General features: G+C 34.3%; 4 protein-coding genes across 6 annotated transcripts; all 4 read right to left on the bottom strand.

Moving 5' to 3' along the window:
• Nucleotides 1-408: 408 nt before the first annotated feature.
• On the bottom strand, nt 409-9522 carry LOC131644240 (nuclear pore complex protein NUP98A). The gene is made up of 13 exons (XM_058914684.1): nt 9286-9522; nt 8987-9048; nt 8432-8710; nt 6869-7471; nt 6512-6733; nt 5829-6415; nt 5111-5198; nt 4944-5004; nt 4608-4746; nt 4345-4455; nt 4082-4256; nt 1907-1969; nt 409-1428 (listed from the first exon to the last, which is right to left on the bottom strand). The coding sequence occupies exons 2-13, from the start codon at nt 9003-9005 to the stop codon at nt 749-751; spliced, it is 3027 nt and encodes a 1008-aa protein (XP_058770667.1). The 5' UTR covers nt 9006-9048; nt 9286-9522; the 3' UTR covers nt 409-748.
• A 20706-nt stretch (nt 9523-30228) lies between these two features.
• LOC131644239 (nuclear pore complex protein NUP98A-like) lies at nt 30229-35760 on the bottom strand. 3 transcript variants are annotated; one of them, XM_058914681.1, is made up of 13 exons: nt 35625-35760; nt 35386-35509; nt 34628-34771; nt 34302-34478; nt 33575-34171; nt 33219-33440; nt 32537-33123; nt 32245-32332; nt 32078-32138; nt 31881-31977; nt 31629-31700; nt 31376-31538; nt 30229-30491 (listed from the first exon to the last, which is right to left on the bottom strand). In XM_058914681.1, the coding sequence occupies exons 2-12, from the start codon at nt 35462-35464 to the stop codon at nt 31377-31379; spliced, it is 2286 nt and encodes a 761-aa protein (XP_058770664.1). In that variant the 5' UTR covers nt 35465-35509; nt 35625-35760; the 3' UTR covers nt 30229-30491; nt 31376. The 3 variants fall into 3 exon arrangements, with proteins under 3 accessions (XP_058770664.1, XP_058770663.1, XP_058770665.1); XM_058914680.1 differs by having other exon boundaries at nt 30230-30491; nt 33575-34180; XM_058914682.1 differs by lacking the exon at nt 30229-30491 and having other exon boundaries at nt 31380-31534; nt 33575-34180; nt 35625-35759.
• A 3123-nt stretch (nt 35761-38883) lies between these two features.
• On the bottom strand, nt 38884-50472 carry LOC131644238 (putative lysine-specific demethylase JMJ16). The gene is made up of 13 exons (XM_058914679.1): nt 50180-50472; nt 49351-49484; nt 48904-49261; nt 48709-48780; nt 48306-48383; nt 47678-48184; nt 47345-47566; nt 46449-46610; nt 45695-46063; nt 41562-43008; nt 41362-41465; nt 40433-40630; nt 38884-39544 (listed from the first exon to the last, which is right to left on the bottom strand). The coding sequence occupies exons 3-13, from the start codon at nt 49219-49221 to the stop codon at nt 39230-39232; spliced, it is 3792 nt and encodes a 1263-aa protein (XP_058770662.1). The 5' UTR covers nt 49222-49261; nt 49351-49484; nt 50180-50472; the 3' UTR covers nt 38884-39229.
• A 7223-nt stretch (nt 50473-57695) lies between these two features.
• LOC131654755 (uncharacterized) lies at nt 57696-58861 on the bottom strand. Its single transcript, XM_058924695.1, has 2 exons — nt 58593-58861; nt 57696-58516 (listed from the first exon to the last, which is right to left on the bottom strand). Exons 1-2 carry the CDS (start codon nt 58859-58861, stop codon nt 57844-57846), a joined length of 942 nt encoding a protein of 313 aa, XP_058780678.1. The 3' UTR covers nt 57696-57843.
• Between the last annotated feature and the right edge of the window lie 13228 nt (nt 58862-72089).

Genomic DNA, 72089 nt, shown 5'->3' with positions numbered 1-72089 from the left:
GGAGTAAAAAGGTTGTGGAAGGTGACTACTTGAGTATGTCACCACAGATTATAACATTGATAGCAATGGAGATACTTCAAGTTCGTTAGTATAACCTAGATTGTTAGATGGTTCGTGGAGACATTAATAAGCATGTGAAAGTTGGAACTCAACACTCCCAAACACCAATCAATATGTTTCAAACTTATCATTTCGGTATGTCAACTAGTTAAGATTAACAAAAATGAGTATAAGTATCTCGAGATTAACCAACTAGTTAAGATCAAAACATTTTGAAGGTACAGTGTTGGGATGGGGGATGCAATGCAAGTGATCGTCACCGTCATTAAAAACCAACCCAGTAGGATCAATGGGCCTATTAACACAAACATGATGAGAGAACTCAAACGAGCATTGGAACTTGGAAAATTCAAAAAATTCACACTGTTTCATAAACCTTTTATTGCAAATAAAATTCTGATGCCTCGGTATGAGACAGCAATTTTGATCCCTCACCTTAAATTTCACCATTTAAGCCATAAAAGCAAATGGTAATAGACACAATTTCAACATCACAGACTGTAAAATCTATCAAAACATATCCCACAGACAAAAAGGACGTATCAACAAGGTTGGCCCTGGCTATATCCTTAAAATACAGAAACAATTTACAATGAAAAACAAGTACGCTTCGAGCAATACTTTAGTTCCCAAACTATAAAATGTATTGTTGCCCTTTCCTCATATTATATGGGACCAAACCAACCCTTTATGCATCAACTTGTGTCCAACTGTCATCATCTACCAGCTTGTAAACACTGAAGTGGTTGACCCTGAACTTCCACTCCCCCTTATTGGGATCATATGATACAAACTCGGCACCTTGATCTTCAGCCTTTCTCTTCAGCATCTCTTTGTATTTCTCGATTCTTGGCCCTTCAGTATACTGTTGTCCAGTTTTTTTATCAAAACATTTGATGTTGAGGAGTGTTACCTCAGCAGGCTTATTCAGCCCCTGTCCAACAGGAGGTTTCTTTGAATCATCCATGTATACAATCACCTCACGATTATTAAATTGAACAACGGACTCAAGATCAAGCCCTCGTACATCTGTCACGCCCAAAAATCTGATGCTGCCATAACCTTGCCTTCCAACCACAAACTCCTTGACATGACTGCAGAATCCTGGTTCAGCTCTTTCCTTGGCCGCCAGTTCATGTATACGAGGCAGTGTGAAGTAATCAGATCTCCGTAGCTTTGGCATTAGTGCCTCAACATCAGCTCCATGTTCATACACAATGGCAGCCTCACCGGCTCTGTGCCCACCGAGTGTCTTATACATATCCGCCTTTTGCGGAGACTGGTCTTCATTACTCCCATTTGATGCATGCTTTGTAGGAATAGGCTGCTGAACTTGCTCCTTGACAGCACCATTTTCAGCTGCAATCTCTGTAAATAATACAGAAGTTATGAGACGGGAATAAAAGCACAAAAACATGGGACAAATCAGGGAACAATTTAATGATCCATCGTAAAATACTTTCCGTTGTCTCATACTGAGTGTCACTTTAGATTATTTCATACTAAGAAAAGCTTTACATAAATGAAAGAGTGTAACAATTGTACAACATTATCATTATTAGCCATTGATTGTTAATCATTGTGATAAATGCATAAGTAATATGAACATAGAAGTGACACATGGTCAATTTAGGGATATAATTTAAATAAAATAATTAATATTACATCGAAAACATAGTGTGACGCGTAATTTAAAACATTTTTCTTTTGTTAATGTAACTCATAATCTCAACAAATGAAGCACAGCCACCAAGGTCCAGTAAAATAGTTCAAAATTTGTTAAAATAGGTCAATAAGATAGAGCCATCTTTCAATAATAAATATTAATAGTGTGAGAAGCACGTACTCTCTTTATCCTGTGAGCCGGTCCTATCATTGGGTGCGGTAACTGCTTCTCTTGAGCTTATCCCTGAACATTACATTCAAATTATGAGTAGCTATATAAAAACGTAAAATTTCAAATGTTTGTGCAAACATAACGCAGAATCTGCTTGTACTCTTGCTAATATCTAACAACAGAAAATTGAAAAAGAAGTATGGCAAAACAGCGCACAAGTCAAATACAGCAAAATACTAAAATGTAGAGGGTTATAAGTGATGTTTTTGTTTGGTTGAGGGTTATAAGTAATGTTGAGATGCCCTAGAAAACAAATGTAATCTCTCCCCTATGCCGTTAATCTCAAGTATCAGCAGGCCAGACCCCAAAACTGCTATGCAGTGACCGCTATTACGAAGACTAAAAAATAGTACACAATCTAATAAATCTCAACAAAATACATAAATACCAAAAAATAGCAAAAAAAAATACACAATTAAAAGGATAATCATAGTTAATAAATAATTATTCCCTCCATTTTTTATTATAAGTCGCTTTGGGGAAAAAATTGTATTAAATATAAGTCGTTTTATAAAACCAATTAATCATTAATGTTATTTTTTCAAATATACCCTTAAGCATTTATTATTCTCTCTTCTATCAATTTTGTAAATTTATCATTCTCATATCATTAATGAAGGACAGTTTTGTAAATTACTTGTAATTTCTCTTTTTCATATAACAATTATTACATTTCTTAATGTGTGAAAATGCCAAAAAATAATCATAATAATAAAGGAGGTATTACTAGCTTTATTCATTTGCCACCAACATTAATAATCACAAAACCCTCAGTAAAAGAAAACAAATCAACCAAATATAATTTAACTAATTAAAAATCAGGAGCAGAAGAAAACTCCACTCCTTATACTTTAATTAAAAATCAGGAGCAGAAGAAAACTCCACTCCTTATACTTTAATTAAAAATCAAATTTGATAATGAAGTCAATGTTGAGTATTTTGCAGAGAGAAGTGGAAAAGAACCCAAAAGAACATATAAGGGCGGTGAGCTTTGCAAAATGGAGGTAGTACTAGCTTTGTTCATTTGTCACTAACGTTAATAATCACAAAACCCACGGTCAAAGAAAACAAATCAACCCAATATAATTTAACTAATTAAAAATCAGGAGCAGAAGAAAACTCCACTTCTTATACTTTAATTAAAAATCAAATTAGATAATGGTGTCAATGTTGAGTATTTTGCAGAGAGAAGTGGAAAAGAAACCAAAAGAACATATAAGAGCAGTGTGCTTTGCAAAAGCAGAATACCAGAAGAATAGAAGGATTCAAATGCAGAAGATGGAAAAGCAGGAGAAACAGATGGCTTTGCACACAGGAGAAGCAGAAAAAGAAAAAGAAAAAAAAAAGAGAAGTTTGGAGGGTTTCGCAGAAGGAGAAGAACCGACCCTCCTCACACCGCAGAAGGAGATCCAAAATGAGTCACACATGCTTGAGAAAAAGAATAAGAAATAGGTCACTTGAAATAAATCAAAATGACCAATATGCCCTCAAAATATTGAAAGAACCGTCAACTAAGTTAATTTAATTTGACCATCAAGTCTGAAATGAAAGCAGATGCCATCATGCCAGGGAGCCTGAGATTTGGATGTGATTCGCAGCTGCTGCACTTATTGAACACGGCTTGCAGGCTGAACGCGGCGCAGCGGACACCTGCTCTGAAATTCCGAGATCGCCAAAGTGGCATGATTGACAACATAGATTATCTCAATCATAGCTGTGATAATATCTTAACAATATCTCATCACATCATTACTCTATCATAAAACATATACATATTTTATGGATACCTTACCAGACACACTTAGTTTCCATATTTCCTTATTGTCATCAATATTATTGAAGTTTTATTATTGAGATTATTATACATAATTTGAGTGTCTTACCAAAAAGACACTTAATTTTCATATTTCCTTACTGTCATCAATGTTATTAATCATTGCAAGTATTCCTTCTCTTCCCTTTAGACCTAAAGGAATAAACCTATAACTAAGTACCAAAAAAAAAAAATACTAAAATACAAATCTTGGGATGCCATGATGTATGTCAAATGTAACGAACGTAATACTTCATTTCAAAACTCAAGTAGAGAAAAACATTGAATATGATCAATCAAAAAGATATTACCATTCCCATTCACAGAGGTGTATCTATCCTTAAAAGTAGATGCTTTCTCGGAAGCCTTTCCAGGCCACTGCTCCATGGGACAAATGATCAATGCCCTTGGATTTTCCCTAGGAATGAAAAGGGCATCAGCCTTTGGTGTGGTCGGAGTGTCCTCATCATCAGTAAAGAATGGAACCTGCAAGAGAACAGTGCAGTTAAGACATACTACAGGCCTAGTTTTAACATAAACCCTGATCATAACTGACAAAACTACAGTTAGTCACCTTTGTTCCCTCATTCTTATATTTCCTTAAAGGAAACTTGATCCGTCTTTGTGAGAGGTGGCGAGAAGTCAATAAGGAGGATATTCTTACGGTAGCCGGTTTGTCTTGGGCCTGAAAACAAGTCAGTATGAAACTTATTTGCGGTTCATAAAATGAAAAACCACCCACAAAGGTTGATCATAGTTTGCATTGGAAAGATAAATAAAATATGGATGAACTCAAGTTAAAATATAAAACCAGCATATAAAATCAACATCATTTACCGGCATGCTAGAGATTCCGTATTGAACAGAAGGAGTAGTTCCAACTCGGCCAATTGACATCTGAGGTAAAGCAGGTAGCGTTCCAAACGGATTTGTAATGGGTGCTGCTTGTGCAACCACGGAATTCTGGGGAATAGCCCTGTCAAACAAAAAAAGAACCATTTAATTGGAAAAACAGTCCTAACTAAAAAAAAAAGTGACATTATGTTAAAAAAAAAAGAGATAAAATACGAGAAAAGTCATTCTCCCTTGGTCAGCCAGAAAAACATACACAGTACTTTAAACTAATGCTTGAAATGAAACCAATAAATAAAACAATTGTAACTGGTAACTTACTGAAGTCCAAAATTATTCTGACCAAACATGCCTGAAGTTCCACCAAAGCTACTTGCACCAGCTATATTTAAGACAGCAAAATAAAGTAATCAATTTGAAACATTAATCCTTCAATCATTGCATGAAACAAAAAAACAGCGCACCCATAGCAAAAATATTGAACTAACCAGGTTGCGTCTGGCCAAAGTTGCTAAAGGAAAAGGCACCACTTGACTGAGCAGGTTGCGCAGATTGGAATGGTGTTGACATTGACGGCTGCAGATAAACAGTCAAAGAACATAATAGAAAATGAAATCTAGTGCAAACTGGAGTTGGGGTGGGAAAATGTATGATACATGCAGAAAACAAAGGAACCTTAAAATAGACAAAGTATTGATCGAAGTATCATACAAAGATGCTATAAATATTCACATACAAGTAAATCAACTATTAGAAAGCACAAACAATACAAGTAAATCAACGCCGGATTTCCATAAGATGCTCAATAGGATGTAAATAGCATTTCTTTTAATGTTTAAATGGTGTAATCATATTCCATACAGACAACTTCATTTATTTTGTTCCTAGCAGCTTGTTTTATATTTAACCACTAGTAGATGGATGGTTTTCATTTTACTGAAAACTATTTATCTGTGCGGACAATCCTTCCTGTCAGGATAGAGCGTAGTGGTAGCGGACTAGTGGTGTTGGTAGTAGTAACGTTTATCATTTATATGTAATTCCTAAAGAACAGTGACAACTGACAACTAGTTTTGCAAAAAACTTAACAGGTTAGTTAAGTAAATCTCAAATACTGACTTCATCTTATCTTTGGATCATAAAAAACCATGATCTTTACCGAAAAACAATGTTAAAAGTGAAAAGCATTATATCAAATCTACTCACCGCTGTTTGACCAAAACCTGTCATAGCATTGGAGGTGAGTGGTGCGCTGTTTGAGAAAATGCCTCCAGCAAGCCCAGATGAAGGTGAGCTGAACAAGCTTGATTGACTAAACCCGCCAGTCTGCCCAAAGGGGGAGGTATTCTGACCGAAAACAGAACTAGACTGTGAATTTGAAGGGGCTGCAGAGCTAAATAATTGGGATGGCTGGGTGTTGCCAAAAATGCTTGAGCCAAATGGTGAAGATGTACTCTGAGCTGCAGTATTAAACAGGGAAGAGGATGACCCAAATGCCTGCGACGAAGTGTTGGCACCAAACGGGGATGAGGATGAGCCAAAAATGGATGGTGCTGCTGCTGACGTTGAAGAACCAAAAGCCGATGAACTGAAAGCAGGAGCTGAAGTTCCAAATCCAGAAGAAAATGTTGAAGTCTTCGGTGCAAATGGGTTAGAATTAGGTGTTGTGCTAGAGAAAGGATTGGCTGATGATTGACCAAATACAGGTGATGGAGAAAAGGCATTTGTTTGTGTCGTAGATGAATTAAAGCCAGCCATACCAGTTGGCTGTGGAGCAGAGGCAAGTGGTCCTCCTGAATTTGAAAATAAGTCAAGACAATCAGTCAACACCAATGAAAGCTTGAGGAATCATCAAACTATTTCTATTTAATATATCTTTTTGAAAGTACCTTTATCTCCCAATTGATAGTCCTCCCATCGTAGCTCCTCATGGCTTTTATCTCTGTAAACAGGCATGGCTGATATGGACTCCAATTTTCCAGGTGGTGTGTTACCACTATCTGTTTCAGTTGTAGCTGAGTAACTAGCTACTCTACTTCCACCCCGCTGACCTCCAAATCCTGACTGCCCCATACCAGTACTTCCAAATGCTGGAGTGGGAGTCTGTGATCCTGCATAAAAAAATATGAAAAAATCACTCTCGATAACAACGACATAATATACAGAAAAAAATGCAATTATTCGAGTCCCTTGCATCGTAAATATACATATATCACAAAGAAAAAATTAAAAACTATTAAACTCACCAAATGCAGAACTCTGACCTCCAAAGGCTGAGGTTGTACTGCCAAATGGGCTGCTGGAACCAAATGCAGCACTAGACTGACCAAAAGCCTGAGTGGACGAGCCAAAACTAAAAGCTGGGCTACTAGAAGTACCAAAAGCAGGAGTGCTGGAAGCTCCAAATGCAGATGTGCTTGATGAGCCAAATACAGGACTACTTGACGCCCCAAAGGCTCCCCCACCTCCAAACACAGGAGTACTTGACATGCCAAATGCACCCCCTGTGTTACCAAAAGCTGAGGTTGATGTTGAACCAAATGCCGGGGTGCTGGTCGCACCAAAAGCCGGGGTGCTGGACGCACCAAACGCAGGAGTGCTGGTCGCACCAAATGCAGGGGTGCTGGTCGCACCAAATGCAGGAGTGCTGGTCGCACCAAATGCCGGCTGGGATGATGCACCAAAAGGTGTTGAGGAACCAAATATGCTGCTTCCAAATGCTGGTTGCGATTGTTGGGTGTTACTTCCAAATGCTGGTTGTGATGGTTGGGTGGCACTTCCAAATGGACTTGAAGTAGTAGTAGAGCCAAAACCTCCAAAAGCAGGCTTCTGACCAAAGGCAGATGATCCTAGGAAGAAAGTTGGTTTTCAGGTAGAATTACAAAACCGCAAAATATAACAAAAACAATACAATAAGAAAGGCAGAAGAGTAAGCCAAAAGATGCTAATGATTACCATTATTAGATATTAATAGATATTAATAAAAGAAGGATAGCATTAACTAGAAAATACAAATTTCAGTCATTATGTAATCTTTAGGTCTTTTAAAAGAACTGTAAATTAGCATTGACTAGAGAACGCATACAGCTAAAAGAAATCGCACTCCTTCATAGTGTTCTTGTGTTCTTGCTTTTAAGTGTTTCACATGGGATGGGATATTGTATGAATCTGTGGTTCCCATGATATCAATTTACAGACATGTAAATGAGAACAACTTTCGGGGTGGACTGTTGAGGTGGGGGGAGGGAGGAAGAAATCTATAGACAAATTATGGCACACATAGATACAGACATACAAATTCAAATGAAATGAAATTTTCATTAGAAAGGAGAGAAAATATGATAATAGTAAATTCAGAGAAAGTAAAGCTCGACAGTTGTTTTGTGAAATCAGACATAAAAAATAACATTCCTAAAAGAATTAGCTAAGCACTACAAAAAATCTGTGTATGAAAATTGGTATTTCAGTTTTTAAAACATTGTGCTTCTCACACATCGCATGACACTACCAATAAACCGGTTTCAACTCAAAGGCTCCAAAGAATCGGTGTTGTCAATTGCGGATAGCGAAAAAATATCAAATTCTTAAAATTCCATAACGCAATAGTGCTATAGCACCACTAACATATCGCGGAACAATATCAATTTATCAAAATTCTGCTACGATGTTGCGGTATAGCGACGTTATACAAACTATTTAACAACAGTGCAATGAAGACAATCTATTTAGTGCAACACAATTCATAAATGGAAAAATATCAACATTCATTCCATAGATACGCCTACCGCCAAACGACAACAAAGAATTACCAAAAGCAGGAGATGAAGACGCCCCAAATGCAGGCATTGAACTCCCGAAAGCCGGTGACGACGAAGCGCCGAAAGTAGTATTCGAAGAGAAAGGAGACGACGTTTGTGCCGCGCCAAATACTCCCGTGGAAGTACCCCCAAAAGCAGGTGTTTGCGATCCAAATGGAGTTGTTGGGCTACCAAATGGCTTTGGAGCAAAAGGATTGTTACTCGAATTATTCGTCTGCTGCCCAAACACCGACTGCGAGGAGCCAAACGGGCTGGACGACTGCCCAAAAGCTGTTTAAAAAAGCCCATAAATTAATCAATACTTTATTAAAGTAATTGAAGTAATCAGTAAACAAAGTTTAATCACTATATACTATACTTAAATAACAACAACAGAAACAAAAACAACAACATACATAGAATGATAAATGATAACAAACAACCATTTTCCAATAAATATTCACTCCAAAAAAATTGTAAATGTGCAAATGATTCAATAAACCACAAATAAAATAAACAAAAAAAGAAAATTAACAATAGTAAAATGGAGAAGAATGGAAAACTTACGATTTGTTGAACCGAACATTCTCACACCTTTCCAAATACAGTAGAACCTTGCTACACCTTAACTACAACCAACACACATCAAATATATAATTAGCGTTAACGATAAAAGATTAACCTAAGATTTTACCGGATTAATCATCAACATTATTATAATAATTATAATAATAATTATAAATCGATCAATATTGTGAATAAGTTGAATCAAACAAACGAAAATAAACCTAACGAATTGTGAAAGCGGAAACGAGTGAAATTGAAAACGGTGAAAGATTAATTAAGATGAAATGAAAGAAACTTACAGTGAAATAGGGAAGATATAGATCTGCGTGAGAAGATTAGGGCAAAGAGAATGCAGAGAGAAAGTGTGTGATGGCTGAGAGAATGGGTTGGTTCTTCAGCCACGGCGTTTTCTCTTTGCTTCAATCGACCACAACACTGTTTACGCAGACTCACTAGGCTTTTAAATTTATTTCAATTTTATTTATATATCGGTGTTGTGCTGTTGTTTATTATTAAACCTTCGCTGTGTAGCGTGAAATCTCCGTGGATACACAATCAGGGTTTCATCGGAACTATTTTTTTTTTCTTTTATTTATTTTTTAAAAGAGTTTAAAAAACGCTACCACTTTTTTTTGACTAAAAAAAACGCTACCACTTTTTTTTGACTAAAAAAAACGCTACTCCACTTAACAATTATTAGTACTACAAGTTTATTATAGATAACTATGATGAGAAAAGTCAAGCATGTCTAATGATATAACAATTGTGATAGATTGATCTATTGTACTTTATCTCACAAAGTAGGATGGTTTATATGGACAAATTTACTGTCACGATTTTATTTAATTATTTTTTAATAAAAATACTTTATTCAAATTCAAAAAACGATTACAAACAAGCGATCTCAAGGGAATCTAGCTCATCAAGGAGACAACAAAAATCCATAGTCTCACAAATTATGACATCATTAGCCTACCGATAAACTTCCTAAATTTCAGTTTGACCCAGCATCTATACACTATAGTGTTGATAGTATTAAGTCTTATAGGGTTTTTATTGGTATCATTGTCAAAGTAGGTAATGTTCCTATAATTCCATGTCTCATAAATTGTCTCAACAACTTAGTAAGAGCACACTTCAGGATATTTGATATACTACCTGAGGAGTCTATCCCTTGTGGCCATTCTTTCATGGCAAGCCAGCCAAAGGGTGAAAAAGGCTTTGGGCTAGCAAGATTTCCAATGGACAACTTCCTCCAGCTTACCTCCTAATAAGAGTCTGCTAAAGCTTCATAAACACTTCTGGTATGGAATTTGTCACCGTGCAGCAGAGTGTTCTAGATTTGAAGGTTACAAACATTTTGTCTTTGCTTCAAGATAGCTTTGAGGATCCAAGAGGTATTATTTCTCACTTCCATTGTCATGATGTTCTGGTTCTCTACATAATAGCGTTGGATCAATTTGATCCACAGGCTATCTGCTTTGCCGTTTAGATTCCACAATAGCTTAGTCAAATTTGCATTGTTCCAATCTTCCAAGGCTATGATGTTGAGACCTCCTTACTTCTTAGAAGAGCAAACATTTTTCCAAGTTATAGGAGATTTCCTAGTGATTTTTTCACTCCCTGGCCAAAGAAAAGATCTACAGATTGCTTCAATCTTTCTAATGACTTTCCTTGGTAAGGGCAAGCACTACAACCAGTAGTTAGTTAAAGAAAAAAAGCATACTTTTAATCAATTGGTACATGCCCACAAAAGAAAGCAGCCTAGAACTCCAGTGATTAATTCTAGCCACAATTTTCTCAATCAGGGGCAGATAATGATTAATAGCTAGCTTCCTACTAGTCAAAGGAATTCCAATATATCTAAAGGGAAGCAAACCCTCTGTGAACCTGTGATCTCCTAGATTACTTGTTTTTTCTCATATGCCACATTCCCAAAAAAAAAACTTGGCATTTGGTAGGGTTGACTTTCAGACACATGGCTTTAGAGAAGTTATATGCCTTTTTATTAAGTAAGGAATATCAAAACTTATATGACTTTTTATTTTATTAGAAATCAATGACAACATATAACTATTAATTACATCCATAATATTATTATTAAAGGCGGTATAACTCTATCTTGAAAACCTTAGGGATCATTCATATTATCTAAGAAGGATGTATAAGTATATGAACAATAGAAAAATTGAATCACACAGACTTGTAATAAAAATAATTAACGGTGGTATTGTCATCTTTTTCTTCTTCAATTGTTCCATCATCAACATTTAATATCTAATCGGAAAAAAAAATTCTTTAGCTAACACCAACATTTTTTCTTCGATTAAGTAGTCACATATATTTGTATATACCATCATTGTTTCACGATAATTTCAAGGATAAGAGGAGTTAATAGTAACATGAACTACATCTTTTTGTTGTTTTAAACATAAAAGGTAGAATTTGTCTGAAATCTCCTTCAAAAACAACAAATTTTTCTCTGAAAATAATATAACAAAATTGAATAACATCTTTGAAAATTTCATCAACAACTTCAAAATAATGTTTATGGATCACTAGTGTCTCATTCCATATATTGTTCTTTTTCCATGACTCTGGCCAATTATTATTCCCACCAGGAATCGAACTCGATATTCCCCGAACCTTCGTTCTTAGCAGGAGCTCGTTTACCTCTCGAGCCCAATTGCTTGGTTGAATAATATCTCCTTTTGATATTTAACAAATAGACATCATTAACATAAAAATTAATTAAAGACATGTGTGCAAAGGAGATGTTCAAAATTTTATGTATATTTGTATTCATTTTACACATGAGATTTTTAATTTTCATTCACCTAAAATTTATAATGTGTGTACTAGTATCGCTCACATTTTTTATTTAGACTAAGATATTATTTCATATTCTTGTAAATCAATTTTAAATTAAGGATAAATTTGTAAGTTATTTATTTATTTTTTTAACAAAAAATAAATAAATTATTTTATAAAATTATCTTTTATTAATATAAATTGAAAATAATTAGAAGAAGAATGACTGAATAATAATAAATGATATGATAGAAAAAAATTTTAAGGCGACTTATAATTTAAAACATATTTTCATCCAAAGTAACTAAAGAGTTTGGACAAATATAATAACTATAATTATGCAATGATGGGCTAATTAAAGACATTAAATTATTTATTTGGAACAATAGTATCTTTAAAAAATTATTAATTCCAAACACTATCCAAGTATGAATGAAACACCAATCAAGTGTGAACGAAAAATATGAAAAAAAAAGAAGATAAATTATAGATTCATCGTACTAATGAAAAATATTACTATAACAAATATGGTGAAAATCAATAATATGAAACGACACTAAATTAATAATGGGTAAGATAAAATTAACTTGAAATTATATCATTGTAAGAAAAGTAAAGAAAAATAATGTAATGTCGACATTGAGATCCATCCAAGGTTGTCAGATTCCCAAGTCTACTCAGACTCGTAAAGGGCATGTAGACTCGACTCGCAAACTCGTACGAATCTATTGAAAATTAAAAATGACTATCAAAAACCTGTAAGTGACACATATATGACACGCTCCTATATTTTTAAACTTGTAAATGCCTCATATTTGACACAAATATATATAATAGAACACCAATTAAAATAAAATTAAAATTTCATACTCCATAACAAATTTCTTAGCAAAAAATCATGATAATAAAACAAACAAAATAGCAAAGTATGTAGTTAAAGACTTAAATTACTAATATCTTCTTAATTGGCTACTACATAAGCAAAAAAATTCATAAAATAGATATGCTAATGGCTTCAAACATCGAAAGCTCCAATGAAATCATCACCATCTTTTTCATCGGTATCTTGAGTATCATCATCAAACTCTGCCCTAGATGAAACACCTTATTCATCATTAACCAATGTTGGATTGCTTGAAGTTTCACTTCCTCCTAATTCAATATTGCCATCGCCGCCACTACACAATATTAGTAACAACAATGTCTACTTCGACAACATTGTTAACAATAACATCATCTTGATCAACATTAACTTGAGTTTGCACATTGTCATCATTAGGATCTTCAATTATCCATTCATCATCTGAATGAATATCTTCAAATGAAAGAACAACGCTCTTTGTTTTTCCTTTTCTACTTTCAACTTCAAATTGCACATGACATAAATTAAATTATTTATCTTATTTTATGCAACATATTTCTTCGCTTTGAATGAACTTGCAAAGTAAATAATAATTCAACTCATTGTTTCTAAAAAATAAAAATCAAGTCTATAAACAAACAAATAATAATGCATTACCATTTCGAAGGTACTCTAATCTCGTTCACAACTAGAGGAACTACAAGTTAAGCTTTGAACACGAATTACAAACCTCTTTAATTATAGATTCATATCTCTATAGAAATCCCTAACAAGAGCCTATGAGAGAGACTTTATAATTCCCGTAGAAGAAAAACAAAATAAGGATTTTTTAAAAAATAAAATCGTTTGGGGAATTTGGGCCTTTTTAGGTTAAAAAACAATATAAAAAAGTGTATACACTCGTAAACTCGTGATAGACCCACGAGTCTATATGAGTTTGTGCGAGTCTACCTGAGCCTACTCAAGTCTATTAATAAATGATTATATGCGCAAGTCTACTCGTGTATGCTTCCTAGACTCGAAAACGCGTACAAGTTTATGAGTCTACCCCCGAGTTTGACAATCATGGATCCATATCGTAGAACTATAGGTAAGTACGATATAATCACATTATGATAGAAAAAGAAACAATGATATTTCATTGTTATTGTAAAGTAATTTAATTTGAGTGAGTATTTGATGTGTCTTTCAAAAGGTGTGTTGCTCATAAGAAAATGCCTCAATATAAAAATGCTCACTCATGTTGACCCCCTGAATTGATGACCCAACAGTGGTATTAGAGCCCAGCTCGAGTCAATGACTGACTCACTTGTATTGAAAGTACTATTTAAAAGTGTCAATGACGGTACAAGTGTATGTGAATGAAAGAGCTTTTGCTTGAGGAGAAACATTGTTAATAGACTTGCACTTGAAGGAGAGTGTTGAGAAAAACAATTGTGAGTTGGAAAAGTCACACGTTGATTAGAAAAGTGAAGATTGTACACTCTATAAGTGAGATAACCCACACACCTATCACCTTAAGGTTTTAAGTGAGTATATGGTGTGTGTCTCACAAAGTGTGCAGCTCGTAAAAAAAATGCCTCAATGTAAAATGCTCCCTTGTATTGACTCCCTGAATTGAAGACCTAACAACAATTTACTTAGAATATTTTTTTTAATATCATTTACTCTCAAACATGGTATCTATTATAATTATATCAATTATCTTCAACACTTCATATAGAATGGAATTGAAAAAGCCATGCTACAAAATTTATGAAATTGACAACTGCAGTTCATAAAAGTAAACTAATATTGAGTTATGAGATTATCACAATAGCCTAGAGAGAAGTTATAGCATATGAAAATGCATGAATGCATGTAAACAATAACCTAGAGATAAGTTAAAGCATATCTCTCTAACTCGTTTTAACTTAGATTTTTTATTCTAAAATTCTCTAACAAAAGCTACCAACTCATCAATTTCATGTATAAAACTTTCTCATGTATAGAACTTTTTATTGGAGCCATAGAAATATAAAACAAATTCTATCACAATAGCCATAGAAATATAGAACTTTCTCATCAATTTTAGCATACACAAATTTTGGATAAACTCATGTTTATACATACATATATTTACAACACTTGTTGAAAAACTATATCTATAATATCCTCACCATAAGAGAATAGTAATAGATACCGATAATGTATATAGCTTGCATGACGCACTCATTCATACTTTGAAATTGACAACTTTGAATTTATAACATGTGTTTGTTTACGACAACTCACGATTATTAATGTTGTATATTCAAGATAACATATGAGTCCACAGCTGCATACAAAGAAGCGTTTAGTAGTTTGGATGCAGTGGACACAATATAAACTAATTTATCTAGTATCAATTGTATACGAATGGATGCAAAAGTATATTCGTACGTACCTTCTTGAAAGATCTTGGCTATATGATGAACACTTATGCTACATAATACCAACAAAAATTTAGAAACATATTTCAAACATGTAATTGTTGATACAGTTCATGCATATAACTGCTGCATGTATTTGATCATCAATGGAGATGAATGGTTATCCAAACCAATGTCAAGTTGTTCAATCAAAGGTATTTTAAATGGAAAAGTTGTTCAGTCATGTTGGAATATGTGTTGTAGAAATTGAGCACTAGCATAACTCGATCACATCTTCTCACAATCACAAATGTTAATCCTGCAAAAAAAATAATACATTAACTAAACCTGAGGCGTGTATGAACACTGTTCTTAAGGATTTATCCGCCTCATAAGCGTAAATTTCCCGAGATTCAACAAGTTCTTCTCAGATTCTCAGTAAGACCCTGAGGTATCAGAACAATAAGAAATGGTTTAAGATGACTAGAAGATGTAAACAAGATCAAAAGAAGCAAAAGAGTTTTTCTTTTCTCTGTCTTGTAAAAGATGATGGGGGAATAGTTATATAAGAGAGATATGGAGTAAGGGCTTTAACTAAGTCAAGTCAAAATAATTAAATAATTATTTGACCAAGTCAAATCATTATAAGTTATAAAATTAATGACAATACTAATAATAATAATAATAATTATTATTATTATTATTATTTTGAAAATAATTTGTTCTTCTTTTTTCATTTTAAGACGTGACAAAATTTATTTAGAACTTTTGAAATATAATCAAAATTTACAACAATATGTAGCCACAATATGCTGGAAATACTTTCGTACAAGTTGCAGGTTATAGTGGAACATTAAAGTCCTACATCGGTTGGTAGACAGAAAACATTAATGTTTATAAAACAAACACACATATGTGCTTACAAGTTAAAAATATGCTGAGAGAAAATGGGTCATAAGCCCAATATGCATCAAATAAAAAAATTTATTTGATTAATTAACGTAATATATATTTAATAAAAAAATTAAAAAAGTTCAAGTAATAAAAAACTGAATTTTTTTTTTAAAAATCCACGTGGAATTTCAAAAATAAATACAAAATAAAAAATTTCACCTAGACTGCCAAGTCACTAACAAAATGGAATTGGAGCTCAAATAGTGTGCACTAGGGGAATAACGAGGAAGTCTTGATATTACGAGGGGGATAAAAAAATATTTTACAAGGGGCTAAAGCGAATCTCGCTTACCCTAAAAATTACAACAAGATACTTGAGTTACGTTTTTGGACCAAGATATCACTTCATATTCTTTGTAATTAGTTTTAAAGTAAGAATAATTTTGTAAATCTCTTTTAGTTTTGCAGAAATAAAGTCAGGTTAAACCTTTAACACTCTTTGGTTTTGTCGGAACCAAGCCAAGTTTAATTAAAAAATTCTTTCAACTCATATTATCGTCAACAAATAAGTGCTCATGTTTATTTGACAATTAAACAAAATTTAATGCTCTTATTATATTGAGTAATTGTTAAGTCACAATTATTTAATGTTTGAGGTCATCTTCATAATGATAATAGGTAGGGGTGGCAAAACGGGCCTGGCCCGTTGGGCATGCCCGTTTTTCCTGCACTTTTGTGTGGGGCGGGTCAAGGTTTTAGGCCCTCACCCTCTAGTGTGACCGCCCCGCCCCGCTCTGTTTTTTATGCGGGCTTTTGCGGGCATCGAAATTAACATAAATTTTGCATTTTTAGGCCTAAAAAGTGTGGTGCCCGCGGGCTTAGCCTGCCCCGCCCTCATTTTCTTGCGGGGCGGACCAAGGTTTTAGGCTCGCACCCTCTACTATGACCGCCCCGTCCCGTTTTCTTGCGGGCTTTTGCGGTGCGGGCCTAAACGGGGCGGGCATGCCCATTTGCCACCCCTAATAATAGGATCAAAAAAGTCTTATGGTATTTCCTAAAGCTTGTAGGATCAAATGTAACATTGATAGGGCCACCCTTGGTAGCCCATGTCAGGCTACATATAAAGTCATATTTATCGATACTTTTGTTCCAATTTTGAGAAACTTCTATTGAAATATTAACACCATTGTTTAGCTTATTTGAGTGACATTGATCATTAAGATTGATTGCAATAAAGGTTGAAATTCACTTCCGATAGAATTTGAGTCCCTAATATCTAATATGAATTTCAAGAACCATAACATTTTGCCTTGTATCTTAAGGAACGAATAGAAAACTTGTTTGGTCCTCACTTCACATATGACTTGCATTATGTCTCATATTTACATAAAAGGAAACGAGTATGTTGACATGTTAGCAATTTAGGGATTTCTTTTATTCACATAAGGTTACTTATTGTTTTAATAGAAAAATGATTAGGGTTGTTTGAGTTGAGGTTTTGCTACAACTTTTTTTACACGTTGCGCTTTTTTTCTTTCACCTAATTTTATCCCATTGACAATGGACTTTACATATGATGTTTTTTAATGAGAAAATTGTTCTTTGTCCATGAATTTAGGACCAGTCCCTCAAAGTTGTGTCTTTTAATGAATATTAATACTGTAAGATTAGGTGATAATTATTAGCTATCAAGTTGGGGTCTGAACTGTTATTATTTCTAAAATTATGGGATCAAAATGAACCTCGATTACAAGACGAAAAAAGTATTAAAATTGTTATTTTTTACATTAAAAAAATATTAGTTCTCTTTTAAACTATTTAATTATTTTACATTACAATAAACAGAGATCCATATATATTTATTATCTATAAAAAAGTTGACATTTTTTATAATATTAAATGTTTTTACTTTAAATAGGAAAAAATAGAGAGTAAATTCAAATAAATAATTAATGTGATTGGTTAAATAATAATTCGTTTTTATTTATATAACAAATGTCTTTTATATCGAAATATAACAAACAAAAATATTACATAAATGGTATGTAAGTTCAATTTAAAATATACTACTACGTAAAATTTTGAAAAGCTTTTGAAAAAATAGAATATTAGGCAACACTGAAGTTATTTTCAATAATCTATTTCTACAAATAATTCAAAATAAAACTTGTAAAAAATAAAAATCTTGAATTGGAATAATGTGAACTTTATTAGTGGTGCAATTCAACACGAATAAGAATCTCGTGAATTTCATGAGCCTAGTTCTCATGCTTTTGAATGTTTTGAAAGTTATGCAGAAAGTTTCAATACATGAAAATGAAAGAATACTTGAAAAATATTTGAGTTGAAACGAAAAATAATTTCTAGAAAGAGGTAAGTTATGTCTATGATGTATAGGCCCTTATATCCATCCTTAAACGCCGTTTTGAAATGATGCATAAGTTTAAAATTAAATCATTAATCATTGCAATGAGTTACACACAGTTTCACTTCGAAAATATGTAATATCTTAGGCTGGATGTCGAATACCAAAAGATGATAGTTGAATACCATATTTTCCAGAACACCAAAATTATAAATTTTTGAACTCAAATACCATTTCTTCCTAGTCGAATACCACATTGTATTTTTACTTTAAAATGAATTTTTAATGCATGACTTCATATATGCTTATGGATGAAGATGCAATAAAGGTTTAGATGAAGTGAGAGATGAGTTTCTGTGCAATTTAAAATGGTATATAATGTATTGCAATAAGTAACTTAGTTTGGTTCACTTGTGCCGAAACACTTCACTTGAATTCCATTGTTTATACTATCTTGATCAACTTTATTAATGATGTGCATGATACTTTTGATCTTTTTCTTCTTTCATAATCTTTATCTCCATCAAAACTATAACTTGATATAAGACGTATTCTTTATGATCTCCCCCTTTTTTATGATGAAAAATAACTTGGACTCGTGTTGTTGATAAGATTTAAACCCCCCTTAATGTATGACTCTTCCTTTGATGCTAAAGCTTGTAATCCTACAAATTTGTTTAATCAAAACAACCACAACACAATCAACCTTTCTCCCCCTTTTGACATTATCAAAATAAATAAAAGTGGGATAACAAACATATAACAAAGCATACAACCAACATAAACATACACGTATAATAATCATACACACAATGGGAAAACTAACGCAATCGACATATATTATGAAATTAAGGGCATAGTAGAAAAAAGCAAAGTATGAACAACCAAAGAACCAGAGTACAGAAAAACATATAATTAAACAAAGTACTAACATAACTTAAATTAAACAAAATAAATGTAATAGAAAACATATGGAAACCTCTTGACACATCTACTCCTCCTCTTTTCAATCAAACTTAAGTTACTCAAAGCAATATGAAGTTAAGCTTGTTGATCAATCGAGTTAAACTTGTTGATCATAAAGATTTCAATGAATTCAAATTTGTTGATCATAAAGGTATACATGGAGTTAAGCTTATCTATAATCATTTGCTTGGTGATAACTTTGGATTATGAAGGTCCATCAACAAATGTAGACAAATAACTCTTATGGACAGAGGCCTTGCTTGCTTCATTCCAAACAATTCTCATTCCAGATAAAATGCTAGGATCAAGCAGATTTTATTTCTCCATTAATAAACAAACTTCTCCATCAAAATCTACACCAAGATTCTTGAGAATTTGGTTACTTCCCTGACATATGGTAACTCTGCAGCTTCACTCGACTATACATATTTGTTTTACCAAAATAAGCACAATATAGAGGAATATGATTCAACAATGCATACATAAATTGCATTTCAAATTTAGTAATATGAGAATAGTTTCTTGCTTTAGGAACCAAAATATAGCAGATGAAGTAGTGTAATAACTTGTTATCTATAGTGAGATTTCCAACACCAAGTCTTGTTCTAGCATAATTCAAATTTGTAATTTTCCTTTTATTTTGAATATCGTGAATTTCATGAGCCTAGTTCTCATGCTTTTGAATAATTTGAAAGTTATGCAGAAAGTTTCAATTCATGAAAATGAAAGAACACTTGAAAAATGTTTGAATTTAAATGAAAAATGTTTCAATTCATCAAAATTATTTAAAAAGTGGGATAACAATCTTCTAACAAAGCATACAAAGAACATAACATACACGTATAATAATCATACACACAATGGGAAAACTAATATAATTTGATTCTTTGGTTTCATTTAAGTTATGTTTGTACTTTGTTTAATTATATATTTTTCTTTACTCTGGTTCTTTGGTTGTTTGTACTTTGGTGATCAATGGAGTTAAACTTGTTGATCATAAAGGTTTCAATGGATTCAACTTTGTTGATCATACAGGTTTCCAAGGCGTTAATCTTATCCATAATCATTTGATTGGTAATGACTTTATATTATGAAGGTCCATTAGAAGATATAGATAAATCACTCTTATGGACAAAGGTCTCGCTTGCTTCATTCCTAACAACTCTCATTCTAGGTAAAATATTACGATCAAACACATTTTATTTCTCCATTAACAAATAAATTTCTCCATCAAAATCTACACCAAGATGCTTGAGAATTTGGTTACTTCCTTGGTATATGGTAACTCTGCAGCTTCACTCGACTTATTCATATTTGTTTTAACAAAATAAGCCCAATATAGAGGAATATGATTCAGCAAAGCATATATAATTTAAATTTTAAATTTAGTATGACGAGAATAGTTATTTTCTTTAGGAACCAAAATATAAAACATGAAGTAGTGTAATAAGTTATTATCTATATTAAGATTTCAAACACCAAGTATTGTTCTAACATAATTTGAATTTGCACTCTCCCTTTTATTTTGAATCTCAAATTCATCCAATCAACATATAGACACATAAAAAATTTTCTTGAAAAATCCTTCCCAAGTATACAATTTTTCAGGATGAAAATGTGTACATTCCTTTGAAATTCCCAAAATTTCACCAATTTTGGTAGAGTCGAGCTTAATGACTTTTCCTTTAACAGACGAGTACGAAGAACTTCCATGCATACTAAGGTTGCAATAAAACACCCTTGCTAAGTCAACGTTCATCGGTTCAGGGTAATTGATAAATCTCTCTATCTTTTGAAATTTGAGCAACTCAACAAATGAAAAAAATAAAGGTGTCAAGAGTACCATATATGATAGTGATGAGCATTTTGTCTAAGTACATGGTTCTGATCCTTTCAATATCCTCACGAGTATGCATGAGACGCGAGGGGTTTGCTGGATTTTCCTCTTGATTCCTTCTAGGTGGAAGACCCACATAAGGATTCTTTGTCCTTGGACCACTTTTCCTTAAACTCATGGTGAAAATGGAGTTTTGGGGGATTTTTGAAATTTTGGGGTTTTAATGGAGTTTTATGGTTTTTAAAGATGACAAAGATGTAATGAGTAGTATAGGATGGAAGGATTAAGGGTTTTATGAGAGAATTTTTCTTTGAAGATGAACATATGGGAGCTTTGAGTTATGGGTTCTCGAGTGAGAGAATGTTGTATTCGACTACTAGGGCAAAGGTGAGAGATAATGAAGAAAAAAGAGACAATGCGATGTATATGGGACAAATCAATATGGTATTTGGCTACAAAAATGTAGTATTCGAATAACACTCAAAGTAGGGACATGTTTTTGGAGCTTTTCACACTAGTATCCGACTACCAGAATTCAGTATTTGAATACCAACCCCAAAAATTAAAAAAAATAATAATTTAAGAGACTATTGACCCATGTACCCATACCAAATCATATGCAAACACATAATTAATTAATGTTACAAGTATAAAACACAAGGAAATAACATGATATACTATGTACCTTGATGAATGTTCCACTTGTTTTGATGAAAAATGGATGAATTTCCTTTAAGATCATCATGACAAGAATTGTGCACCATATGAATGTTCATGCTTAGATTTCATTTTCATCCAAGATTCTCAGTTCTCTTCTTATTTTATAGAAAGATTCATTGGCTCACGGTTTTGTAAAAATGTCGGCCAATTAATCATGAGTATCCACAAATGTGTTTTCAACATCTCCTTAAAGAACACGGTCTCTTAGGAAATGATGTCCGTGTGCTTTGTTCTTGAATGCATTTCTAGATTTTTAGTTATATTCATGGCACATGTGTTGTGAAAATTTATAGGAATGCATCATAGGTTTAAACCATATTCAGATACTTATTGCTTTAATTAAAGTACCTGTGCACAATAACTTCCAGCAGCAATATATTCTTCTTATGTGGTACTTAGGGAAACACATGGTTACTTTTTACGACACCAAGAAACTAGTGCATTTCATAAAATGTGACAAGTTCCACTTGTGCTTTTTTTTTTCAATCTGCATCCAGCATAATCAAAATCAGAATATCTAACCAAATTACGTAGACTACCTTTTGGATACCATAAACCTGCATTTATGGTTCCTTTCAGATATTTCATGATCCTTTTAATAGAAGAGAGATGAGATTCTTTTGAACATGATTGATAAAAAGCACATAAACTAACACTAAACATTATGCCAAGCCTACTAATAGTAAGATAATGCAATGAACCAATCATACCTTTATACCTTATTTTGTCAATTGTAATTTGAGATTCATCTTGATAAATATAAGTGCTTGAACTCATTGGAGTGACAATTTCTTTGAATTATTCATCTCAATCTTCTTTAAAAGTTCTCTGCAATATGATGAATATTCCATTATTCGTTTCTTAGATTTGAAAACCAATGAAGTAATTAAGTTTTTCTATCATGGGCATTTAAAACTCTCCTTGCATCATGCTTAAAAACTCTTCACATAAGGTTTCACGTGGGGAGCTGAAGATAATATTATCTACATAGATTTGAACTAACAAAGTATGCTTTTTTTAATCTTCTTGATACATATTGGTGTATCCACTTTTCCCTTGTTGAAACATCTTTCACATAAAAATTTGTTTAATCTATCATACCAAGCCCTTGGTGCCTGCTTTAAGCCAAATAGTCTTCTTTAATTTGTACACATGAGAGAGATTTTTGAAATCTTCAAAGCACGAAAGTTGACTTACATAAACTTCTTTATGAATATATCCATTCAAGAATACGCTTTTGGAATAACTAGAAATTCAAAGAACATGCATATGAAAGCAATAATCTAATAGACTCTAATCTTGAAACAAGCGCAAATGTTTCATCAAAATCAATAACTTCTTCTTGATTATAGCCTTATGCTACCAATCTAGCCTTATTTCTAATAACTATGCCATTTTCACCAAGTTTATTTTTAAACACCCATTTAGTATCAATAATGTGTTTACTATTAGATCCAAGGATAAGTTCCCAAACTTTATTCCTTTCAAATTGATTCAATTCCTCTTGCATAGCAAGAATCCATTGTTCTTCATCCAAGGCTTCATTGATTTTAAAAGATTATATTTGTGAAACAAAAGCCATGTTTAAGCAAGTATTTTTAAGATTGAGGCTAGTAGATACTCCATTGCTTATGTCTCCAATTATGTTGTCAATAGGGTGATCTTGATTAGTCCTCCATTCTTGAGGTAGATCATTGTGATTTTTCTCTTATAGAATCACTTCATCTTGCTGCCCCTTTGTTGTTCAATGTGATCATCATTGTTATTGACATCGTTTGATGTGTCATCCATATTATATTCATCAACATTAACAATGTTGTCCACCATCGTGTTTTTGAGAGTTGTGTTTTGAATCCTAATATATATGATCCAATAATCATTAGAAAATTAGTTAGATTTTGCACTAAGCATCATAGGACCAATTTTATATCATAATCAAACTTGTCTTGGTCTTTTTTTTTTGTCACCTACAATTTTCTAATATAGAGATTCTAAATAATGTACAAGGTGCTCAAAAAATTATAAAGTTTGAGGATGTTGTATTTGAGAAAATGAGAGTTCTTTAAAAAAACAAAAATATTTTTACTATCATGTGGCCAAAAAGATTGTGGAATGGAAATGAATGTTTACTATGAAGTATAATTCAAATAGGTCACTTGAAAGGTATACGACTCCTTTGGTGGCTTAGGATTTCACTCACACCTGCGACATATAATATTCCGAGACATTTGCTCTTGTTGTAAAATTTAACAATGTCAAAATATTTTTATCTAATGTTGTTAACCTAGATTGGCATCTACATAAACTATATGTTAAAAAAGTCTTCTCATTGGTAATTTAGAATAAGAACTAGACATGGATCGTCCCTCTTGTATTTGAAGAAAAATTCATATCAAAGGTATGCAAGTTGAAAAAGTCTTAACGGTTCAACATAATCTTTGAGAACTTTGTCTAAAAGACTCACTAAGTCTGTAAGGAAAAAAGGGTACATTCAAGAACAAGTTGACCACACTTTATTCACAAAATTCTCCCTTTAGTGGAACTTTATTGCCCTTATATTGTTTATGTAGATGATAATTTTCTTCATTGGAGATTATACAATCGGAATTTAATGTCCTTAATGTTTATGTAGATGCATTCTCCTTATAAGGAACATTTTGAATGCTATTATGGAAAGGGATTATATTTTTTAAGATTAGTGAACAAATGTGTTTATTTTCCTTGATGCACAATGGACATGTTTAATCACATATACAAGATCAACCTCTAAATATAATAAATATGTTCGAGGTAATCTTGTAACATGAAGAATAAAAAAAGAATTGTTGCAATTAGCAAGTAGTGCATAAGCCAAGTTTAAGGTTTTGGCTTAGGGGATTTATGAGTGGGTGTACACTCAAAGAGTTTCAAAGGAACTAAATAATAAAATTGAGCTTCCATTGAAGTTATATTATTATAATAATACTTCTATTAAAGATGATATTTTCTTCATTGGAGATGATACAATCGAAATTTACTGCCCTTAGTGTTTATGTAGATCCATTCTCCTTATAAGGAACATTTTGAAGGATATTCTATAAAGGGCGTATTTTTAAGATTAGTGAAAAAATGTGTTTCCTCCTTATGCAATCACATATACAAGATCAACCTTTGAATATAATGAATATGTCTATGGTAATATTGTAATATGGAGAAGAATAAAAATAAAGGGTTGTCGCAATTAGCAAGTAATGCAAAGAGTTTAAGGTTATGGATTAAGAGATTTATGAATGGGTATAGACTCTAAAGGAACTAAATAAATAAATGAGCTTCCGTTGAAGTTTTATTCTTACAAGAATATTGTTATAAGCAATATTACAACTCGACTCAGCACGATAGAACCATGCATTTTAAGATTGACCATCATTTCATAAAAGATAAATTAGAGGCTAGAATCATGTCCAGTGTTTGTGACCTCTAGTCTACAAACTACATATGTCTTAACTAAAAACTTGGCAAGTCTTGTCTTTGAACATTTGATAAGCCAATTAGACATGGTAGATAGGTCTAGGAATAGGCCAAACCAAACTTTGAAATACTTGAGTATGACTTACGATAGATTTTTGGGATTACTTCTCCCATCTTTAAGGGTGCTCGCGGTCCCTTGTAAAAAAACCAAAACTGCCTATTGAATTCGAAAATGTACTTTTGGACGCACCTAATCCACACTAAATCTATTCATAAGTGAGTCACACCCTCACCTGGCCAAAGATTAATACGGAAATGTATCTTTGTATAACTTATGAAAGTGTACTTTTAGACGGGGTTTTAATCAACTACGTGTCACACCCCTTTCCTCATTTCCAACAAAAACACTCTAAAATAATTCTCACTTCAATTTCTCACTTCCAATTTTTTTGCCAATCCAAGTTTCATTTATATTCCATCTAATCCAAGTAGTTTGTGAATTTCTACTCTCAACGTCCAATTAATTGAAGTGCTCATCATCAGCTACACATTCGTTAAGTTTTTTAATCCAACTTTTTTGACATTCAATTTTCTAAATATAGAAACATTAGATTGTGTAATATATATATATATATATATATATATATATATATATATATATATATATATATATATATATATATATATATATATATATATATATATATATAGGCAAAATACCCTTTTTGGTCCCTTATGTTAACCTCGGGGTTCATTTTGGTCCCTTAACTTCAAAAAGTGTCATATTGGTCCTTTAACTCTTCAAAAGGTGTCATTTTAGTCCTTTTTGCCACATTAGCGACGGAAAAACTCAAAAATCGGTCGCTAAATCCGTCGCTAATATGATAAAAAGGACTAAAATGACACCTTTTGAAGAGTTAAGGGACCAATATGACACTTTTTGAAGTTAAGGGACCAAAATAAACCCCGAGGTTAACATAAAGGACCAAAAAGGATATTTTGCCATATATATATATATATATATATATATATATACACACACACACACACACACGTGTATGTGTATGTGTGTGTGTGTAATTATAGTCATTGTTCGAAAGTATAACTGAGTGTGTTTTGTCCCTTTTTGGTTTCCCCACGTTTGTGCCATTTTCACTTTTCTGAGTTGTAAGTAACTAAGGAAATATACTTCTGCATTGTTTCAGATTTTGATTTTTCATGAGTACAAAAGTGTACTTCCATATTTTTCATGTCTTCATTGTTTGGTTTGATTTTGAATGTCACTAATTAGGTTTTGATTTTTTCTACTTTGTCTGGCATGCCTGGTTTAGTCATAGGTAACGTGGCTGACAACCAAGAGAAGTTAAGGCTCGATAGAGTGTTCCAATATGCATCTGTTCAAAGAGAATAGTTTGACCCTCATGACCACCACTTGATGCAAGTTCATTTTATGTATATGCGTCAACTTCTAGGGTTCAGGTGTCTCTTGCTTCATGTTCCTGGAGGCAGGTGTCACCTGCTGCTGCCCCAGAAGCACTACCAGTTCAGGTTTGATACACTTGTTGTCGATGAGTTGTTCCTGAGGAATTTGGAGGAGGCCCGCATGACACATCGCTACTGCCTTTGTATACAAACCATACTGTCAAGCACATGTGAGACAAAGAGGTAAAAATTATCTGTATTTATTATTTCAAACGCGTTTGTTATATTAATTGAAATTTCTGACTATGATGTGTTTTTTGTAGTACCGTGACACTTTAAAATTCATCAACCATGGTAGGAAGATTGCGATGCTGCGACATCCTAAGATTAGAGGTTTCTCGATGCCATGGAGCTATCCAGACTGCGAAATTTACGCATGATCAGTTATACTACTATTAATAATAATTTTTTGTTAGTATTCATTGAGAGATAACACTATGAGATGTCATCTTTTCATTTTCCGCATGGTGAGATGTCCATCACACTGGATGATGTGTCATGCCTGCTACATCTTCTGATCAAGGGAAGATTATTAGACCACTAGAAGAAGACCAAACCCGATGCTTAGTAAACTATTTGGGAGATGACATAAAGGATAATCTAAAAGGTATAGAAGACACAAGAGGGTGTCATGCTAGATTTGGTTTCTTGGAGAACCTCTATGCACACCACCTGGCTGCGACAGTGCAGGCCGATGATGATGATGAACATGCTATGTGTCATAGAGCATGTGCATTGAGACATACTGTTATTTTTACTGTACCATTTTTATAACAGCAGTGCTACGCCATTACTAATATTTCATATTCATCATTTTAAAGCATGAATCCTCCAACACTTCCCATGTATCTCTTGTTAGTTCTGTATTTTATGATTGGCAGATTTTTGTTAAACAAATAATATGAAAGAAAAGATAGGACATATTTGCTATTGAACAGGTACAGAAGATGTCCTACAAGATGTCATAACATGTTTAGTTTAAGATCTTCAACATCTGGAACAACATGTCATTTGAAGAAGCGCAAGACATCATGCCTGCTGAATTGAACGATTCAGTTTGTTTTGAATAATGTAGAATATTTAGGGAATATTATGCAATTGTTAAAGGCGTAAATTTAAAGGTCAAAGAGAATCAAGAAGAATAAAAGACTTTCTATAATTGGATGCAATTTAGAGAGATTTGATTGAAGACCTAATTTTTAGCAATAGGTGTTACAGATTTGTAACAACAATTAAGCTGCGATTAGAATCCCAAATCTAGTTGGGAATAGGTTATAAATAGAAGCATTTTAACCTAGAAAAATAAGCTAGCCGAGAATAGAAACGATGTAATCATTAGGGCTAGGTCAGGTAAACCTCCCGATCAGTGGGAAGGTTACCATTGTGATCCTCAAAGCCTGTAGGAAAGAGGATTATTGTTCTCGAAGGAAGCTTTAAAGCAACTTCAAGATAGGAATCTAAAGAATGGAAATAATAGAATGAGAGAAGGATATTAAGTCGTTAATATAGATCCTGGGACTGGAAACTGTATAACACCATTGTGATGGTTGGGAGTGAGCAGAGGTTTTCATGTCTTAGATGGGGGGTTCTAAGATATAGATGTCATTGGTTAGGGACTAGATAGACCAGAGGTTGTTTACGTGTAAAACGGAGGTTGTTTACATAAAATAGTACTACTAATAGTGAATCTTCTTCCTGGCTTGGTATGCCCCCAGAGTAGGTGTGATTTCACCGAACTGGGTTACCAATTCTTGTGTTGTTTATTATTTTTCTGATTACTACGTCTATACCTTGCTACCTGAATGTTGGATCAGATATCTTAGCATCCTGTGTGACATCTGAAGTCTGACTTACGCCAGAATTTCATCTCCGACTAGTGATATGTTTATGAATACACTAAGGATCATCCACATGTTTGTGAATTCGTCTCTCTTAGAGGAAATCAGTTGATCGAGCCCTTTCAGAGTGTTTTTTACCAAACAATAGAAGATAATATACGCTTATGACTGTACAACGATCACCATCAGACACGTTCCTTGGATGACATCGTCTTCTACTCTTGATGGTTGGTATGTGGGTCATGTCTGATATATCCACATCCGCCTGAGCAATTCATGCGCCAATTTGAGTTTATGCATGTTGTTTTAAGAGAACGTTTAGTGTCTGCTCCTCTTACTATGGTCTGTAAAGATGTAAATGTCATGTATGATGATTAATCATCTAGTATCGGCTAAAACACATGGTCTGTAAAGTAGTACATTCAGCTACATTCAGTGATATTTTAGAGTGTCACATCCTTACATGACATCAGATGCTCAGGGAGATCCACCTAGGTCTACTCATCATAAGATATTAGAGGAGGAACATGCTAGGATATATTATATTGTTGATGTGTTACATGCATGTTGTCGTATTGCGCGAGCGGGTCTAGAGAGAGGATACTTCCTCGAAGGCATTTATGGGAGAGCCATTGTATATGCCATTCTATCTGAGGCACAAACGACATTGCAATACATGAGACAACAAACAAACAAAGGGATTTGATATACTTAATATGATAGTATTTGTATTAAGGATTATGGATAATACTATCGTTTGTAATTTATTATTTTGACAAAATATTATGGGTTATGAATTGATTCTAATATATCACATTTTCATCTTATTAGATCAATGTGTGATTTAATTGATAAAAAATTATTATAATAGTATAGTGATAATACATGGTTTATTACATCAATATATCTTTAAAAAAATATATTAAATTTTACTATCTAAATGGTGATTAAGAAAATGTATATCCGTAAGGAAATGTATACTTTTAGGGAATCTTTCTTTGTGGTGGTGTATCTATTGCTCTTTATTGTGAAGGGCTAGGTTCTCGTGAGTGGTGTTGATTTATCCTTTGCTTGTGCCTAGTTAATTCCTTTAATATAATTGTTTTATAAAAAAAAAAATGTATATTAGTATTTGTTATGGAGATGCATTTTAAACTAAATTATGACCAAAACAAAAAGCGTGACTCATAGTGTTTATTACGAGGTTATTACGGAAATATATTTCTAGATTAAATTATGACAAAATAAAGATGTTGTTCAAATACACATTAATTTAATAATTACGAGAGCGTTTGAAGATGTACCTTCGAAATTTAAAAATCATTTTTTAATTTTCATAAAAGTATTTCTCCACCGGTGAGAGAAATATTGTCCTAAATTTTTTAGACTGAGGCTTGATATTCCACCAATCATAGTTTTTACTTACCCTTACTTTTTAAAAGTCTTGTATGATTTTAAAATCTATTTCAAACTAAGATTTGTATATAGTAAATTTTACCTAAAAAATAGAGCAAATAAACTTCAAATCTATTTAAAAGCGTATTCCCCACTAAACACTTTGAAAGTTTCTACAATTTAAGAAATTTAAGAAAAACTAATAAAATAACTACTGAATTGAAAGCTAATAAAATGATAACACAAATATGTCACTACAGGTCTAGTAAGAATGCTACAACATTTTACTAACATGTTGATAATTAGTGTGTAACAACCAAATTTAAATGCACTCTAAATCATAAAAAAAAAAAAAAAATTTGGAATCGAATTTCAAGTCAACAAAATACTTCAAATCTTCAAATCTAAACTCTTCAGAACCAGCAAAACACATCCAAAATCCAAAGAGCAAAAATGATATCAAATCTTCAAGGTGATTAGTTTGTCATCTTTTTCAACCTTCAAAGCCAGAAAAAAAAATACACATATGTTAGTTATCGGACTAAAAAAATTAGATAAATATGTAATTAGTTCATACAAATATATCATTTTTAAATTTTAGTCTTTGCAACTTTTTTTGTTTTCTTTCCGTTCTTGCAAATACATTTTTATTTTATTTTATTTTTAGTTTTTATTCTTTTATTTTAATAATGTACTCTCCTCATTACAATTTGTAACGAATAAAATAAAAGAATAAAGACCAAAATCAAAAAAAAAAAAATTCCAAATACCAAAACCGAACAAATTTTTTTACAAAGACTAAAATCAAAAGATAATACTTATATTTATATGGACCAATTACATATTCAAATCAAAATACTATATAATAGATGAATAAATATAGAAAAAGGGTTCCTTAAAGTTTTGTTTGTGTGGGATAAATGAATTTTGGTTTTATGTTTTAAACTATTTAATATAAAAATAGGTTTTAATAGTCATGTATTTATAAGTCGGTCTATAAGATTTTATAGACTTTTTTTATAGCGTAAACTTAATCTATTAAATTAAATAAAAGTTTTAAAAGTCTAAACTTAATCTTTTAAACTAACAAGTCAGATCAGGTCAAACTTAAAAAGATTAGGCCATAGGACCCTTAAACCGATCTGGGCATATTCCCATACTAATGGTATATCTATTCACCAATATGAGAGGATCTTGAAGAATCTCATGATTCTCTCTACTTTGTCATAAAACATTTTATGTTTTTTTATTTATTTCTATTTCCTAAGTCTCTCCTTGAATCGAATATTAGTTTTGTTCTCTCTATTTAAACCCGCCTTTAGTCGAGAAATACATGTAACAACATTCATCCTATTTCTTTCATAACTAACAAAAAGATGTACCTTAAACTTTCAATAGATAGTCCTCCCATCTTAGCTCCTCATGGCTTTTATTTTCGTAAACGGACATGGCTGATATATCCACCAATATTAAACCGGTATCTACTTGTGTTGTTGTCGAGTAACTAGCTACTCTACTTCCACCTTGTTGACCTCCAAATCCTGGCTGCATAACAATGTAATTAAGCCATACCATAAGCCTAGTTATTACAAAAACCTTGATCATAACAAATAAAGTTTCAACTCAATTATTCACCTTTGGTCCCCTATTCTTATCTGTCCTTATCTGGATTTTCTTTCGCCTTAAGGTAACAGGTTTGTCTTGGACCTGAAAAGAGGTTTCAGTTTGGCACTTATTAGCTTTCATAAAATGTAAAACCGTCTACAAGGGTTTGATCATAGTTAGCATTGAAAAGATAAATCAAATAAAGAGGGACTTATGTTAAAGTATAAAACCAGCCTAAAAAATCAACAGAATCAGAAGTTAAAATCAAGAAACATTGTTTACAGGCATGCTGGATTTTTCACATTGAGCAGAGGGAGTGGTTCCAAATGAGTTTGTAACGGGCGCTGCTGTTACAACCGTAGAACTTTGGGGAATAGCCCTGCAAACACAAAAATATCCAGTCAACAAAAAAGTCATTTAATTGAAAAAGGTATACAATAATTTAAATTATTGCACAAAACCAAAATAAAATAACTTACTGAAATTCAAAATTATTCTGACCAAACATGCCTGCAGTTCCAATGAAGCTACTTGCACAAACTATTTATGACAGCAAAACAAAACAATGGATTTGAAACATTAATCATTCAATTATTGCATGAAACTAAAAATATAGTGCACTCATAGCAAAAAATATTGAACTAACCAGGTTGTGTCTGGCCAGAGTTGTTAAAGGAAAAGGTACCACTTGACTGAGCAGGTTGTGAAGATTGGAGTGGTGCTGACATTGACGGCTGCAGTTACATAGTAAAAAAGGATAATAGAAAATGAAATCTAGTACAAACTGGAGGTGGGGTAGGCAAATGTTTGTCATGCAGAAAAACTAAATGGACAAGTATTGAACAGTAACATACAAAGATGCAGTTTGATCCTCAAAAACCATGATCTCTAACAAAAAAACAAAGTTAAAAGCGAAAAGCATTATCAAAACTACTCACCGCTGTTTGGCCAAAACCTGTCAGAGCGTTAGACGTGAGTGACGTGCTGCTTGAGAAAATGCTTCCAACAAGCTCTGACGAAGGTGAACTGGACAAGCTTGATTGACTGAACTCGGCAGTCTGCCCAAAGGGGGAGGTATTCTGACCGTAAACAGAACTAGAATGTGAATCTGTAGGGGCTGCAGAGCTAAATAATTGGGATGGCTGGGTGTTGCCAAAAATGCTTGAGCCAAATGGTGAAGATGTACTCTGAGCTGCAGTATTAAACAGGGAAGAGGATGACCCAAATGCCTGCGACGAAGAGTTGGCACCAAACGGGGATGAGGATGAGCCAAAAATGGATGGTGCTGCTGCTGACGTTGAAGAACCAAAAGCCGATGAACTGAAAGCAGGAGCTGAAGTTCCAAATCCAGAAGAAAATGTTGAAGTCTTCGGTGCAAATGGGTTAGAATTAGGTGTTGTGCTAGAGAAAGGATTGGCTGATGATTGACCAAATACAGGTGATGGAGAAAAGGCATTTGTTTGTGTCGTAGATGAATTAAAGCCAGCCATACCGGTTTGCTGTGGAGCAGAGGCAAGTGGTCCTCCTGAAATTGAAATAAGTCAAGACAATCAGTCAACACCAATGAAAGCTTGAAGAATCATCAAACTATTTCAATTTAATATATTTATTTAAAAGTACCTTTATCTCCCGATTTATAGTCCTCCCATCTTAGCTCCTCATGGCTTTTATCCCTGTAAACAGGCATCGCTGATATGGACTCCAATCTTCCAGGTGGTGTGTTACTACTATCTGTTTCAGTTGTAGCTGAGTAACTAGCTACTCTACTTCCACCTCGCTGACCTCCAAATCCTGACTGCCCCATACCAGTACTTCCAAATGCTGGAGTGGGAGTCTGTGATCCTGTATTAAAAAATATGAAAAAATCACTCTCGATAACGACATAAGATACAGAAAAAAAATGCAATTATTCGAGTCCCTTGCATCGTAAAGATAGATATATCACAAAGAAAAAAATTAAAAACTATTAAACTCACCAAATGCCGAAGAAGTTTGACCTCCAAAGGCTGAGGTTGTACTGCCAAAAGGGCTGCTGGAACCAAATGCAGAACTAGACTGACCAAAAGCCTGAGTGGACGAGCCAAAACTAAAAGCTGGGCTACTAGAAGCACCAAAAGCAGGAGTGCTGGAAGCTCCAAATGCAGATGTGCTTGATGAGCCAAATACAGGACTACTTGACGCCCCAAAGGCTCCCCCATCTCCAAACACAGGAGTACTTGACATGCCAAATGCACCCCCTGTGTTACCAAAAGCTGAGGTTGATGTCGCACCAAAAGCTGAGGTTGATGTCGCACCAAAAGCCGGGGTGCTGGTCGCACCAAAAGCCGGGGTGCTGGACGCACCAAACGCAGGGGTGCTGGACGCACCAAATGCAGGAATGCTGGTCGCACCAAATGCCGGCTGGGATGATGCACCAAAAGGTGTTGAGGAACCAAATATGCTGCTTCCAAATGCTGGTTGCGATTGTTGGGTGTTACTTCCAAATGCTGGTTGTGATGGTTGGGTGGCACTTCCAAATGGACTTGGAGTAGTAGTAGAGCCAAAACCTCCAAAAGCAGGATTCTGACCAAAGGCTGATGATCCTAGGAAGAGAGTTGGTTCTTAGATAGGATTACAAAACCGCAAAATATAACAATAACAAATTAACAATACAACAATAATAAAAAAAGGCAGAAAAGGAAGCCAAGAGATGCTAATAATTACCTTTATATCCTAATTGACAGTCCACCCATCTTAGCTCTTCATGGCTTTTATCTTTGTAAACAGGCATGGCTGATATGGACTCCAATTTTCCAGGTGGTATGTTACCACTATCTGTTTCAGTTGTAGCTGAGTAACTAGCTACTCTACTTCCAAAAGCCGGAATGGGGGCCTGTGATCCTGCACAAGAAAATTTTAATAGATCACTCTCAATTACAATGGCATAAGAATTTAAGATACCAAAATAGACACTAATTATTCAAGCCTCCAGCATCTTGAAAATAGAGTTATCAGAAAGAAGATCAAATTTAAAATACTATTGAACTCACCAAACGCAGAATTGTGGCCTCCAAAGGCTGTAGTTGTACTCTCAAATGGGCTGCTGGTACCAAATAAAGAACCAGACTGACCAAATGCACACATGTTTGGGAAACAAAATACAATGCAACTTGAAGCCCCAGATGCAGGAGTTCCTGGAGAACCAAATGCTGGGTATGAAGCACTAGAAAGAATCTATGTCTTGAAAACTGATAATCTAATTTATGGTAGATACCTTATATAGATGATACCTTATATAAGATAGCTCCTATGTGATGGCAAATAAACTAAACGACTGAATTCGTATTGTTTGCTAAAATTAACAATTAAATTATCTTATTAATGTAAAATGACATAAAATAATATATTTAACTAATATATTTTTTTAATTAAAATAACAAGGATAAAATTGTGTGAAAAAAAAATGATAAACTATTAACTACTAAAATTAGCTTATAAGAAAAGGTTATAAGTTAGAAAACTAGAGTTGCTTAACAAGTTTTTTAAAATGTATAAACTTATAAGCTATAAGACATACTGAATGTTTGGTTTCACGTTTGGATTATTCTCGAATAAAATTGATTATAATTTTTAGAATTGATTCAACTTGAAGCTAGGGTTTATAACTTTTGATTCTAAATTTGATTTTTTGACCGTTCAACTTCACATAATCAATTAACTCAAAATCAATTTTCTTTATTGCAGAACCAGACACACGCGTAGTCATAAGTTATAAATTCAAAATTCGGTCTTACAAGATTGAACCTACCAACAAAATGGTTTGGATGCATCAGAAAATACTGAATTCCAAAAGGATTGTTACTTGAATTATTCTGTTGCGGAAACATCGTCACAAGTTTCCAAATACAGTGAACCTTGATGATGATCCCTAACTGCAATCAAACGCAAGATCATAGAAAAAACGCATTAATCATCGACATTATTACTATGACGACGTGAATGGATAATGTAAATAAGTTGAGTTAAAAAGGAAAAAGAAAGAAGAACCTTGTGATTTGTGAAGCGAGAAGAAGGAAAACGGAGAAAGAATAGTAATAAGCGACTAATATATATATAAGCAGGTTTTGTATGTATAGCGTGAAATCACCGTCAAAATCAATACGCAGTCAAATATTGTTTTTGTTTATAGAAACTGCATGGCGTAAGAATTCCGTCAGGGCCGTTAAGGGTTATTTAAATTTTAAACGACTCTTTTTTATACTAAAAGCAAATCTCTTTTTAGGTTTTCTCATTCTCTAATATATACTTTTCAATATGCATAGAATAAAATATAGAATTTAATTAATACACATAGAAATACTTCATATTTTTAATTAATCATAATTGCTGATTTGTTTATTTATTTTTTATTATTTTAATTTCTTTAAAAATAATACATTTTAAGTTTACGATATATGATAGTGTATTTTTTCTTTTATATTTATAGTGTATAAAGATTGAACCCTAAATTTTAATATATTTATTTTCATACTTTTATCTAAAAGCAAATAATTTATATGCATAAAAAATTTATCAAATAATTTTTTAAAATTTATTTTTCATACTTTTTTTTTATCTAAAAACAAACTATGATTAAAATGAATGATAAAGAATAATATAATTTATAGGGGTAGCAAAATAGATAGATTGAATTGATTTGGATTTGATTGTTAATTGATTTATCAAAGTAACCCATTTATTCATTATTAATCTATTATTTTTTTAAAAAAAAAATCAATCTAGTCCATTCATAAAAAAATCTATCTATTCATAAAAAACTTTAAATATGTTAATTATTATTTTTATAATTATTTGTTTTATTTTTTCAAAAACAATATATTTTCTTAAATTTCTTTATTATTATTTTTTGAATGCAATATTTTTAAATCTCTCTCCTATCACTCATACAGTCATACTATAACTTTTGTATCTTTTTGACGAGGATATGAGATATTATTGTTGCAGGATGGGTCACCTGTTCCGCCCTGTTCTATCTTAAATTTGTCAACAAAAAAAAAGAGTAGGATGGACAAGTCCGCCAAATAGAAATAGATTTAAAAATCTAGTCTACCCTGCCAAGGTGGCGAATTGGTCAGCAGTGGACTTGTCTGTCTATTTATTTATTTATTTATTTTCATTTTTTTTATAGATTATTAGATTTTTTTTATCTTTTAATTAGATTTTCACTTATTTTTTGAATAATTTTTTATAAAGTATCTTTTTAATAAATTTTACTTAAAAATATTATATAAATTCATGTATAAAATAAAACCATCAAGAATTGAAATTACTAAAATTAACTAAAAAAATGAACTTAAGGTTGGACGAATTGAACGAATAGGCGGGACGTGTTTTGGTGGATGGGGCGGAATTTGGTGGCCTTCGTAACCGATAAAAACCAAAGGTACGCAAAAAAGGCGAAAAGTACATAATATGAATTCAACAATGCGGAGCCTATCTTACCATGAAGTTGCTTATTCACATTTCTCAGATTCTCTAACTCCAAAATCCCAAATAATTGCTTTCAAGGGAGCCCGTATTTCCAAACCATCTCGTACACATCCGATTAAGAAACAACCAATTTCAACATCGAGTATTCACATTCATGAGATGCCTCTTTTTATGCGCAAACACATTGAAAGGATCGTAGATGTGGGGGTGAAGATAATTGCGGGTTTCCGTCCGTATCCAGTTTACTTGGTAAAGGAGAAGAGAACCACACTCTTGTGCGACAAACACTTATTTCAGAGTTGACGGTGCACAGGAAAGCTTACACGCGACTATATTGGAATAAGGAAGGATTCGATAAAATTCCCAATGCACTTATTCCATGTGTTACCAGTTCCGCACCACTTGAAAAATGAATGTGCTTCTCTGAAATGAGTCATCTTATAGCAAGTGCATCTGACAGACAGGGTGTGTATTGATCTGACGAGATATGGTTTTTCGGAGACATTTTTCCGACTTCAGAGTCGCCCACCTCAAGACCCATCTGAATGCATCATTTGTATTGGATATCTTAGATCGCTCCATTTTGTTCAGGTTTATTTGAAATCGGGTGTCTTATTCCAGCTATGTCAGTGGAGTGGACGACACATTTCGCAAAGGAGACGGAAAGTTGGTCAGATCACTTTTTGGAAAGGAGGAAAGAATTCACGAAGTTGATGGAGATTGAAAGAGAATCAAATAGGGAGAAGTCGAAGAAAGAACTGATTTTATATTTAAGCGGTGACAATTCGTTCGATATATTTTAAATGTAATCGATCCATTATTTGTATGTATTATCGCGCACTGTAAATTCTATACGATTCAATACATATATGATATTTCGATTCAACATTTTACCACAATTTACTTTTACCGATTTAATTGTTTTTACATTTCCATGGTGTTGATTCTGCCTAAATAATTTCTGTTTCTGGTTCTGCATAATTCGGAAATGCATATCCGAAATGTTTCCTTAAAAAAAACATCAAGGAATATTTCAGAAATGCATCTCCAAAAACACCATTTTGTTAAGAAAAAATAAGGGGTGAATCCAAAAGTGTATATCCGAAACATGTTTTGACACATGATAAGAAATCTTGGGACCAAATTGCTCCAAATTTTCTATAAATAGGGTCTCTAACCAACTCTTCAACTTCACACACCACAAATAAGAGATATGTCTATAACTCAAACATTTCAAAAATACATCTCCAAATTCTAAAGGTATAAAGAAAATTTCGCTAGAGACCCCTAAGAAGGTTAAGAAGTTTAAAAAAAAGATCTCAAATTTATTTGACTTAATTGTAATTTTGGTCATATTATCCTTTTTTTTAGCTTCTATCCCTTATTTTAATTTTCTTTTTTAAAGATTTTAGTCTCTACAAATTTGAAGACATTCTTTAATAACATGAAGCTCACATTGAGGACATGTTCAACATAAATTTTAAATAAAAACAACTTTTTTGGTGAACTGACACTGACGCATCATCAATGTGAACGTGATGCCATTAAAAATTATCTTCAGATTTTATTGGGGAACTAAAATCTTAAAAAAAAAACTAAAACAAATGAACTAAAACTCTAGATTTTAAAATAAAGGAACTAAAATCCAAAAAAATCAAAATTGCAATTAAGTCAATTTATTTATTTTGAAATTGGTACCACGGGATTCACCTTGTAAAAATGGCTTAATTTGAGTAAATTTCTTTTTCCTAAAATAATTAATCAAACCTAAACTTGCACCTAGTGTCCAGAAAAGAAATTCTAAGCATACACCTAATTATTTTTAAATTGCAACATATTAACCAAAATCGGTAAAACTGACAGCAGCCTTGCCTTTCAGAATTTCATGAGGCAACCATAGCGAGTAATGAAGCTTTGAAAATTTTCATCCCATCTGCCACTGGAAATAAACAAAAAAATAAAGGGAAATAACTATCTTTCCCCTTTTTCTACTTTTATTTCCTATTTTCTCCTTTTTCTTTCTCTATAACCTCCATTCCGGCGGAAAAAAAAAACCAAAGACTGAGGTTAGTTGAAATTGCAAGTGCAACCTCAGACAAACTACAATTTACAAGTCAATAAAAGGTTAGGCGGGTAAATAATCCGTCCAAATAACCGATCACCTAGGGTGGTTGGGTTTTGTGAATTTCTTCTAAGAGAATTTGCGTGATTGGGATCTGTTCGGCTGCTGGCTTACTGTCAGTAAGAATGCTGTACAGAGAGTTCAATTCTTCTGCATTCGCCTTTTTAAATAGGCTCTTTACTGCTGCAACAGTTCCAATGGGTGTATGCGGATTCATGGGAACCCCTTGATCGTTCCCACCTCCACCATTCACAGTGGTCTGCCCAGCTTGTGAAAGCTGCCCTTGAGGCCGAGAGAATGGCCGAGAGTCCCAGTATTCTTTACAAACTCGACTTCGATCTAGTGCCTCAATAGCCTGATGAAAGAAGTAGATACATTATCAAAAATGTATCCAAGGAAATAAAATCAAATTGGCATTACAAAACTAACAACCCAGATAAAAAACAAGAAAGGAGTTTACAACCCTAAAAGGCTAAAACACCAGGTTAAAAAATATTATTCACAGGTTAAATGACTGAAACTTCGTATTCATGCACATGTCTGAATAAACAAAACTAAGACATATCTGAAATCCATATGTCTGTAAAACAAGTGCGACACTTTTGCATCAATAACCCCTCGTGCTGCTTTCTTAATATATGAAACTGGTTTTTTTTTAATAAGAAATTAAGGCTAACAAACTCCCACTTTCCTTCTTGACAGGTCGGTACAACATATTTTTTGGCCTAACCCAGAACCATTCTTCTATATGCATTTTAGTTCAGATTGATAAGATATGAATATCAAAGTTGGTAATTAATAAGATAAATAATTACTAATAATGAAAGAAAGACATAGTAAGATGGTGGATCAAATTTTAAAAAGAAAAAATTGGAGCCTAAGCAAATGCTTTACATGTCACCCTTTGGCACCCCCTACTTTTTCCTTTTGTAAGGAAATTACCAAGAGCATGCATGGTTTGTGGATTTTCGGCGGATCATAAAACATGTTTAGAAACATACTGGGTTGCATTTTTCAAAAATGTTTATTGTTACGTCCCTAACACCAGTATTAACTGCAAAGGATGTAACACTAATAAAAATAATACTTGATTTTTTTTACCAAATAAATAATTAATTGATATTTGACCGTGGAAGGTGGAGCCGTAGAAGAAACAAGAATTAATTTAGAATTACCATCCAGCCCATGTCATACTCAAAAGAAGCACTTTGAGCTATAAATGAGTTTTGATTAATAAAATTACCTGCACTATTGCTGGTGAAGAAAATCCAAACATTTCAAAGCCATCAAGGCTTCCAGGAGGATGTAAAGGAGGAAGACCTTTTTTTCCCAGCTTATGTTGTTTTGCTATCTCTAGATTCACTCTCTCTCTAACCAGATCCCAGCATTTTGTTGCTGACATATGAATGAAGACCTCATTTGGACTATTCTCCAAGGAAACCTGGGATGACAACCAAGATTTAGTTCTTTTACAAATAACCTATTTCCAGTTCCAGCCAATTGAATCACTCACTGATTCAAAGCTGTCCTCTCAATGTACAGAGTAATTTTCAACTAAAAGCTAAGAAGCAAGGACACGGCACCAACACGTCAACACCGGTAATAATTTGAAAAAATAAATAAATTGAGGTTAATCACGAGTGTCGGTGTCTGGCACGCCTTTTTCAGAGGTGTCCATCTAAAAAAGTTTAAAAGTCTCAATTTTGATTTTACAGGAAATAAGTCGTCAAATATGTTAGACATATATGACTGCTACTAATGAAGATAACACCAGACCACAACAGCTTGTTCATGTTTACCTCTCGACCCAATTATAAAAATTAGATACCCATAATGGCCTGTGATTGAACAATATCCAAAGGGCCAGAAGATTCTCTATAACATTAATGTCAAAGGGAACAACTTCTGAAAACAAAACTTTGCTTTAAATACTCAGTATAGACATGAACTGAAAAATAGGTGAGCCAAGAATCTTCCATCAAATTTTTCCCACATAATAAGGGCTAAACCTCAAGCAAGATTTTATGCAACAAAGGAATTTACTTTTTCAGCACATGACAAATTTACAACAGAAATATGAAATGCTTTTCAAGGCATACTGACAAAAAGTACGTACATTAAGACCATTTGCGTGACAAAAGGTTGCAATTAAACATAATAAGGCGAAAGTACCATAAATAGAGGCGAACCGCGTCCAGCATCAAGAATTTCTGAAATGTAGTAACATGTACTGCATGGATCTAAGACATTTATATAACGAACACGGCTTCTAAATCCTGCATCAATTAATTTCATATGCATAAATACACAGCTTAAAAATTCAATTAATAATGACATAGACATGCAAGTAACCATAGGCCAAATATACACACCCTTTGGAAAAATAGCCTGACTGCTGCACCATGACTTTCCAGAAAATACAATTCCAAATTCCAAAGGCTCAACATTGCAGTTGATACGACGTACAACCTTTGCAATACGGGGACCTTTCTGACGGTAATTGTTTGGACCACACGAGATGTTTCCATTAATAGCTCTTGCATTATCTGCTACATTAGATTTAGAAGTGGAACAACCACCTAACTTCTCATGATTATCCTCGCTCATAGCCTTAATAGTGCCAGAAGGCTGTGGTTTCAGAGGGCAAACCTCCAAACTTTTCAAACTTTGATCACCTGCCTCTACTCTTGCAGAAGCTGGAATGTTCCTTACTGATTCTGCACCAGTAAGACCTATATGAAAAGAAAGATCTACTGGGGTAGAAGGTAGATTTGGTCCTCTCTGTTCACGAGGTTCTTGTTTCACATGCAAAAGCTGAGTAGAACACGAACCCGGATCTTCACGAGGCAACATAATAGCCTCCTTCTCACCCACCACAGAAGCACCTGTCAAAGGGATGGTCAAGCTTTTATATTCTATATCATTACACAGGCTTGCTTTATTTCTAGAACCAGCAAGCATTTGAGGAACCTCCTTCTTTCTCTTTGAATCAGGCATCTTCATTTCTTCATCCTCATCATCACTAAGAAGTATGATATCATCAGATCTACCATGTGAACTTTTCTCATTTTCTTGTTGAGCTAGAGGCGGAGATAAAGCATATGAAGAATCCTCTTCATTTAATTGACAAACAGGCGCATTTGGCTTTGATTTGCAAATAACAGATTCTTCTTTAATAACACGGATTTTACTATTAGCTATTTCACATGTAGGTTTAGAGCTATTAAATATTGATAGTTCCTTCGTGTGACTCAAAGGAGACACAATTTCTTCTGATTTCGTCTGTTTAAGATAGCTCTGATCCTTGCTATTTGCTGAAGTTGCTTGATCCACTATTGAAGCATCTGTCAATTGAGAATTGTCAATAAATTTATTTGATGGAAGCAAAGCCATCTCTTTATTCATATTGACCCGGGAAGAATGAAACGAGTTGGATGAATGCAATTTCAATCCCTGAACTACTGGTTTTTTATCAACTGAGACATAAGAAGTTAGTGCCAGCCCAAGATGTAACTTTGCCCATCTGTAAACTGCACTTAATTTTCCTTCCAATGCCTCAACAAGAACATTTAGTTCACTAATATCATAGCGAAAGAGGAAAAATTTGGAGTTCCAAGAGCATGAACAAAATTGCTTTGCATGATCCAAGCAAGAATATCTATCTGAGGAACAATGACAGGCAGCAGCAGATAGGTGTAAATCAAAAAAGCAGATGTTACATTCCCTCTCACTTGCAGCATCAAAACTACTCTCCATTTTTAATGCCTTTGAAGAACTGCAAAGAAATTCCCTTCTTACTCGCTCCATCTCAACACGTGCCTAGGGGAAAAAACATTAAAAAAACACATTAAGAGAGTATTCACAAAGCATAACCCTCTATGTTTTCATTCAGAATTCAATATTGATTTGAATACTGTGAAGTCAAAACCATATTTTATTTTGGCAGCAAGAGGGTGGAGGGTCACTCATTAGTCAGGAGCATCAATTTCAATTACTCTGAAATTGTAATTGAAGGATAATGTTTACTTTCCCCTTAGAATTGTTAAGAGATGTGGTTGGACCTAACACAATCCTACAAAACCGGCTTGTAGAGTGAGGATTGTCTCCACTTATAAAGACATGTTCAGGCTATATATTGTCCGATGTGGGACTCTTAAGACACCCCCTCACGCCCAGGACTGGACATCTGGAGCATGAAAATAAATGGTGGGTGGCCCGATAGTGGAAACCATAACAGGTGACCCACCGGATTTTCAACGAGGCTCTTGATACCATGTTAAGAAATGTGGTTGAGCCTAACACAACCCTACAAAACCGGCTTGTAGGGTTGAGGATTACCCCCATTTATAAAGACATGTTCAGGCCATAATATTGTCCGAAGTGGGACTCTCAGCAAGAACTTTTAGTATTAAAACAGGATCCACAAATTCAAAGCAAATAGAACAAAAATTCTGAAGTTTAATTACAACTTTAGGGAATTAAGATATGTTTCCATTAATGAAATTAAGTAAACTAAAGGATCCTTTTTCATAAATCGGGATTTTTCAATTGTCACCCCCAATGGAGACAAGGGAAAAATAATGAGTTGGTGACAAATACAGACTGTGGCCTTCAAACGACCAACCAACGCATGGCATCCAAATGGACATGATAGAACAGGAAAGAGAAATGACACCATAAACCAGTACAATCAGAATAGAATACTCAAGAGGTTAAATAAAAAAATATAATTTATAAGAACAAAGTATCAGAATAATGCCTCTTTCCACCTCTATTCCTTTACCGCGTAAAGTGGTTAACATTTTACTGTCAATTCCTGGTTCCGGAATATCTTCCAAAGTTATAAATTGAACATCATCTGCACACATCTTTTAGAGTAAAACAATTCTCGGGCGGGTATCCACCAAACTACAACTTATCGGTGAGTTGATCAAGGCCTTAACAGAAAAATGGTTAGAAGCTCGTTTCTTGCCAGTGCCCTTACTTCCAATAAAATTGAACCCATACTCAGTAAACAGGCATGTGAATTGACCAAACTTTAAGTACAATGGGCTCTTGCATGGGAGGCACGCCAAATATATAAAATCATAATTGGGTCTCCACCTAAGAGCTTAAGTTTTAAGAAATGTCGGTGCTTGACAACTGTAGACACTGATCAAGTTAGATACAAAACAGCCATGAGCAAGTGGTTGAGAGTTTGATCCTTAGTACCCCATTTTTCCAAGTTGAAATGAACTTCACCAATGCAGCATTGTTTACAGTTCAAGCCTAAGGCAATCTTGAATGAAGGTGACAGTTATATATAAAACTATTTGAGATACTTCACCTAAATAATTTATATTTTTGGGCGAATTGATCAATGACATTCAGAAATTACTGAATTTATACCTAATTTTTTAATTATATTATAGGTGAAAGATTAATTATGTCATGAGCAACTATCTTGAAAGCTTGAACAGTTAGCGGATGACATAATGATTTTATTTTATATCTCTAACACACGGCTTCACTTAAGAGCCCTTTGGGATTGAAGCATGGACAATGCATAGGGCCACCCACCTTACACTGAAATTCGACTTTTAATTAGATGGACGTGGTTGAGGGTTGAAATTTAGGCAACTTGATCATAGAGTAACCAAAAAAACTTCATTAGTAGTCCTAAATGTTTAACAGTGAGTGTGCTTTTAGAGAGAGTGTAGGGATAGTACCTATAGTAGAAAAGATGGTGGAAAATAGACTTAAGTGGTTTGGACATGTTGAGAGAAGACCCGTAGATTATGTGGTAAGCATAGTAGATCAGATGGAAAGAAGTCAAACAACTAGAGGTAGAAGACCTAGAAAAACTATAAGAGAAGCTATTAAGAAAGATCTCGAGATTAATGATTTGGATAGAAACATGGTCCTGGATAGAACATTATGGCGAAAGTTGATCCATGTAGCCGACTCAACATAGTGGAATAAGGCTTGGTTGTTGCTGTTGCTAGTTCCACGACTCGACAGGAACTAAAAATACCCCGTTTATGTATTTTACAAACACTCTAAATAAATAAACAAATTTTTATTGAGTTTGAGAGTAAAATTAAATGTGTGATTTTTTATAGAAACTAACATATTTAATCCTTACAATTTCATAGTTTCAATATTTATTTGATAGCATGGGAAAAAATGGTTCTTCCATTCCATACCCACTGAACTGGAGGGGCAGAGAAATATGTGTTACATGAAATGGAATGGAATACAAATCATCAAATTCCATTCCATCCTACTTAAAACAATTCAAACAAAACAATGGAAACTAGTCTCATTTTACTTAATGCTACTTCATTACATCTCTTTCTGGCAATCCAAACATAGCTTAAGATGACTAATATGCTTTACAAGGTGGCTCAAACAAAACTACCTAACCATAAACTGCATTATTATGGTCATGTCATAAATTAAATAATTAAATGAAACCATGAATAGTATCCCTTTATACAGAATTTTATGGAGAAACAAAATTTACCTTGAATGATTTCGCCAAAAGACCATCCTTTCCACAGACATCTTGCCATTTTAGATTATCCGAAGTGTTTTTCTTCAGTAAAGCAAGCTCCCACTGGGCTCGTACTGCTTCCCTAGCAGCCCCAAGCAATAGCTTATCATGAGATATGGAAGTCTTGCGCCCCTGCTCCCGGTAGAGCTCTATAGCAATATGTCCATGGGGCAACCAGTCAACAGGAGCTACATTAACAGCCTCAGCACAGTTGAAGCCACAATTGAACCCAGAGTGGTAGGCTCGAGGAAATGTCAGAACAAAGTCCCCGGGGTTTTGGACACACCTATAAACTGGCACACCTTTAGACTTAAGAATAGAAGGAGAAAGTTGTGTGACCTGTAAACAAAAGATAGAAATTCAAGTTTCAGATGAATATGTCAAAAAAACGAAGCATGATCATCCAAGAGAGATATTTGTCTTGCTCAGAAATGAAATATAAACGAAGCATGATCATCCAAGAGAGATATTTGTCTGCTCAGAAATGAAATATGAACATTAGTTAAAGATAGAGCCTACAAAGGTTTTATATATAGAGTGACACCCCTAACCTTACAAGCCGGTTTTGTATGGATGAGTTAGGCCAAAATCTAATTTTAAAAGTTACCGAACTAGCAAAGAAAACAAGCATAGGAACAGTAGCATGTGAAGCGAGCGAGTAACATGTGATTAGCAACATCCCGATCAAATGAATCTTGACAGTGGTAGAAAAACTTTCGCTTACCAGCTTATGAAGCAAGTCAGGTTGTTCTTCAAAAAGTTCAGGTAAATGCTTTCGCATGACCTCTTCCAATTTGCACGCATCTTTTGCAGGGACACCATACCACATTTTTGGAGCACCCCAATGCATATAATTCAATGAATATAGATGGTGATCTTCCACATGCTGCACCCACAATTAAACCATAAAAAAAAGGTAAAGTGACTCTTAAAAATAAAGATGCTAGGTGAGCAGTCTCTCTTGCTCACACAAACATGCATGCGCACACATAAAAGTTCAACAAATGCCACTCAACGTACACCAAATAGCTCTGATGTAGTTTAATAAGAAAAGCAGTGCAAAAGGATGCCAACTGCATGGGTTCCTTATTCTCACCATAAGAACATCCATAGCATCTCATCTCACTCAAAGGGACAACAATCTACATTCTATATAGATAGGACATACTAACACAATATGCACAAGCATAAAGTCCTATAGACAACAAATGCAAGGCATGCAAATGTATACTAATAAAGATAAAGACAAATATGATTGTATAATGTACACGCTTTACAACAAAAATAAGGAAACTAGTTATATGAAAGCTAAAAGAATAAAAATAATAAGAAAATATATATGGCACTAAATACATTAGGTCTCCCTAAAAACAGACTATTTTTTCTTGAGTAAAAAAAAAAAAAAAAATAGGAGATACTTGTAAAGTACACAAGTAAATGAACTAACTATATGAAAGCTATGCAAATTAAAAAAAAACATATATATATATATGACACTAAATATATTATATTATTATTCACCCTAAATAGGAGATACTTTCTAACAGGTAATGTATAAGCATGAGTTGACAGAGCTCATGAAAGGTGTGCTAGAAAACAAGGAAACAATGTTGTCCTTACCCAACAAAATGAGGAAAAGCACATTCCTATATACAACCATGGCACTACAACACCAGATATATCACTGGTTTCATAAGAGAGCAGAGATCCAGGTAACCTTGCAAAGTTATTTAAATTCCAGCCAGATTTTATGTATTGATCATATGAACCAGAAACTTGACTAGACTTGCTGGGAAAACCACTCCCAAAAATCCCAGTTTCCAGATCAGCTCCATAAAGCACCTAGAAGTATATCCAAAACAAAATGTAAGCAAAGGGTCATATACAAAGTGTAATAATGATATGCAAAATTTTCATAAAGCAGCAATTTATTAAGATTATATAGAAAGTTACCTCAATTTCTTCAGTAGGACTCTCGACCATCCGCCAGTATTCACCCTCAATGTTCTCCACAGAAGGATCCGAGGTACCATTTAAAATTGTTGTATTAGTACTTGGATGAGATAAATTATCATTTCTGAAGTAATTGACCTTAAACTCGTCTGCATATCTCTTAAATGTTTCCAAGGTAAACTCTGGGCCGGGTTCAAACCCAAACGTTTCAGCTTCACAAAATACTGCATTAGTGTCTGTTCCAGTGCCATTATCTACTCCCATTCTTGTGCATCTCCTCTTCCTTTTCATATTATTTTGAATCCTTGACTTCTTTGCCCCTGAATTACGATTCTGAAGTTTGTCAATCCTCTGAACACGAGTAGCAAATTTAGAACCCTCCCATATACTTTTTTCCTTGAGAGGACAAGGGGGTTTCCATGAACGAGGGGGAACAATACGACAAATTCCATATGGTTCAGCTTTTGAGCGAATACTTGATATATATTTCAAAGTATCTTGAAATTCCTGGAAAGAAAATTATGAACGTTAGAAATCGTATTCTACAATAAAGCTAACCTGTTGAAGTAAACATATAAATGGCGGGTAGAGAAGGGGACTCAAATAAGCCACAAGAAAAGAGTGGGACCTCTTCAGTGGGGTAGAAAACAGGAGCATCCTCGAGATGAGGCGTATGAGCATCTTCTGGTTTCCATCTGGCAATGACCTGCCAGAAACTTCGGTTGTCAATTACTCATCAGGAAATATAATGCCCAATAAAATAAGCTTTTTTGCAAATTGTCAAGGTAAAAAAGAAACTTGTGTTTTAAATGTTTAATATACTACAATGACGGAACATCCCAACTCGTAAAACTCGGTAATGAAAAAATATAATTATTATGATATTATCATATGCCAATATTAATTAATTAATATTAATACAATAATAAAAGAAACATAAAATAATGGCAGCCGATTTAAGTAGTGACAGGTCAGATTTAACTCATTAATTAACGAAGATAATAATATTAATGCTAACAGAAACAAAGCACCTTTTGGCAATTACGGCAATCTGGACATCCTCTAACGACTCCTTTAGGAAGACAAGGTCTCGAGGAGAAATTCTGCATAAATATTTGTACGTAAAACACTAATCAGGAGTACACTCTTGTATGTAGTTACTGGTATACATTGCAATAAAAATTAAGACATCCAAAAAAAAAAATATGAATCCACATGAGACTGACTTGATCATGCCGCTCAGAATCAAAGTCTTCATCAGAACCGTTCTCACACTTTCCATGGTTAATCCATGGTCTTCGTCGAAGGGATCTAGAAACCTTTGCAGTATCACTAAATTGAACACCATTTCCAACCGGAGTTGACTGTGATTCAGAAGCACTTGTAGAGGAACTCGTCAGATTTTTATCATTTTGTTTCTCATTCTCTTCCACCCTCTTCAGTGCGAAAGATGTATATGACTCAAAACCTGGTGGAACTGATGGGAAATCATCATCTTCTTTAACACATATCCGCATAAGCTCAGTCCCCATTAATGACCTCATACAAAAGGCAATAAACAATAATGTCTCTGATTTGTTTTCCCTGTACGAATAAGTAAGTTAATATAGCACCATAACCTACACATTTCACAGACACACAGAAAACATCGATATATGTTCTATTAAACTTACTTTGATAAGAAATGTACTTATATGTAATCTTCGTCGGGTCTCTAAATTTCCACTGCTTATGACAGCTATAAATGAAATCGATAGAACCTAAGTCAAGGTTCTGAAAGCTCTGTAAATAGCTGGAAAGCACCAATCTGAAACATGGCACAACGAACAAACAAAGAGCTAGGTCAGTTAAAGTAAAGCATTTGCATGCAAATAGTATCGTAATATTCCGTACTTTCCTTTTATAATTTCATCAAAATCACCATCCTTACTCTTGTCAAACAAAATCATTTTCAATAATGTCACATTCATACAACAGAATTGCAGATAAGAAAACAAAATACATATCAAAATTTCAATCAGCTATTTATCATTCTTGTTTAATCAAGTATGAATTGAAAAACAAAGTTACAAGCAAATATAAAGAAAAAAAACATCATCTAAACATACATTATGACCTAAATTTTTTATCTCTTTCAACTTCGAATATTTATCTTCCCCATCCTTTCACCAATTCTAAGGACACAGAAGTACCAGATCTTTAGACTTAAGTCCATTGTTAACATTTCAACAACCAGATCATGAGATCAGAAGTTCAAAACAATTCAACAATCACTAGATCTATACAAAATTAGGTACCATTATATTTTCAATCAAACCTAACAAAATAGCAAAATAATTATAAATTCACTACAAAAATATAATTAGAAATTGTTGAATTGAATGATTATAGACCTAGAAAAAATTAATTATAATAATAATAGATTAGTCAACAATATTACTATAATCAAGCAATTATGTGGTAATTATAAAAAATCCTAACAACAAGATCGAAAATCCATACCCTAGGATGAGATATCTAAAGGAAATCGTGAAGAATTGCGATGTTCTATTGTATGGTTGAATATATGAAATAAGTATGTTGTTACAATGGTGAATCCGTCAGGGAAAATAAAAATAGGGATGAATTTGAAGTCCTGTAGATTGGTTCTGTGAAGAACAAGGAGCTTGAAGAATTGAAGTTTAACTGCAAATTTACAAACCCTAATAGGATATAGATGAAGAAGATGATTAAAGAAGCAACATGGATAAATCTACATCCTCTTCATTAATGTCCACTTTTTTTTATTTTTTTTTATTTCTTTTGGGTTTTTTTAATTTATTTTTTTGGTCAATTGGAGTGAAAATTGAAATACTGAAAAATGTATAAAGTAACTGAGCCCAAGGCTATTTTGGACTTTTCAACTGTTTTTGGGCTTTATGTATTGTGAAATTTAAAAAATTAAGGCTTAATTGGAACTTTAGCCTCCTATTTTGTCTTTTTTCTTGATTTTGATCCCTCTATTTTAAAAATCATTATTTTAGTCTCCTTTTTAAGTTTTCTATGCAATTTTCGTCCCCCTATTTTACTTTTTTCTGCAAAATTAGTCCATATTCCTGTCTTTTTTTCAATAAAAAACTCAAAAGGGGGACCAAAATCGTGGTTTTAAAAATGGGGGAACTAAAATCGAGAAAAATACAAAATAGGGGGAACAAAGTTGCAATTAAGCAAAAAATTAACGAGATTATTTCTATATTTGGGTATAGAATTTGGACGATTTTTCAATCCACCCATAAATTTCTCATACACCGCGCGAAATTTCAAAAATATCCTCAATTTTTGTAGATATCTTCAAAAATATTTTTTAAAAAAAAAATTTGAATTTTTCCGTTGATGCATCTATGCAAACGTTAAAATATAACTCTCTTTTTCAACCCCTTCCGTAGATACATCTACGGAAGGATTTCATGAACTTAATTAATTTGAGAATTTCCTGATTAATTGAGAAATTAATTTGAAAATTTTTCAATTAATTTAAAATTTTCTAATTAATTAGAAAAATCTCTAGCTTCCGTATATATCATGAACTTAATTATTTTGGAATTTTTTTAATTAATTGGGCAAATTCCAAAAATTATTATATTTTAAATTTTTTGTAGATACATCTACGGAACCACATGACATTTTTTTCAATTTGGTGGTGCGTAAGAGACTCATAGAATGAAAAATTATTTGGTTAAACCATGATATAGCGATTAAAGACGTTGATGTAAGATCATCAAAAATAAAATACAAAAAGGAAACAAATAATTTTTAAAAAGAAAACTATATACAAATTTGTTAAGATTTATATATAACTAAAAAAAAGTTATATAAAACTATAACTAAAAAATTCAAATTTCTTAATATATTTATGTACTAATATAAAAAAGTCATTAATATTTATAAATCAATTATTTGACAATAACAAAAAGTTATAGACAAAACTCACATGATTCTTAATAAATCTTAGACGAAATATATTTGTCGTCTAAACTTTAAAACAATATTTTATATTTATTTAACTCAATTAATATATATTAATTGAGTTATTTTATTCCTCCAAAATTAAATTGTACTGTGTATGGTTTTTGTTTTTATTTATTTATTTAATATTTTTAAAACAAACAAATCTAATATATAAAGTGGATATTTTTATATTTATATTAATACATAAAAAAGTTTGAAAAAATTAATTTGAAAATTCTTTATTTGACCATGAGACTATTCTTATCTCTATTTCGAGTAATGGATAAAAGAAATCTTTTGTATTAAATTTAATTTTAATTCTAAATATTATTATAATATTTATGTTTTTTTTACCAATGAAAAAAGGAAAAGAAAATAAACAAAGAAATTATCTAGAAAATAAAATCTCACTAGCGTCAGCTAGTAGAAGAGTGGTGATTTTTACAGGAGGTTCCACAAAAGAGCGGTATGCCGCATCATTATTAGCCCCATTTTTGCTAAATAGTCGGCACAATCGCTCCTCTCCCTAAAAGTATGAAATATTTGAACTCCTCATTTTCTAGTGAAAATCTTGTTAATGTTGTGGAGAATTGTGACATAGTAATGTCAAACACTAACCGACTCTGAGATAAGTTTGATAGTAGAGTTGAAGTCAAAATAACACAACAAGTCTTTGATGTTAAGTTCCCAGTCCATAAGCAAACCATGATATGGCGCCACCAGCTCAGTGTGAAGGGTGTTGGAATACCAATATTACTCGCAAAATCGTGAACACAAGCATCATTAGTATTTCAAATCAACTCACCAAAACTCAAGACATTAGAATTATTGAGACTACTGCCACCAACATTCAAAATCATTTTACTACCTTTGTGTGCATTTCGTGTGATTGTTCTCGTTGGATGAGATATATTATGTTTGAGAAAACAATTACGAGACAGATTAGCATAATTCATTGTGATGAGTTTCAAAATATACGAAGATATCACTTCATTAACAAGACACAATTTGTTCCTAGCACGCCACAACCACCAGCAAGCAACTGATAAGATAAAGTCATCATCGATGCCATGTTTAATCCAATCATATAAAATATCTCCTTGGAAGAATGTTAGGTCTAGATTTCTAAAAGCGAGTAGCAAATTCACAATCTCTCAGACAATGTATAGTCGTCGCAACGTTTTGATCGCATATAGGACAGAGATCTATCTAGAGCATACCACAATAGCACAACATCAATCTCATAGCAAGGGACTTGTATAAAGTCGCCCAAAGGAAGAATTTCACCGTCCAAAAGGACTTACGTTTAAATGTTAGTTTTGATTATTGGATTAATTTGATATTTCTAAGGCAATTTACTTGTATAAATTATGGGTTTACATATGTTTTTTATTTTCAAATAAAAATTTAATATGTACTTTTTTATTTATCTCTAAAGCATATTAGACGATGAATAGGATTATCAAAGTGGGTCCGACTCGACAAACCTATTTTGCCCTATTTTTTTTGTAAAGAGTTTAGATTTTAAACATGCGCCTATGAAGACAAGTTTTCAACAATTATTTTGTGTTTTCATGAAGACAGGTATATCAAGATAAAAAGTATTATCAAAAAAGGACAAAGTTATAAGTTCAGAGAAAATTATGGAGACAAGACTTGGATCATAAGCAATCTTCAAGATAACATGGACTTTATTGAATTAATCTCAACAATAAGGTACAAGTTACAATTAAGCTTTGTATATTACCATAGTACTGAAAAAAAATCATGCATCCTTCATTTTTATGCATTCAAACTCATCTTAAAACTTTTTTTTACGATATATATATATATATATATATATATATATATATATATATATATATATATATATATATATATATATATATATATATATATATATATATATATATAGTCATTCATTCCAATTGATAGAGTACATTGTTGCAATACAAATTAAAAATTGCCAAAAAAAAAGGATGAATTGGCAAACAAACTCACAACATCCATGTTAATAGCATAAAATGGCAAATTGCATATGCCAACGAATATAACTATGACTATATTAAAATGTCAAAAATATTCATGCGTCTGGATCTGTAGCGTTAATGGCGTCAAGGTCAAAGATTGGATGTGCACTAGATCGAAACTCATCTTTCAACCTTAAACAAATGAACATCATACAAAGACGAAAAACAAAATACACCGCACAAAGACGGGAAATAAAAACAAACAACGATGCAAAAAAAACAAAAGAAACACTAAATATATGTGAAAATAACTTATTTAACTAATAGAGAAACAAGAACGATTTGGAGGGGTGTTTTGGATCAAAATCGATCCTAAATCACCCCTCTCTAAGAGATAGAGAAGAAGAACTTTTGAAATCATGTGGTTACAAACTGATTTTCACATTTTTAATCAGCTGAAACCGATTACACAATTTTTTTTAACCGATTACAAGAATGAAAACTTAGCATTTTTGGAAAAAGCTTCAGCTGTAACCGGTTAACCAAACCCTGTAATTGGTTACAAGTATAGGATTTTTTGAAAATATTCTTTCAGCTTCAACTGTAACTGGTTACGGAAATGTGTTAATTGATTACCACTGAAGTAGTGACACTTTTTCATCTTCAATCTGATTCCAACAATTTCCAAACTTCATCCATCAATCATGACAATGATTCATGATATTATACTCTTTTCAAAAGGTATAATTCAATTATAAATAAGTATAGGAAAATATGTCGATGCTTTTTATTGATTATCAACCTGTAATATATACAGGAATTACAAATATATAATAGGAAAACTAGTTATGCCTAATTATACCTAATCAATGTAAATATTCTTTGACTATTATCTCATAACTGTACAATATTTGTTCCAAATATAGAGTGTATGTTGTCATGTTCTTTCACACCCCCGCAGTTGAAGCGGGAGGTTGGCGTACGCTTAAACTGTCTCGGAAATCTTGAAAGAGTATTAAGAGAAGCCCCTTGGTGAATATAGCTGTAATTTGATAGCGCGGGGGAACATGCAAGACGCGTATCTGTCCACGAGCTACCTTTTCACGTGCAAAGTGAATATCCATCTCGAAGTGTTTTGTACGTTGATGTTGAACAGGACTCCCAGAAAGATATATGGCACTAATGTTGTCACAGTACACCATAGTAGCTTTGTGTATCGGACAATGTAGTTTGAGAAGTAGGTTACGTAAACAACATGACTCAGAGACGATATTGACAACTCCACGATATTCGACTTCAGCACTGGATCGAGACAATGTGGGTTGACGTTTGGACGACCATGATAGCAAGTTATCTCCAAGGAAAACACAGTATCCAGAGGTAGAGCGTCTAGTGTCGGGGGATCCTCCCCAATCAGCATTTGTGTAAGAGATCAACGATGTAGTGGATGATGGATAGAGATGTAAACCATAGTGACTTGTTCCCTGAATGTAACGCAAAATGCATCGAAGAGAGTGCATGTGATCGTACATGGGGTCATGCATAAAAAGACATATCTGTTGTACCACATATGTGATGTCAGGTCTCGTGAAAGTGAGGTTTTGGAGAGCACCGACAAGGCTACGGTATAATGATGGGTCTTCATAGGGAGTGTTAGTCTTGGCGCTAAGCTTCGGTTTAGTGTCAACCGGAGTGGGACAGGATTTGCATATTAACATGCCTGCTTGCTCAAGAATTTTATCTGCATACTTTTTCTGAGATAAGAACAAACCACCATCATGTCGAGTAACTGCAATACCCAAAAAATAACTTAGTGGTCCCAAGTCTTTCATAGCAAATTCAGAACTGAGTTGTGATATTATAGACTTGCGAAGATCATCAGAAGACGCAGTGAGAATGATGTCGTCCACATGAAGAAGATATGCCATGTGTGTATCTTTCCGGTAGATAAAAAAAGAGTTGTCTGACTTGCTTTGAGAGAATCTGATAGAATCTACATAATATGCAAATCATCTGTACCATGCTTTGGAGCTTGCTTGAGCCCATACAAAGATTTTTGCAGACGGCAAACATGATGAGGAAGATTTGGATCCTTAAAGCCCAAAAGTTGATGCATAAACACTGTTTCTTTGAGTTCACCATGTAAAAAAGCATTCTTGACGTCTAACTGATGAATTTGCCATGCTTTAGATAAGGAAATACTGAGTACTATTCAGATGGTGGCTGGTTTGACAACCGGACTAAAAGTCTCTTCACAATCTATGCCAACTTGTTGACCTTTACCTATAAGTCGGGCTTTATGCCTCTCAAAAGAACCATCAGATTTTTCTGTATGCCTAAAAATCCACATAGAACGAATAATATTTGCATCAGATGGAAGGGGCACTAAATCCCACGTCTTATTTTGAATCAGAGCATTGTATTCATCATCCATAGCCATTTTCCAATTCGGGTCTTTTAGTGCTAACACAGGGTTACGAGGGAGAGGAGATTTTGTGACTTTGGTGTGGAGATTTATGTATTTTTCGTTCGGTTTAAAAATGCCATGTTGGCTCCTCGTAACTGGTTTATTGTCAGAGCTAACGGTGGATTGGTAAATAGCTTGCATTGGTATATTTAGTGGGGTAGATGTGGAAGGAAAAGTTTGGGCCAGTTGAGGGGGAGTTGGGGTCGGTCCTAGTTGAGCAGACGGTGGAGAGTTTTGTTGAGTGATGTTTGGTGTTGTTGGACCTGGTCTAGGTTTTGTGATAAAGTGGTTTATGTAAGGTGACACTTCATCATCAAGAAATTGGTAATTGGTTGGGTTGAGAGTGTGCATCTTTGAAAAAGGAAATTATGATTCATCAAATATGACATGGCGACAAACAATGATTTTATTTAGGGATAAGTCATAGCATTTGTACCCTCGATGATTTGAAGGATATCCTAAGAAGACACGTGGGGTGGAACGATATTGGAGTTTATTTATAGTGGTTGATGGAAAAAGGGGGTAACATAAACAACCAAAAACTCGTAGATGAGTGTAGGATGGATCTTTTGAAAAATAATTTTGAGACGTGATTGATATTTCAACTTTTTATTTGGTAAAATATTCAGTAAATATGTAGGCATTTGTAGAGCATGGTGCCAAAATTTTGGCGGTAAAGAAGCATGAATTAGTAAAGTCCAAATTATATTATTAATAGAACGGATTTTTCGTCCAGCTTTGCCATTTTAAGAAGAAGTGTGAGGACACAAGAAACGAAATGAAATTCCATTTGCTTCACAGAGTTTTTGAAAGGGACCATTGACATATTCTCTACCATTATCACATTGAATATTTTTAACTTCCTGATGAAATTGAGTTTTAATATATGCTCTTAAATTTTCAAAAGTTGGGAAAACTTGCGATTTGTGTGAAACTGGGAAAGTCCACAAGTAATTCGAATAATCATCCAAATAGAGCACATAATATTTATGACCAAAAGTACTCAATACAAGAGATGTCTATACATCACTGTGTAATATATCAAATGGCATAAAAGTAGAGTTATGTGAATCAATAAATGGCATTTTAACATGTTTACCAAGAGGAAAAGAACGACAAAAGGTAGAGTTTATGTTTGAATTAGAAATACAATCAATCATTTTATTTTTCCTAAGAGAATCTAAAATAGATGCTCCCGGGTGACCCAAACGGTCGTGCCAAACAGAAGTAGATAAAGCTGCAAACTCGGAAGGCAAAACAGTCTTATTTTTTGTGATGTTGGTGATAGGATATAGCTGGCCTTGACTCTCACATCTCATTAGAACCATCCTCATCTGATAATCCTTCACAGAAAAACCAAACAGATCAAATTCAACAGAAACCTAGTTATCGGTAGTGAATTTACGAACGGAAATTAAATTTTTAATTAATTTCGGTGGATGAAGGACATTTGATAAAGCTAGAGGAGGATGAGGGGGAGGTAAGTTAGCACTTCCAAAACCATGAATTGGAACAGAATGGCCATTTCCTACGATAATACTATTATTTTTGCTCAAATTAAAATAAGATGAGAGATTACCAGTTGTAGCTGTCATGTGCGATGTTGCTCTAGTGTCCATATATCAGGATGGGTCAGACTGAGCAAGATGTAAAGTGTGAAGAGCTGCTTCAATATCTGTCGGGCTTGGTCCAGTGACAGTAAAGGCAGCAAGTTGGGGTTTTGGTCCAAGAATACCAGATTGTTAATGTTTTAGGCCAGCATTGGGTTTAGCCCAATAAGATGGGTAAGGGCGCGGAGGAGGAGCCCAAGGGTATTGTTGCCATTGTTGTTGCCAAGGAAATTGTTGCTTCCATTGAGGATACTGACCATGTCCACCACCTGAGCTACCGCCGTCGTTGTTACCACGACCACCTCTATCAAAGTTCTTCCCCTTGTTACCGCGGTTACCGTTTCTACCGTGATTGTTGTTGTTGCCACGATTGCTATTGTTATTGTTGAGAGGGTATCGCACGGGATTGGCAAGAGGGGAAGAGGGAGATGTGTTCGCATCTTTTGATCTCGTGAGTAAGGTCGTCGAAGATGATTGGTTATCAGATTCGCGTGCAACGCGTTGGATCATGGTGGATTCTTCTAATTCCAACCGGGATTTCGCCGTTTCAAACGTCGGCAAGGGATCGTGTTGCTGGATGTATGTAACGAATCCAGCATACAAATCTGACAGTCCAAAAATCATCTTCAACATAAAACGAGTGTTGTTGACGGGAGAATCAACATTTGCAAGTTGATCTGCGAGGAGTTTCAGGAGATTGCAATATGCTTTTGTTAACGGTAAATATTCCAAGTGCGTATTGGAGAATTGATGTTCAAGGTGGACTCCTCTCGAATGTTTGTTATCTTGAAACATAGCAGCAATTCTGTTCCAACATCTTTTAGCAGTGTCATTGATAACTAGAATGGAACTGAGAATATACGGTGGCATACATCCACTGCATAACGATCGCGTCGAGACATTTCCAGAGACCGGGGTCGTTTTTCTTTGTTGCTTCTGCTGTTTGTTTTTCTTTTTCATCGGTGGGAGGGATGATATGATCATGCACGTTATGAACACAAGCTTGAACTTGAAACTGCGCAGACCATGAGAGATAGAGGCTTGAATCGTTGTCCAACGTGATTGAAATGATGGATTTCACGTTGGTGATTCCAAAAGCAGTGTGGAATTTTGGTTGTTGGGTTGTTGTTTCAGATGTTGGGGCTGTCATGGTTGCAGGTAAGGGATAGTTTGGGTGGTGTGGAAGAATTTGAATGGTGGCTAGGAAAGAGGGCTGATCGAAAAACTAGCTGCTGATACCATATAGGAAAATATTTTGATGCTTTTTATTGATTATCAACCTGTAATATATATAGGAATTACACATATATAATAGGAAAACTAGTTATGCCTAATTAATGTAAATATTCTTTGACTATTATCTCATAAGTGTGCAATATTTGTTCCAAATATAGAGTGGATGTTGTCATGTTCTGTCAATAAGTATGGATTCAAAATTTCAAAACTTACCTTTTATAATACAATTCAAATTCAAAACTCTCGCAATTTTCATCTAAGTGCCTTTAACCATAATTTTTGTGAAATTTCTGCATTAACTTTTACTGCATCTAAGCACTTAAGTATTATACTTTGTGAATTTCTTACTTGGAAATGAAGATCAATAATCATAATTGATACAAGTTTAGATTCTTCCACATTATTCAAATTGGTATTAGAGCAGTTTATAGGTAACATTTTCCTAAAGATCCATAATGGCTTCCGCAAATCCGATTTTTAGAGACGGTGGCAGCAACAATAAGCCTTCATTGTTTTGTGGTGACTATTATAATTTTTGGAAGATTCACATGCAAACACATCTTGAAGCACAATGAGAAGAAATTTGGAATGCAATAGAAGATGGTTCGCTCGTTCCTACAAGCATTGTCAATGGTGTCGGTACTACAAAGATTAAAAGTTTCGGGGATGAAGACGTTAAGAAAAAATTCTCTATGACAAGAAAGAAAAGAATTTTCTTCAGGCAACATTAAGTATGGATGAATTCTTTTGTGTCTCTCGATGCACAAAAACTAAAGAAATATGAGATACACTAAAAGTCACTCATGAAGGAACCATTGAAGTTAGAAGATCAAGATTGAATATTGTAAGTCAATAATGTGAGTTGTTAATAATGCAACCTAGAGAATAAATTCTTGACTTGTAGAAAATATTTGTGCACTTGACAAATCACTTAATGGCCCTTAGTAAGATTTTTTCTAATGATGAACTTAATCTTAAAGTACTCAGATCTTTGACCAGGGCATGACAGCCAAAAGTGACGGTGATATCCGAAAAGAAAAGTCTATCCAATATGACTTCCGCAACAATATTAGGAAAACTTCAAGAACACGAGATTGAACGTGGAAGGCTAGAAAAGCATGAGACTCAAGAGAAGAAATCTAAAGGTATTGCTTTAAAGGTTGACTCAAGATAAGAAATAGAAGAAAACGTGTCGGAAGAAAATGAGAATTCTATGCTTCTTGTAAAAAGGTTATGCAATTTTTTTAATAATAATGATAATTATAACTTTGCAAAAAGAAATAAATTCTTCAAGAATAAGGAAACTTCTACATCAACTCAAAGCTTCACTTGCTTTGAATGTGGAAAGTAAGGATACATGAAGGCGGATTTTCCAAAACTTTCTAAGAAAAGTATTCATGAAGGAAGAAAAGAATCAAAATCCAAAAAGACCTATATTGCATGAGATGATAATGGAGTAAGTTCATCATCTGATTCGGAAAACAAAGAATGCGTGAATCTTGCATTGATGGCATCTCATAATTCTGACGAGGAAAAGGATGAGGTTAGTAATGAAAAACTCTCTTAAGATAATCACGCACAAGAAGCAATAGATGAATTACTCAATGATTGTAAAATTTATACAAAAATCGTGTCAACATAAAAGAAAAAAATTTCATCTCTTGAAGAGAAGAGTGACACAATGCAAAAAGATTTTGACAAGGAAGAACATAATTATTTTGAAAAAGAAAAACAACATTTTACATGCAATGAATGTACTTTACTTTCTTTTCGAACTGTCCAATTAAAAACAGTCATTTAAAGATATGAAAAATGACAAATTGGATTGAAAGGCATCCTTAGTAAACAAAGATATTCCAATGATAAAAGTGAACTTGGTTATTCAAAATTTGATAAGCCAAGTACTAGAAAACTATCTTTGTCAAGGAAAGTTACTAATCCAATAAAGAGAAAGTAAATAAACTGTAAACTATTCATCATCATCCTGAGAAAAGAGTTGTTTGGAAAAAAAATTATGTTCCTAGATATAGAAGTAATTGTGTTTCTACATATTTTTATTGTGGTATAAAAGGCCACTCACATAATGCTTGCTATGTAAGGAACTTTAGTGTTGCTGGTGGCCATTATATATGGATCAAGAAAGGAACTAATTATCAAAGACCCAAGACGTGATGGATACCTACAAAACTTAATTTATTTTGTAGGTTTGCTTGAAGATCGCTACAAATCTATGGTATCTTGATAGTGGTTGTTCTAAGCATATGACCGGATATATAAACAAATTTGTATCTCTAGTTCTAAAGACCAAAGGATATGTCACATATGAGGATAATAACAAAGGAAAAATTATTGGCATATGCAAAGTTGGAGCACCACTTTTCACAACTATTAAAAATGTACTATATGTAGAAGGACTAAAGCACAATCTTCTTAGCATAATACAATTTTGTGACAAAGGATTCAAAATCAAGTTTGCCAAAGACAAATGCTTAATTGAAGATGAAGCCACTCACGAGGTAAAACTTATGGGTAAAAGATTTAACAATGTTTTCATGAATTTTTTAAATGATTTATCTTTAAAAATAAAGTGTCTTATGATAAACAATGATGACTTATGGCTTTGGCACAAATGAATAACCAATATTCATATGAAACATTTAAACAAATTAGTCAAACATGATGTTGTTATTGGCTTAACAAAGATAAATTATGTGATGCATGTTAAAAACTAAAGCAAACTAAATCAAATTTCAAGTCAAAGAAAATGGTAACAACTACAAGGCCACTTCAATTGTTGCACATAGACTTGTTTGGTCTATCAAGAACAAGAAGCTTTGGAGGTAATGTATATACCTTAGTTATTGTCGATGATTTTTCTAGATTTTCTTGGACACTATTTTTAGTGTAGAAAAGCGACACTTTCAATGCATTTAAGAAGTATGCAAATCAAGTACAAAATGAAAAATCATTAAAAATCACATTAATTAAAAGTGACCATGTCGGAGAGTTCCAAAATGCATCATTTGAAGAGTTTTATGAGTAAAATGACATCTTTCATAATTTTTCAGCACCAAGGACTCCTCAACAAATTGAATTGGTGGAAAGGAAAAATTGATCCCTAGTTGAACTTTTAAGAACCATTAGCGATTCAAATCTACTAAAGTATTTTTAGACGGATGTGGTAAGCACGACATGTTATATAAGTAATCGGGCTATCATTAATTAGGCCAATCTTGAAAAAGACTCCAAATGAACTCTTCTAGGGGGAAGCCAAACATTGCTCAATTTCATGTTTTTGATGTAAGTGATTTGTCCTCAACAATGACAAAGACAATCTCGATAAGTTTGACGAGAAATTCGACGAAGGTATCTTCCTTGGCTACTCTCTCACAAGTAATACTTATAAATTTATAATAAAAGAACTTTAACTTTTGATGAATCTAACCCCTCCAAGGAAGATATAGTTATTTGTGATGATGATGATGATGTTTTAGAAATGCATACAAGAGATATTTCCAAAGATGACAAAGTTAATCAATTAGAACACAAAGAGAAAATCATTCAACAATAATAAAACCAAGTGATCCTCCTCAGGAATGGAGAACTCAACGTAATCACCCAATCGACAAGTTATTGGTGAAATTAGTAAAAGAGTTTCAACAAGACTACATCTCAAGGATGCTTGCTTGAATATGACATTTGTTTCTCAAATATAACTTCCACGATTAATGAAGCATTGGAGGATGAACAATGGATACTTGTTATACGAGAGGAATTAAATCCATTAGAAGAAAACCAAGTTTAGGAACTTGCTCCTAGACCAAATGGTAAACAAATCATTGGTGCCAAATAGGTGTTTAAGAATAATCTTGATGACAATGTAATAATTTTTTGAAACAAGGCAAGGTTGGTGGCCCAAGGTGTAATCAACAAGAAGGATTTGACTTTGAAGAAACTTTTGCTCCAATTGCAAGGTTAGAAGCTATTCGTTTATTACTTGCTTATGTGTGTGCATTAAATTTTCAGTTATTCCAAATGGATGTCAAAAGTGTCTTCTTAAACGGATACACCGATGAAGAATTATACGTCAAACAACCTCCTAAATTTGAAGACTTCAAGAATCCTTCACATCTTAACGAGTTAAGAAAGGTTTTTTATGGCTTAAAGTAAGCACCAAGATCATAGTATGATATACTTAGTAACTTTATTTGAAAAAGAGGATTTGAAAAAGGTAAAGTTGATACTAAGTTATTTATTAATAAAATCAAAGATCATACTTTACTGGTTCAAATCTATGTTGACAACATCATATTCGGATCAACAAACAAAGACCTTTGTGAAGAATTTTCAATGATGATGCAAGGAGAATTAGAGATGTACATGATGGGTTAGATGAACTATTTATTGGACTTTAAATTAAGCAATTAAAGAATGGAATCTTCATAAACCAATCCAAGTATTGCAAGGAATTGTTGAAAAAATTGATACAAATAATTGCTAAGAAATAGTTGCTCCAATGAGTTCTGGAACATATGTTGATCAAGACGAATCTGGTGTTCATATTGATATCACCAAGTATCAAGGTAAGATGGTTATTTACTATATTTGACGGCAAGCCATCCTGAAATTATGTTTATTGCATGTCTTTGTGCATTATTTCAAGAAAATCCAAAGGAGTCTCATCTTGCCTCAGTGAAAAGGATCGTGAAGTACCTCAAAAGAGCAACCAATGCCGGGCTATGGTATACTAAAGGTAATGGATGTGATTTAGTTTGTTACTCTGACTTAGATTATGTAGGTTGTAAAAATGAAAAGAAAAGCACTAGCAGAACATGCCATATCCTATGAAAGTGTTAGTGATTATTTGTTTTGTGATGTAGGTTTCAGATGTTTTATCAGGGTACGCAATGCCGAATCAAGGTTATGGTCACGAGGCTGAATGTTGGACATATATGGTGATGTATTGGTTTAGATGTATGTAGGTTTGGAATTGGCTTGAGTTCTTTTTGCTGCTGAGCTCAGTTTAAAACATCATGCCAATTCGATGTGACTTAGGTTCACGAAGCTAACTTCAAGTGCATATACCTTTCTCAATAGTCCGTCTCTTGGTTCAAATTTATAATCAACGCGACAAGGACGTTTTTTAGAACAACAATGATGTTGAAGAATTCCTGGTATAATGGCTGCGTGTGCGTAAGAAACGACTTTAAAGAGACTCGATCCCTACTAACTTCACGTTGCAGCACCAGTTGGGCCAACTTTGTCACACTCATAATTTCAAGAGGCACGCTTTATAACCCTCTAACTTACTAACCAACTTCTCAAATGTTTATCTTTTGGTTTCACGATAAAGCTTGCTTGCGATAGAACACTTTTCGTGTTGAACTTTTAAGGAAAAGCTGTTTGTAACCTACACAAAAACTTCTATGAATTCCACCCCTCGCAACCGTAATTGCATGCATAGAAAATTCTGCCAAGCATTGGAGTTTCAACAATTTCAAACGCCACACTTCGAGTGCATAAATCTTAGTGCCACTTTGGGAACTTCCTTAGGATTTGATGTAGGTGTTTGAGTATGAAACATTAAGGCTGATTAATACATTTGACGTGCCTTCTATTTCTGCCTCATCTACATACATATGTTTTCAAATGTTATAATGTATCAATCTCTTTGTTCTTCTAGAAATGATGATATTGTGATGACTCACAAGAATAAGTTTGGTAGGCATGGTGGCTTTGACATGATTAGCAGTGGGAGGGATAAGATTGAAACTCCAGAACAAGTTGCCCAGTTTATATACTCTATGCGGAGTTTACAGTTATCTTGGCAGCATGCATCAAGTGAGCATGAACGACTTGTATACGAGGGGTGGATCTTGTATGATACTAGTCATTATGAGGAAGGGCTTGAAAAAGCTGAAGAGCCTATTTGTATTAAAAGGTCTTTTGAGGCCTTTTTCCTCAAGGCACATGCATTGGCCGACTCTGGTCCCAATTCAATATGTTCTTCAACTGTCATTTCAATTCTTGAAGATGCATTGAGGTGTCCTTCTGCTAATCTGTCAAAGGTCGGGTATGGGTTTTCTATTGTACCATATTTTGGAAACATTTCACTAATCAATAACCAATGACCACACACAGGTTAAGTATTAACTTACATTTGTAAAATGAAACAATGGTTTTCCCTAGGAGTTCTGATTATGTAACTTTTTTAGAGTTCTGATTATGTGATATTAGGAGTTATGATGTGTAGTGTATCCTTATCGATACCGAGCAGTAGGTTGATATTTCTACTTTCTTAATCACCTCTAAGTATTATAATTATGTTATTGTGGCTATAGTACTTAATAACACGTGTATGGTGAACGCGGTTGCAGTTTTGATGGACAACCATAAGGAGCATGAAGCAATAGCCGAGCTATCACGCACAATTGCATTTAAAGCTGATTTGCACCTCTTACATCTCCGCACAACATTCCATGAACACAAAGGCGATGTCCTAAGTGCGTTAAGAGACAGTCGTACTGCACTGATAGTGGATCCAAACCACCGAGAAATTTTGGAACTTCACACTGATAAGAAGATTTCCACAATTATTTTCTAGATCTAGGGTTTCTACTAAAGATAACACAAAACAAAGATAAAGAAAGAAGTTCTCATTAATTTTCTGCATCTTCTCACAAGCAGCTAATAAGCTTAAATACAAGACAGAGCCCTAATGGGCTGTAACTAATGGGTCAGGCCCAAAACACCATAAAAATTGCAGAATTAAATAACGAATTTAATATATAATCACCCATCCAAATGGGTTTATTTCTGGACCGTATGGGCCTGCTAACATTACTATCCGGCCCAAAAATATTCTTGACCTCAAGGATGGGGTTGGTGTTGGGCTTAGGCCTATTGAAACTAGAGGCCCAATTAGTTGAGGTGTTGTTGCCAGAAGGTGCGGTGGGCCCAGTCGAGAGTGGGAACATATTCATGGGGCTGAGGGAAACAGCTGGCACGCCTAAAGGGTTGAGGGAAACAGTTAGATTGCATAAGGCTCTGGGTGGGGCAGGTAAAGCAGATTCTGTGTTATCTCCTTGGGACACGGGGAGCGGCTGAGATTGCAAGTTGGTGGATTCCACGAGATCCAGCGGTGGGAAATGTTGTAGCGTGTGACCGTTGGACTGTGGAGAGTCAGATGGTGAAGTGTTAAGATTGATAACATCTTGGGAAGTGAAATGCAACTCATCTCTTGTACTTTCTATGTGACTTTCCAAGGCATCCTTTTCATTGTTCATAATAGCTTCTCCCTCTCTCATAACTTCCTCTCTTCTAATATCCCCTTTCAAAATACTCTTTTCGTATTCCAACCCGGTTTTGTTACCCACTTGCCTCTGCGTTTCGCTTTCTCTCATAACTTGTTCATCAGTTTGTTCCTCGTTCTGAATCAACTTTTCATGCATGATGAGATCCTTAGCTCCAGAGATTGCGATGGGTTCTATTGTGTGGAATCGTCATCGGTTTCAGCCACTCCCGGCGAAAAAGGTGCGATCGGTGTGGGCGGATTGGAGCTGTTGAATGAACGAAGTTGGGAGACGTGGAACACTGGGTGAATCCGAGAAGAAGGAGAGATCAAGCTTGTAAGCCACTTTTCCGATGCGCTGCAAGATTTTGAATGAGCCATAATAACGTTTGGCGAGTTTCTGTGAGGAACGTCTTTGAACAGAGGATTGAAGGTAAGGCTGAAGACGCAGCAAAACCAAATCTCCGACACCGAAGGTACAGTCCTCTCTGTGCTTGTTTGTTTGATTTTCCATTTTTTTTACTTCGAAAACGCAGGAGGCGGTCGACCGTAAAGAGCTTCGAAGGGTGTCATGCTGATCGAGCTGTGGAGCGCTGTGTTATGCCAAAACTCGGCTAAGTGCAGGTATTTGTACCATTGCTTTGGTTGTTCGCTTGTAAAACATATGAGATAGGTTTCTAAACATCGATTGACAACCTCGGTTTGGCCATTTCAGGATGATACTCTGTGCTATACTTGAGGGTGGTGCCTTGTGCACGAAACAATTCCTTCCAAAAGGGACTAATGAAGAGAGGGTCGCGGTCAGATATAATGGATTTCGGTGTCCCATGGAGTCTACAAACTTCAACAGAGAAGCGTAAGGCAAGATCCTTGGCAGAGAAATGGGTTGGGAGTGCAAGGAAATGACAGAACTTTGTGAGTCTATAAAAAATGACCCATATCACCGTGTGGCCGAAAGACAGAAGTAAATGTATTATGAAATCCATTGTTAGATCTTCCCAAACCGTGTTAGGGATTGGTAGAGGTTGGAGCAAACCTTGTTTCTTTGTGGTCATAGTATTGTTTTGTTGACAAGTAGGGCAATGTTTAATAAATTGTTTGGTATCCCTGTAGACTCCTGGCCAGAGAAGAGAAGATGAAAGGCGTGCTAAGGTTGGTTGGAGCCCCGAGTGTCCTGCAACCGGTGTGGAGTGGAATTCCCTCAGTATTTGTTGTTGCAAGGCCTCAACAGGAGGTATATATAGTTTGTTTTTGTAGTACAGAAGATCATCCCTAACTTGGAATAAGGGTTGAGATAGAGGATATGATTGAACTTTCTTTATGAGGGGCATGCCCCGTTCCTCTGTTTTGTAAAACTTTTGGAGTTGTTGGATTAGAGAAGGGATCGGTGAAGATATGGAGAAGAACACGACTTCCTCCTCATTCTGAATACGGCTCAAGGCATCCGCAACTTGGTTCAACTTTCCAGGTTTGTAGAATATGTCAAATTGAAACCCTTGTAACTTAGCCGCCTATTTTTGTTGTTCCGGCGTTTGAATAGTTTGGACCAATAAATTTTTCACTTTTTTTATCAGTGTATATGTGGAAATGCCTCCCAATCAAGTACTGACGCCATTTTTTAAGAGATTTGGTTATGGCGTACATTTCCCTAACATACACCGATGATGCTTGGAGTCTGTTGCACAACTTCTTGCTGAAGAAAGCTAAAGGATGACCCTATTGAGATAAAACAACACCAATTACAACCGCAGACGCATCGGTTTCCAGCATGAAGAGTTTGGAGAAATCAGGAAGACATAGGACAGGGGTTTCAGTCATTTTATTTTTCAATGTTGTAAAACCAGACTTTGCTGATGTACTCCAAGTAAACTTAGTGGAACGCAATAAATCGGTGAGGGGAGCGGCGAGAGCAGCGTAATGTCGAACAAAATGACGATAGAATTCGGTGAGGCCTAAAAAACCCCTGAGTGTCGTGAGAGAACGTGACCTTTACCAATCAATGATTGCTTGTATCTTTGCGGGGTCTGGGGTTACACCATTACTTGAGATAATATGACCTAGGTAATCAACAGAAGGAACAACAAACACACATTTGGATAACTTAACATAAAACTGATTAGTAAGCAATAAGTTTAAAATCAATTTTAAGTGGGTAGTATGTTCAGAAATGCAAGAGCTGTAAATTAAAATATCATCAAAGAAAACGAGAACAAACCGACGTAGATATGGTTGTAGTAAGTCATTCATCGCCGATTAAAAAGAACTAGGAGCATTAGTAAGGCCAAATGGCATCACCAAAAACTCATAGTGCCCGTCAAACGTCCTGAATGGTGTCTTGTTTGTATCTTCAGTAGTTACCTGGATTTGGTGATAACCAGATCGTAGGTTAATCTTAGAGAAAATAGTTGCAGAACCCAACTCATCTAAAAGTTCATCAATTGTGGGGATGGGAAAACGATCTTTAACTGTCACAACGTTTAGAGCTCTATAATCGACACAGAATCTCCAAGAGCCATCTTTTTTTCTTACTAAGAGCACATGTGAAGAGTAAGGGTTGTTGCTGGGTTTGATTATTCCTTCGTTTGACATTTCTTGAATAATCGTTGTCATGGCCTCTTTTTGTAAGTGGGGATACCTGTATGGCTTGACATTAATTGGGGCTGTATTTGGGATAATGGGGATGTGGTGGTCATGAAGACGGGATGGGGGAAGGCCATCAGGTTTTGAGAAAATAGTAGCATGTGATCTTAGGACCGATAGGATTTGGTTTGGGAGGGTTGGGGAAAGAGAGTCAAGAGAGTTAGGGTCTGATGTTGGGCAATAGTTTTGTGGTGAATTGGAGGGCTGGTGGAGTAAAAGGTGAATAGAAGCAATTGAGTCAGTGTATAGTAAATGACAGAATTGATTGAAAGTAGAATGAGTAGGGAGTGATTTAGAGTCCCCGGTGATGGTGATTGGATTATTTTGGTAAGTGAAAGAGATCTTTGGGATGGAAAAGTCTGCTGTAATAGGGCCAAGGGTTCTCAACCATTCCATGCCCAAAACAACATCAGCTCCTTCAATTGGTAACAAGTGGAAAGGAATGTGAAAAAGGTTAAGGGTGTGCAAAATATCCGGTTTTGATGTCCAAATCCATAACCAAACCTAAACCATTCTTAAATATCCGGATATAATTGAATGGTTATTAACCGATTTAGTTATTAATGGTTTGGTTATCCATTCATATAATCCGGATATAATTAAATGGTTATTAACCGGTTAAATTATTTTGGATTCGGTTATAATCTGGTTATTATTCAAATCCAAATATTTTAATTTTCAAAAAATTATTTTTTTTGAAAAAAAATATTTTCGGAAAAAATAATTTTCAAAACTGGATTTTTTAAAAAAACCGGTTATATAATCATAACCAAATTTATAACCGGTTTTATAACCAGTTTTGATTAAAATGTAGTTATGGTTATAAATCCAAACCATTTAAATGGTTTTAAAATGGTTATGGTTTGGTTTTTGAAAATAACCAACCATGCACACCCCTAAAAAAGGTAATTTTGTAGGGTAATAGGAACTTGAGGACAAAGTCCTGTACACGATAATTTGGAGCCATTGCCCACCATAACAGAAAAATTGGGGATTGGTTTGGTTGGGATTTTGAGGTGTTGAGCAATGCAAGGCTGAAGAATGTTGTGTGTGCTGCATGTGTCGATAAGAACTGTGACTGTAAGGCCGTCCAGCAATCCGGTGAATTTAAGGGTTTTAGGGGGAAAATGACCAATGGCAGCTTGAGGAGAGAGTTGAAAATAAGTGTCATCCACATGTGGAGTGTGTGGGTCCATATCAGTAGGTTCTGGTTGGGTCGGTGTTGGAGATGTCTCATTATCTTCGATTAATAAAAGAAATTTGCCGGATGCACATTTATGACCGGGAATAAACTTCTCATCGCAATTAAAACACAATCCTTGGGCACGACGCTCTTGAAGTTGAGAGTTGGATAAGCGGAGGATTGGGAGTTTGGAAGGTGGGGTTTGGGAGGTAAGTTTAGCTATGGGGGTAGCCACAGATGAAGTAATGGGAGCTGAGCTGGTTTTGGGAAAAGGGTTAGAGAAGGGTTTTTGGTATTTGGGTTTAGCGTCTTTAATTTTGGATTCAATTAGCTTGGCTAACCCGATAGCTTGGGAGATGGAAGTGGGTTTATGAATGGCAATTTCATTTTGGATATCCGTAGATAATCCGGAAATGAAGCAATTAAGAGTGGCGTCTTGGGATAATCCAACTACTTGAGTGCCCAATTTTTTGAATGCAACTTGATAGTCCACCACATACCCTACTTGTTTCAACTTGAAAAGTTCTGCTTGGTGATTAGTATATGTAGAGGGACCAAAGCGTAATTCCAAAGCCTTAGTGAAAGAGAACCATTCGGTTAAGAGGTTGCTTTGGTGCATCCATTTAAACCAACAAAGAGAATCTCCTTTCATATAAAAGGACATCATAGGTAAACGATTTTCTGGTGGGATTTGATAAAATTCAAAAAATTGTTCCGCTTGAAAAAACCATTCTAATGGGTTGGATCCATCAAACATAGCAAGTTCTAATGTGGGGGAGCGGAAAGTAGGTGATGGGGTGGGATGGGTTAGAGGTGTGTATGGTATATGTGACGAAAAAGGGATAAAATGTTGTGAGGGGTTCGTTCCAGCCGTAACAAAAGGAATAAAGTAAGTGTGCATTTGGGGAAATGGGGGAATATGAGGATTGTATGGTTGAAAAACGGTGGATGGGATGGGTGGTTGGGTGAAGGAGAGGCGGTGAGTGGTGGGTTTTGTAGCTGTATAAGGGGTTTGTGTAAATTGTATGGAAGGGCGTGGGGTTGTGCTGGTGGGAGTGGCTGTGTGTGAAATAGGGATGGAGTTAATAATAGTAGGAGATGGCTGTTTCGAAATACCTGAACCGGATCCTGGTGTGAGGACGGTGGTGGCTGCAAGTTGTGATTCTCTTTGTGCCACAAGTTTCGTAAGAATAGACATCATAGAGTCATAGCGTGAATCTGCCACGCTTCTGTCCGTGTCCATACGATTGTTAAGCTTCCCAACTTGTTGCTGTAAATCAGTAGCAGCATTAGCAAAACGTTCATCCAGCTGCTGCTGGGTATCATGAAGAGCATTATCAAGGTGAAGGCCTGCTGTTTGCACAGCAGCTTGGACAGCTTCATCAATAATTTCTCTAGAGGATGGGTTAGGGGGTTTAGGAGGGGCCATGTGCACAAGGGATGAAAGCACCAATTGATAGGAAGATTTCCACAACTATTTTCTAGATCTAGGGTTTCTACTAAATATAACACAAAACAAAGATAAAGAAAGAAGTTCTCATTAATTTTCTGCCTCTTCTCACAAGCAGCTAATAAGCTTAAATACAAGACAAAGCCCTAATGGGCCGTAACTAATGGGTCAGGCCCAAAACACCATAAAAATTGCAGAATTAAATAACTAATTTAATATATAATCACCCATCCAAATGGGTTTATTTCTGGACCGTATGGGCCTGCTAACACACACCCATGTTAACAGTCATAGACCGTGAGTCGAGTCCGGGAAGTAAGGACATCGTTTGTATAATCATCAGCCGTCATGAAAACTAAATTTGTAAATGCAAAGTATAGTTGAAATGAATGATTAGAGTCGTCTGTATACTGTGTTGTAATGAACATGATTTCCTTTTTAAATAGGGGATGCCCAAATTTTGTAATTTATATATTTGTTATCTTTTGAAAATGTGTTATGAATACCAGATACATGTACTTTATTACTGCTTCTGTTTTTTTTGTTGAGTGTATTCATATTCTTTTGAAGATAGAAAA

The sequence above is a fragment of the Vicia villosa genome, linkage group LG1 (genome assembly GCF_029867415.1).
Source record: "Vicia villosa cultivar HV-30 ecotype Madison, WI linkage group LG1, Vvil1.0, whole genome shotgun sequence".
NCBI classification, from domain to species: domain Eukaryota; kingdom Viridiplantae; phylum Streptophyta; class Magnoliopsida; order Fabales; family Fabaceae; genus Vicia; species Vicia villosa.
The sequence above is the reverse complement of the archived record's forward strand: the minus strand, read 5'-3'. Positions and strand labels throughout refer to the sequence as shown.

Bases quoted from the DNA above. Each gene is read 5' to 3' on its own strand.
- LOC131644239 (XM_058914680.1), bottom strand. From the start codon at position 35,464: ATGTTTCCGCAACAGAATAATTCAAGTAACAATCCTTTTGGAATTCAG. The intron at 33,441-33,574 runs GTGAGTTTAATA...TTTTTAATACAG, and splicing joins TCAAACTTCTTCGGCATTTG to GATCACAGACTCCCACTCCA. The intron at 31,701-31,880 runs GTAAACAATGTT...ACCTCTTTTCAG, and splicing joins GTGAAAAATCCAGCATGCCT to GTCCAAGACAAACCTGTTAC.
- LOC131644238 (XM_058914679.1), bottom strand. From the start codon at position 49,221: ATGAGGTCATTAATGGGGACTGAGCTTATGCGGATATGTGTTAAAGAA. The intron at 48,384-48,708 runs GTGCTTTGTTTC...AGTTTCTGGCAG, and splicing joins ATTGCCGTAATTGCCAAAAG to GTCATTGCCAGATGGAAACC. The intron at 40,631-41,361 runs GTACTTTCGCCT...TTGTCATCCCAG, and splicing joins GCGGTTCGCCTCTATTTATG to GTTTCCTTGGAGAATAGTCC.
- LOC131654755 (XM_058924695.1), bottom strand. From the start codon at position 58,861: ATGACAGCCCCAACATCTGAAACAACAACCCAACAACCAAAATTCCAC. The intron at 58,517-58,592 runs GCAGTGGATGTA...ATGTTGGAACAG, and splicing joins TGTCTCGACGCGATCGTTAT to AATTGCTGCTATGTTTCAAG.
- LOC131644240 (XM_058914684.1), bottom strand. The intron at 7,472-8,431 runs GTAATTCTTTGT...CTTTCTTCCTAG, and splicing joins GTCTTCATCTCCTGCTTTTG to GATCATCTGCCTTTGGTCAG. The intron at 6,734-6,868 runs GTGAGTTTAATA...TTTTTTATGCAG, and splicing joins AGGTCAGAGTTCTGCATTTG to GATCACAGACTCCCACTCCA.